The sequence below is a fragment of the Linepithema humile genome, chromosome 8, assembly GCF_040581485.1.
Source record: "Linepithema humile isolate Giens D197 chromosome 8, Lhum_UNIL_v1.0, whole genome shotgun sequence".
Lineage (NCBI taxonomy): Eukaryota > Metazoa > Arthropoda > Insecta > Hymenoptera > Formicidae > Linepithema > Linepithema humile.
Genome location: NC_090135.1, coordinates 2,952,746 through 3,024,834, shown reverse-complemented (window position 1 = coordinate 3,024,834; position 72,089 = coordinate 2,952,746). Strand labels below are relative to the sequence as shown.

The following is a 72,089-nucleotide window of genomic DNA, read 5'->3' as shown; positions in this document are numbered from 1 at the left end:
TCCAAAAGTAAGAAATATTAAACGTTTGATTTATCAATTCACAAGTGTTTGTGGACAAATGTTTAAGTTAGATAAAGCATTAAATTGTGCTAATTTAGATGTATTAAATGAAATTGTGACTGCAGCACAAGAAATAACAGATATGTACAAACGTAAGCAAAGCGATGCAATTGCAAATGAGGATGATATATTTTCTAAATATAAGAATGCATTTAAGATATTGAAAAAACACTTAATGGATACACCGCGTCATGCTTGTGTATCATGTGAAAGACTTTGTTATAGAAGAAACATTTCTGAGATCACAAGTCTTAGAATAAAAATGGATACTCCAATTTGGAAAGATTTAATGGAACATGTAAAAAAGCAACAAATTAATTCGCAGTACATATGTATTTATTGTAAAGGAAAATTTCGTGAAGGTTCGATGCCTGCATATTGCATCTTGAATAATCTTTGTACAAATCATGTGCCGGATGTGATATCATCTCTTAACACATTCGAAAAGATTCTTATACAGAGAGCTAAAGCGTTTCAAACTGTTGTTAAAATGGGAACTGTTATGAATAAAAAATTACCTGGAAGACAAATGATACAAAAAGTTAAAGGTAGAACCTTTCATTTACCACTTCCAATACAAGAGACATTAAACAAATTATGTTCTGAAACTGATGCGATAAATATTAATCATGAATTATATATCTTAGTTAGAGGTATTCCCACAAAATCTAAAGTTATCTGGGAAGAGATGGTAAATGTTACAAAAGTAATTGATGCATTGATGTGGTTGAAGAACAACAATCTTTTATATTCTGGAATAATAATACCGAATTCACACGATGATTTAGTTTTGCAATTGAATAATATGGAATTCCAAATGCAAGAGGATGAAAATGTTGAAGAAGATATATTTAATGAGGAACATGAATTATTAAGTAATTCAAAATCCAAAATGCAGGAAATGGAAAACGTTGAAGATAAGGCATTGAGTCGACATGAGGCATTACTAACTCAGATTATTAATGATAATGATAACTATGAGCAATATTCTATATATCCATTATATGAAAAAAGGGAAAATAAAACTGCAACGGCTTTATATCAAATGTTAAAAATTCAGGATATACTTATGGATAATCGTGAAAAATGTTTGGATTTGTTATGTTTTCCTGATTTATATCCTTACGATATTAATGGAGAGCATGCAGATAGGGAGGTCAAGCTTCATGACCATGAATTCATTAAATGTCGCTTAATGTCCAAACATCCGCAGTATAGATTAAATCAACAATATCTATTTTATTTGTTAAACGGTACCAATATACGTCAGTTAAAACGTGGAATTTATCATAAAATGTATACTACTAATCAACGAGCTCGTTATACGGCTAAGGAATATTTAGAGGCAATGTCCAAAGATTTATTAGATTCTGATTTGAGCACAATATTTGCGTCGCTAAGGAATACGGAACAATTTTGGCGTAGACCGAGAAGTGATTTAAATTGTATGACACACCATTATGGACCCGCAACATGGTTTCTAACATTAAGTCCTGGTGAATGGTTGTGGGAAGAATTAGGTGAATACATTCGTGAAGTAAATGGATGGTGTGATACATCGTTAAGCACCAGTGCACTTATCGCTAAAGATCCTGTGTCAACATCGAGATTTCTCGATAACATGTTTTGGGCAATGCTTGATTTTATTTGTTCGGAAGATAATCCAATTGGAGAGGTAATGCATTATTTCTGGCGACGAGAATATCAAGGTAGAGGAATACAACATTTTCATTTATTAATTTGGATTAAAGATGCCCCAATTATTGGTGAATCTAGTATGGAAAAAGTTTCCAAATTTATTTTACAACATGTTAGCTGTAAAATTCCAAATAAAAATATCTCACCACTATTGCACAGGCGTGTTAATACACATCAACGACACAAACATAACGACTATTGTCTTCGTTCTAAAAAAGTAGGACGTAAAGTTGTTCGAGTATGTCGTTTTGGATTTCCTCGTTCTGTTACTGAGTCTTTAAAAATAATTGAGGTCAAAACTGCAATAGCAGGTAGAAAACAATTGAAACATAAAAGTAGGCTTTACAATATTCCTCGAACAGAAGAAGAAATCAATATAAATGATTATAATCCTGTCCTTTTAACTGCTTGGGAAGGAAATATGGATATACAATTTATTGGCGAAAAATCGACATTGCTTACCTGGTACATTACCAAATATATGAATAAAGCGGCAAAATGTGAGTTGTCTGATATTATTCTTGATGCTAAAAATAATACAAATAAATCATTGGCCAGCCGTCTTTGGAATATTGCTTTGCGATTTACGAGTAACAGAGAATGTGGAGCTCTTGAAGCTGCTGATACATTACTGGGTATCGCTTTATATGGAACCGATTCAGATACAACTATTAGATGGTTAGATGTTAATCGAATTAGATCACAAAAATTAAAAACTCGTAAAGAGATTGAGGCACTTGCTAGTCAATCGACAGATTTATTTCATGAATTGTTGATAGATGATCACTATCCACAGAGACCAGAAGAACTGGAATTTATGTCTCTTTACGAGTTCGCAAAATGGTATGATATCAGAAAAGCCAAACCACGAAATAACAAAGGTGAATTTTATAAAATGGGCAATGGTTACTATCTTATACGACGACAGCGAGGATATCTTATCAATCATTATAAATATAATATTAAGATACAACCGGAAAATTATTTCTTTTCATTATTACTTATGTTTCAACCGTGGAACAAATTAGAAGATCTTAAAAATGAATGTGATACTTATGCAGAATCATTTCACAAAGTAAAACTACACTTAACGGAAGCATTAAAATATCACGAAAAGCTAGAAGAATTGCAAGAAGCATTTGAAGCTGCTAAACAGTTGGTTCAAGAATGTTTAGATAAAGCACAAAAACGTGAATCACAGGATGATCCTGATAATCCGATAGGTGTTGAAAATATAGAAGCGGGTGAAGCGATGCAAGACTTTAAAGATCTCGATGATAAGAATAATATTCAAGAAATTGATGTCTCTGAAATGATAGGACAATTAAACATGGATCAGAAAAGAGTATTTGACAGAATCATTACCACTATACAGTCAGATAAATTAATATTGCGACTGTATGTTAGCGGAGAAGGTGGTACTGGAAAAAGCTTTTTAATCAAAACTCTTACATGTTGGATCAAACAAAATCTCGAAAAAGATACTGCTGTATCAGCACCTACTGGTATAGCAGCGTTTAATATAGACGGCTTGACAGTTCATAGATTGCTTCAATTACCTGTTGAACATGGTCATACTTCTAAATATAGAAAATTGTCTGACCATGTGTTACCAATTCTGCGAACGGAGCTAAAGGATGTTATTCTTTTTATAATTGATGAAGTATCAATGATATCTAATTTGACTTTTATGTACATACATCTTCGATTGTGTGAAATATTTGACACAAGCGATTGCGACGATGGTTGGTTTGGAAAAAAGCATATTCTTTTGCTTGGAGATTTACTTCAATTACCTCCTGTACGTGAAGATTTTATCTTTGCAAACTTCTCAAAGGAAAAGATGGATAAATATTTCGGTTGCTTAGGAGTTGCAAATTTGTGGACAACATTATTTAATTATGATGAATTAACAATTAATATGCGTCAGAAAGGAGATGGATCTTACCGTGAATTGTTATCGAGAGTTCGTATTGGTTTACTAACAAAATCCGATTCTGACATTCTACAAAAGAGAAAGATATCTTTTGAGGGAGATTCCTTCGAGTCTAGATTAAACGAATTGTGTAATTTTATTAATAATATGACATCAGATACTGTTTGTTTGCTGCCTACTTGTCACATGTGTGATGTTTTAAACGCTGCAATGTTAAGTCGTATTCCTTCGAAAGAAATAGTATTAGTTGCTGAAGATACGGTCAAGTGTAGTCCATATGTAAAAAAAAAGTGTTAAAGGTATTGGAAAATAATGATGAGGACAACTCTAAAACAGCTGGGTTTTCGGAACGTATTACTATAAAAATTGGAGCAAAAGTTATGATAAGACGTAACATAGATGCTACTTTAGGTCTTGTAAATGACACGATTGCTCAAGTGATTTCAATTGTACAAGATATATCTACCGATGGCGTAGAAAGCATTAAACTTCTTTTACTATCAGGTTCGGAATATTTAATTCAAAGAGTAAGTTTGCGACGACTTTTCCGTCGGGCAGAAGTACACCCGCCGGTAAGCGTGTCAAACCTCGTTGCTCTATTTTATAGATCTTAATAATTATTGCAAAACTTATAGTTGGGCGCCAGGCGGATTAACGCGCCACACGAACAAATTACGTTAGAGTCAATATTTTTCTTTAAAGAGCAACGGCAATAAGCGCGACTAGCCCACTCTACAAATGGCAGAGGGGCGAGGTTCTTTAGAGATGCTAACCCGGTTTGGAGAGAGGAGTCTGAAATAGACGGTTATTAAGAACACGCTAATCAGTAACAAGTAACATGTATTTCCAGTAATGAGGTGATATAGATAATTGAGTAATCAAGTGAGTTTGACGCCGGGTGATCGGCGCCTTAACAATTCCGTGGAGCGGAGACATAAATTACCTCGGAGAGAGGCTCTATGATTTTGGATATTCGACTCGCGGAAATCCGCGTACTTCCGTCTCACGCGATATAATATTTTCGACGTACCAGTTCTATACTTCTCATTGGGTACGGTCGTTGCTATTCACTCTACGTTAATCTCTCTTGATAATAGTCAGCGTACAACGCAATTCTTTCCTTACACGATTCTTAATTGTTCTTAGTATTAACGCTCAACAGAAGGTCGAGATGAGAAATACACGACAGGCTAACTTCAATAAGTTCTTACGCTCGGTACACCATTACGAGAATTGACGCGAAATTATTACTTATACAAACGACATTATACTATACAAAACGACCGTCGGCTCGGCAGCCCCGAGGGGAATAGCATGGTGGAATCTTATTCTATAGAAGCGGTAGTCAGCGGGGCCCGGCCTAAATCTAACCTCGCACAATATCGCGAGACATTTCGATACTCTTCATACTCTTTCACGAAAACCAGGCGGGTTCTTATTTCCGCGAGGCTCGGGCCGCCTACTGATACCGCTCTTACCGCGAAGTCGAAGTGGTGGCCTTACAAAACGCCGGTACGCCCGTTGTGGTCCTCGAGGTTCCGCCCAGGTTGCCGACTCGCCGAACAGTGACGACAGCGAGGCTCGCCGGACAGCGGTGACATTCCGCGCATCATCCTGCGCATGTAGATCCGCGCTATCGATTAGCGCTACTTGATCCTTCGATATATCTAGCGATCTCGATCCTCGCGTCGTTCCTCGATATTTCGGCCCTCGGTGACGCTTTTCCGAGATGACCCCGGTCTCTCTCTTTTGGCAGCTGCCGTTAACGCCCTTCGTGGCCTTCTCCGTTTCCGGATCCGAACCTTCTTTGAATCGGTCGGGAACTGGCCAGGTTCCGACCGGATTCTTATTTCCTGGCTCGTTACAACAGCTCCTTGTTCGAGTACTCCACCCCGGGTCTTCGGCGTGTGAGAGCGCGCTTCCCTCTCGGGCGTCATCTCTCTCGGTGCGTTCACCGGCCTCGATATGCTCCGTATCTGAAATCGTAACTGCGGTAGCGACTGTGTCTGGAATCGAATGATATTTGCAAGGGTGTTTTTACTTGCCCTTATCCTGGATCCGTCTGCACGCCGTCCGGGCCTCCGTCGTCCTGCCTGCTGAGTCCCTCGCAGGTCCCACGAAGGCTGCTCCACGGTAATTCACAATATGGGAGTTTGGCCACTCACCACGACTCGCTTAATTCGCTACAACGCAAAATCTAAAATCTCCAAAAGAGAATTAAGAGGGAGAGGTCGTCGCCCCCCGCGGTGGGGTCTCCGACCTCAAATTTCCCTCCTCGATCGGGCTTTCTCGCCCTTGTGACGGACGTCAAAAATGTCACGTCACAAGTTTTAAATTTGAGGTAATGGATAGAGTGTATGTTATTAGAGAACAATTTCCATTGTCTCTGAGTTATGGAATTACTATTCATAAAAGCCAAGGATTGAGTTTACAGAATGCTATTATGGATATAGGTAATTCTGTATTTAGTCATGGTCAAATTTACGTTGCTTTGTCACGACTAACATCTTTAGATGGGTTACATTTGATTAATTTTGATCCTTCATCTATAACAGCTAGTGAAGAAGCTATTATTGAATATAATCGATTATAACAATTAAACAATGCAGAAACAAAAACTATTTCTCTTGTAAAAGAGCGATATCGTAGAATAAAAGATGTTTTATGGGCAGTGCCAAAAATAGTTAATTCTATTCAAGAGTCACATGAGAAGGTGCGAAAAAATATTACTTGGAACATGTATGGTTTCCAAAATGTAGATGAAGTTTCATGTTATGCAAATGCAGTATTACAATGTTTGTTACATTTAAATTCTATTAGAAAACAAATAGCCGATTATGATAAACTAAACGATTTAAATGTATTAATGTGTCATTATGAAAATAAAGTGCACAACTTGAATACATACGTTATACGGCAATCTTTAGGAGAGTATTTTTCCAAAAGTGTTAAACGAGATGCATGTGAATTCTTTACAGCTCTATGTACAAAATACGATAGTATAAAAAGTTTAATAGAGCATCAAGTTACTACCATTAAACAATGCAAAAGTTGTAATTATACAAAAACTATTGTTAATAATAATATTTTTATTTCAATTCCAATAAATAAATGCAAGAAACAAACTTATGATCTTAATGAGTTATTAAACTTAACATTTTCCCATTGGTGTCAATTGAACAACGAATCATGCAAAAATTGTACCAAAAATGAAATATTAGTTAAAAGTGAATTTACATTAAGCAGAGTCATTGTTATTCATTTAATACCAATTCAAGACGGTAAATCAGTAAAAACAGATAAGTTTACTTTGCGTGCTGTTCCAACAACTAAAGTAATAATTGTTGGGCAATTGTACAAAGTAATGAGTGCTATACTTCATCATGGACCATCTATCGAAAAAGGTCATTACACAAGTATATGTAGAGAAGAAATGTCTAACATTTGGATTGAAACTGACGATGCGTTAATTAAAAAAAGACAATGGCCTAGAGATGCTAAAGATGTTTTTGTTATTTTCTTACAGAAAATTGATCAATAAAAGTAATCTGCTTTTATATATATATATATAAAAAATGCAATAATTTAGAAATGCAAATAGTTTTTTATACCCTTTTTATGATCATAAATAATTTTCTTTATAAAACATGTTGTAAAGTATAAAAAAATTATTAGATTTGTTAAGTTAAAAAGAGGACCGTCGTATTGAAAAAATATGACGGGGGTGGTGGTGGAACCTCATTGGTAAAGTTTATTATTACCATCAAGAGACACGGTAGTGTCTCGCGCCAAGTTCACGCGCAGCGCAAGACCGACCGTGTATCTTTACGCGAGCCCGAAAGTTGAGACAAGCCGAGATTATCGGATCTCAATAACGGCTGGGCCGATTGAGTTGGCAATAGGCTCAATCGATAGCGCATACCCAAATTACATAAGAAAAGTCTGCTTGTTTTTGCTCTGTGTGCTTTATAAAAATAAATATATGCATTCAAAGTCGAGAAATCTAGAAAATCATCTCGCTAGGATGTATGTCGCGTTGAGATGTATGTCGCTCGTGTCTTATTGGTCAGCGTCATCATTTTCTATTCTAACATGGCGGCGCTCAGACCTGTCAGCTCGCAGTTTTGATGTATATATTAATTACATTTATATATTAGTATCGGTCGTAAAATTATATATAACGTGTTGTGGAGACGAATAAAGATAGTGTATATAAAAAATAATAGTATTCTTCATAAAAAAAATTTTTTTCGATCTTAAAGTGCAGAAGTGTACACTCTCAGTATTCTGTAGTTAGATAATTAGTGGACAGAAAGTGTACTTTGTGCAGATGGTGGAATCTGCAAGTTTCTGACGTTAGGTGCGCCGATGGCGCTGAGAAGCCGCGCGGCGCGCGCTTACGTTTGTTTGGCATTTATATAACCTTTCAGTTCAGAAAGTGTTAAAATAAAAAAAAAAGTAATTATAGTGAATTCGGTCTAACAAATTTGGCCACTCGCACTATGCACACTTAATAAGACTGCTTATCCAGAGCAGTGTAGTGCGAGTGACCAAATTTGTTAGAAATTCGTATTAAGTGAAATAAGTGTATAAGTGTATATATATATCATTGATCAACGAGATTGTCCTTTTATGGTAAGAAGCAAAAAATTATAATTTTTATTTTGCTTTATATGTTATATAATACTTTCATATACTGTTTAGCGGCGCTCAAACAGAAGCGGTAACTTTCTTGGGCAATTGGGCAATCATGAGAGCAGTCGCAGTTTGTACGCTATTCCAGGATTAGATTATGTTGCTCATGAAGATGTGTTGTTGCCATATACTACAAATAAGAAAGCAGCATTGCAACACGAATTGTTCGATAAATTTTTGACCTATCATCCAGACAAGGAACTATGTTTTGTAGCACAAAAGATCTTCCGAGCATGGCAGAAAAAAAATCATTTATGGCTTGAATTATCGGAAGTACATAAAGAAACAGAGAATGTCTGTGTTATATTACTGTTATATATATATATAATTTTTACCATTTACATGAGTTTTCAATATAGTAGTCATGTGAGTTTGCAAGCTCCTAGTGGTTATATATGGTATGATATGATTATCTAATTTTTATCAATATATAAGCGTTGTTTTTTTAATTTTTATTTTTTAACTCTAGGGAAACATTTAGGATGGAAAGAGAAGACGGATATTCATTTGATTTTGATTACAATACCACCTTTTTCTTTGGAATCGAAGGAAGAAGAGTTATCTACACCTAAAGTAGAAATCTGATTTCAAAGGATAATGTCAAGTGCGATTGATGAACTTGACCTGAACGTAATTTCTTGTGATTTTATTCTAAAAGCAAATTAGATAACTAATTAAACAAAAAAAGTTAGAAAATTATTAATTTTAAGATGTTAATAAGAATAACAAAACAACGTTATATATTATTTTAGTATGTAATTTTACTGTTTCATTTATCAATTTAGAGGAAGCACGTCAATCCTGGGGTAATTATTGATGATTGACTGCAAATGTCGGAAGTACATAAAGAAACAACAGAGAATGTTCGCGTTACTGTTATATATAATATATATATATACCATTTATATGGGTTTTCAATATAGTAGTCATGTGAGTTTGCAAGCTCCTAGTGGTTATATGTGGTATGATTATCTAATTCTTATCAATATATAAGCGTTGTTTTTTTAATTTTATTTTTTAATTCTAGGGAAACATTTAGGATAGAAAGAGAAGACGGATATTCATTTGATTTTGTAGAATACCACCTTTTTCTTTGGAATCAAAGGAAGAAGAGTCATCTACACCTAAAGTAGAAATCTCATTTCAAAGGATGGTATCATAATTATAAGCAATGACTAGTCAGTTAAATATATAACATTTTTTTAAATGACTATGTAATGTCAAGTGCAATTGATGAACTTGATCTGAACGTGATTTCTTGTGATTAGAGGAAGCATGTCAATCCGGGGGTAATTATTGAACTAGAATAATAAGTAACAAGAAGACTATAGAATAATAATTTTTATTTATGGCTCTTTTTTATACGATGCAAGTAGTACCAGCAAAGTATTATTATAAAATGATATAAAAAAACTAGTATATACTTATATACTATACTTAATATTCTGTTGTAGTATTCTAATGCTTACATATATATTTTAGATTTATGTAATCTAAAAATTGTACGCTTTAATAAGTAATTATTATTCTATAGTCTTCTTGTTACTTATTATTTCTAGTTCATTCAATAATTACCCCCGGATTGACATGCTTCCTCTAATCACAAGAAATCACGTTCAGATCAAGTGCAATTGATGAACTTGATCTGAACGTGATTTCTTGTGATTAGAGGAAGCATGTCAATCCGGGGGTAATTATTGAACTAGAAATAATAAGTATAATAAGTAATAATAAGTAACAAGAAGACTATAGAATAATAATTTTTATTTATGGCTTTTTTATACGATGCAAGTAGTACCAGCAAAGTATTATTATAATAAAATGATATAAAAAATACTTATATACTATACTTAATATTCTGTTGTAGTATTCTAATGCTTACATATATATTTTAGATTTATGTAATCTAAAAATTGTACGCTTTAATAAGTAATTATACGATGCAAGTAATACCAGTAATACTTAATTAGATTTATGTAATCTAAAAATTGTACGCTCACTTTAATAAGTAACAAAAAGTAACAAAACTATAGAATAATTTTTATAGCTCTTTTTTATACGATGCAAGTAGTACCAGTAATACTTAACTAATGCTTACATATATATTTTAGATTTATGTAATCTAAAAATTGTACGCTTTAATAAGTAATTATACGATGCAAGTAATACCAGTAATACTTAATTACATTTATGTAATCTAAAAATTGTACGCTCACTTTAATAAGTAAAAGTTTTTATTTTTATAGCTCTTTTTTATACGATGCAAGTAGTACCAGTAATACTTAATATTCTGTTGTAGTATTCTAATGCTTATATATATATTTTATATTTATGTAATCTAAAAATAAAAATTGTACGCTTACTTTAATGAGTAACAAAAAGTAACAAAACTATATTTTTTATACGATGCAAGTAGTACCAGTAAAGTATTAAAAACGATATATATAAAAATAAAAAAAACTTAACTACTATACTTAATAATATTGTGCAAAACGACATAAAAAGAACTTAAGAACTATTATACTTAATAATATTATGCAAAACGATATAAAAAGAACTTAAGAACTACTATACTTAATAATATTAATTATATCGATAACGAACAACTACTATAATTAATTATAGTAATAATTAATTTATTATAGTAGTTGTTCGTTATCGATATAATTAATATTATTAAGTATAGTAGTTCTTAAGTTCTTTTTATATCGTTTTGCATAATATTATTTAGTATAGTAGTTCTTCAGTTCTTTTTATATCGTTTTGCACAATATTATTAAGTATAGTAGTTCTTAAGTTCTTTTTATTATACAACTACTATAATTAATTATAGTAGTAATAACTAACAACTACTATAATTAATTATAGTAGTTGTTAGTTATTGTTATACCACTTTTAGCGCCTCGACCGCCTTGATCGCCTCGACCGCCTCGACCGCCTCGATAGCCTCGATAGCCTCGACTGCTCCAAACATTCCTTTGGCGGCCTGCTCTATTCCATCTTTTGGCTAAAATAAAAAATTGTTTATATAAATTGCTATTTCTAAAAAAATAAATATTTTATTATATAGTTGCTATACTTACGTTTCTGCTGTTCCTGCTCTTTCTGTGACGGCTGCGATGGCAGTGGCGGTTGCGATGGCAGTGATGACTGCGATGGCAGTGGCGGCTGCGATGGCAGTAGCGGCTGCGATGGCAATGGCGGCTGCGATTGCAGTGGAGGCTGCGATGGCAGTGGCTGTTGTGATGATGGTGGTGGTGGCTGTAACGGGGGTGGCGGTGGTGGTAATGATGCCAATTGTCGCTGCTGTTCTTCTTGCAGCACAGCTGCATTTATAAGTGTTGTATTATCAGTTTCCGGCATTTGATCGGCTTGTGACACTAAAAGAGAACATATATAGTTAAATATTTTTATTTTAAAATAAACTAGAAATCAGACATACTTCTTTACGTTCTTGAATGATTATTTGTAATAGAATGTGATGAATAATACCTCAAGCGTTGTTAACTTCATGATTAATTGCATTATTTTGCATTATTGTGCATTATTAGCAGACTTATATCTTAATCAATTTAATAATTGCATTATTTTGCATTATTAGTAGACTTATATCTTAATAATTTAATAAAATGACTAACTACTACTAATTTAATTAATTAAATTAATTTAATATCCTGCATTTTTATTAATATTTCTATTTATTTTATGAGTTAAGACATTAAGCTTGCTAACAATCATGAAATTAACAATGATTGAAGTATCATTCATCGCTCATTCTATTACATTTAGGAATATAAAATCTGAATTAGATGGAATTCATTGTTTATATTGTATTAAAATTTCATTGTAATCAAAAGTAAAAATTCGTTTCTTATAATATCATAATGGCTGCGTTCGTCTTGCTCGCTTTTGTACTGAAAGCGTTATTCTAAATTGATGCTTTCAATACAAAAGCGAACAAGACGAATGCAGCCATTATGTGATATTATAAGAAACAAATTTTTACTTCTGATTTTGATACAATAGAAATAATGAATTCCATCTAATTCAGATTTTATATTCTTAAATATAATAGAATGAGCGATGAATGATACTTCAATCATTGTTAATTTCATGATTGTTAGCAAGCTCAATGTCTTAACTCATAAAATGATTAGAAATATTAATAAAGATGCAGAATATTTAATTAATTTCATTAAATTAATAGTAGTTAGTCATTTTATTAAATTGATTAAGATAAGTCTGCTAATAATGCAAAATAATGTAAATAATCACAAAGTTAACAACGCTTGAGGTATTATTCACATTCTATTACATTTAGGATCTGAATTATATGAAATATCATAATGGCTGGATTCGTCTTGCTCGCTTTCATGCTGAAAGCATCAGTTTACCTTTCTTGCTCATATGTCGAAGATAGAATAACGCTTTCAGTACAAAAGCGAGCAAGACAAACGCAGCCATTATTTTATATAGGGCTTGTTCGTTTTAGCTGCACTGGGGCAGCTCTGGGTCTGCTCTAAATAAGATAATACAGGACAAACTATTTATCTGTCCTGTATTATCCTGTGTAGAGCAGACCCAGAGCAGCCCCAGTGTAGCTAAAACGAACAAGCCCATAATATTATAAGAAATTTGCTACTTACTTTTAATATCCTTGATTATTTTCATTGATTCTTGATGATGAAACACAAATCCTTGAATACGTGAAAATCCTTGAATACGTGATGTGATGAAATACACAAACTTGCGAGCGCGAGGCGGAAACAACGTTATTAACGGTAGCGCCATAAATCATCGAAAGGATAGGACAATGATGAGACTCACACGCGTATACCTACAGTATACATAGATGCGGAAAGCGCCACAAACGCGATTCTTGATTGGCTGCGTGGGTCCTGTCTTTTCCATACATAAAAGATGCAATTTTATTGGCTACACATTTCTCGCACCGATTTCTAGTATCGTGGACATTGGTCTTTAGATCTATAATAGGTGTAGTAAATTTTAAGTCGCAAGAAATTGACCAATCAGTAGATTGACAGTAATTATTCTTCTATAATGTCTGATATGGCTTTGTGATTGGCTTATTTTAAGACTGTAGAGATGGTCTTAAATATAAGAATCAACTATGAATACCGGCCTAAGTGATTAATTTCTTGCGGCTTAAAGCTACACCTATTGTAGATCCGATCTTAGCTGACAGGACCCATACACAATCAATCAAGAATCGCGTTTGTGGGGCTTTGCGCATCTTCTGTGTATACGGCATTGTAAGTATACGCGTGTCAGTCTCATCATTGTCGTATGTCGTATTATTTGTACTTATAAATAAGTGATTTCTTAATAAGTGATCAATAAATATAAAAAGAAGAGGAAGAAGCTGTATTACGCAGTTTTTGAGGTATGTGTACTAATTATATATATAAAATAAACTAGAAGGTTTTTACGTTCTTAATAAGATAAGATAAAGGTTATTTGTATTAATTATTATAAAAATGATCTGTAAATATGTTCCCGTGTTAAAATTTCATTGTAATAAGTTAAAGTCATAAAAGTAAAAATATTTTCCCATAATATCATAATATGTAATAGAATGAGCAATGAATAATACTTTAATCATTGTTAATTTTATAATGTTAGCAAATTTATATTAATCAATTTAATAAAATGACTAGAAATTATTAAATATTTAATAAATTTTTTGTCATTTTATGAATCAAAATATTGAGTCTGTTAACATTCATGAAATTAACAATGTTATTTATTATGATTTATTCTAGCAAATTCTAATCTTTAAAATGACATTTATAAACGTAAAATTATTTATCGAGACTTAAAAAAAATTTACATTGCTAAATTTAACATTTTATATATAGAACTCTTGGAGGATCGAGGACTTTGTGGAATTTTGGTGCAGATTTCTCTCAACAGGTAAGTATATTTATTTATTTTAATAAAGGCTGTTGTGCGCCAATACAAGGCTGCTGTGCGCCTATAAAGAGCGGCTGCTGTGCGCCCATACAAGGCTGCTGTGCGCCTATAAAGACCGGCTGCTGTGCGCCCATACAAGGCTGCTGTGCGCCTATAAAGACCGGCTGCTGTGCGCCCATACAAGGCTGCTGTGCGCCTATAAAGATCGGCTGCTGTGCGCCCATACAAGGCTGCTGTGCGCCTATAAAGAGCGGCTGCTGTGCGCCCATACAAGGCTGCTGTGCGCCTATAAAGACCGGCTGCTGTGCGCCCATACAAGGCTGCTGTGCGCCTATAAAGACCGGCTGCTGTGCGCCCATACAAGGCTGCTGTGCGCCTATAAAGACCGGCTGCTGTGCGCCCATACAAGGCTGCTGTGCGCCTATAAAAATTGGCTGCTGTGCGCCTACAAAAATCGACTGCTGTGCGTCTGTAAGAATATAGAAAATATAGAATAATTTTAATAATATTAATAAAACAAAAATGTCTATCAAAATAGAAAAACAGATGATGTTAAAATCAGATCAAAAAAATATTATTGTTCAAGGTGATTGGTTAAACGATAAACATATGGATCATTTTAACCAACTTTTAAAAAATTGTTCAGATTATAGACCTGAAGAGGTATGGAAATTGCAATGCCTTGAGTATATAAAACCTATACCAGAAGATAAAAAACATACAGATATTACATAGCACAAATTATTGGATATGCAGTTATTATGATAGAAAAAATTTATTTATCTATGATTCATTAAATAACAAAGAGTTGCACAGTGATTATGAAAAGTTCTTAAGACAATTATTTCCAACTTATCCTTTTAATGAGCGGCCTGTCAAGTTTTCTACTGTACAAAAACAACCGAATAGTAATGATTGCGGTGTTTTTGCTATAGCTTTTGCAATTTCATTATTATTTAATATTAAACCTGAAAAAGTGAGATATGATCATAGTTTAATGCGTTCTCATTTAATAAAAATTTTTGAATCTAATGTGATTAAACACTTCCCTCAGGATTTAAATAATACTCTTCAAAAAGTGCTTCCATTAGCATTGATTCAAAAGAGAGAAGCTTTAGCAACTCGTGCACGTATGAGACGTCAAAAAGAGACGGAGCAACAAAAAGCAAATCGATTGCAAAAAAATCGTGAATTTATTACAGAATTACGAAAGAAAAATGAAAATGAATATAAGAATCAAGATCAGTATAAACAAAATGTAGAAAATGTCTTAAAACGGCGTCAATTTGAAAATAATTTGGAAGAAAATTGCGCTAAAAAACGACGTCTATATAAAAAAAAAAAATAATTTAGAAAGATGTTGCTCTGAAAAACGGTCTCAAGATGAAAGTGATTTAAAAAATGATTGCGCTAAAAAAAGATTGCGATATGAAGAAGATTTTGTTGAAAAAAGCACACAACAATGCATATTTTATGCTATAGGCTCGCAAAACAAACAAAGTAGACAAAAAATATTAGAGCGTAAATGTTGTAACAGACAATATTACGAGAAGAAAAGAGAAGAAAGAAGAAAAGAGAATAAAAGCAAATTTGTAATAAATAAATGCAATGTTGCAAATAAAATTGTTAAAAAATATAAAAATTTTCGGTGTCAGAATTCAACAATAAAACTTCATACTTCTTTGACACACACACACACAATAATTATTAAAAATATTTCAAATAAATTAAATATTACAGGTCAGATCGAAAAACAATTAGAAGCCGAGAAAATAATACGTTGGTGTATACATATTAGGAACGGTTATATTCGCAAGATGTATAATATATTAGCTGTACTTAAAAAGAAATCAGAAGTATGCTTGACTCTTGTTGATAAGTGTTGTGGAATTAATGAAAAATTAGATGTGTTATGTGGGATATCTAGACACACAGCATCATCTGAAAATTATTTTGTAGAGTCTACATATTGTAATGCAATTTTGGAAGAATCTTTAGTAATGAACATGGAAGGGCAAATTGTAAATGTGTTACCTTTGATAACAGCACTAGCAAAAAAATCGTGGTCGTGCAGTACCTCATGTAAAATTGACAATCCAGTTTTGATTGAACGATATGAAAAATTTCTTGAAACTGTTAGTACATGTACTGTAAAGAATGTTCCTAGATTGATAGAAAGTATTCGTACATGTACAGTAAAAACATCAAATACGAAACTTGGTCATGCACAAAGTTGCTATATTAATTTCACTATTTGTGGAGCGATGTTTCTACCAATTCTATTGTTATCGCCCCATTTTCCGAAAGTAAGAAATATAAGGCGTTTGATTTATCAACTTATAAATTTGTATCAAAAAATGTTGAATTTAGATGAAGCATTAAATTGTGCTGATTTGGAAGCATTAAATAAAACTGTTATTGCTGCACAAGAGAAAGCAGATATATACAAACATCAACAAACCGATGCAAATATAAGTGATAATGATATCTTTTTTAAGTATAAGAATGCGTTTAAAGCCTTGAAAAAACGTCTAATGGATACACCGCGTTATGCTTGTGTATCATGCGAAAAGCTTTGTTATAAAAAAAATGTTTCTGAAATCATTAAAGCAAAAATAGATAATCCAGTTTGGAAAGATTTAATGATACATGTGAAGAAAAAACAAATTAATGCACAATATATATGTATTTATTGTAAACAAAAATTTTGTCAAGGTTTAATGCCTGCGTATTGCATTTTGAATAATCTTTTTACAAATAATGTGCCTGAAGTAATATCATCTCTTAATACATTTGAAAAGATTCTTATACAGAGAGCTAAAGCATTTCAAACTGTTGTTAAAATGACAACTGTTATGAACAAAAAATTACCTGAAAGGCAAATGATACAAAAAGTTAAAGGTAGAACATTTCATTTACCACTTCCTATACAAGAGACATTAAACAAATTATGTTCTAATACCGATGCAATAAATATTAATCATGAATTATATATCTTAGTCAGAGGTATTCCCACAAAATCAAAAATTATATGGGAAGAGATGGTAAATGTTAAAAAAGTATTTGATGCATTAATATGGTTAAAGAATAATAATCCTTTGTATTCTGAAATAATATTACCAAATAGTCATAATGAATTATCTTTGGAAAAATTAAATAATCTGGAATTCCAGATGCAAGAGGATGAAAATGTTGCAAAAGATGTATTGGATGAGGAGCATGTGTCATTAAGTAATAATTTAGAAACCGAAATACAGGGAACAAAAAATCTTGGAGATGCTGCATTCAATCAGCATGAGGCAATGCTAACTCAGGTTATTAATGATGAAAATGATGGTTATTATGAGCAATATACTATATATCCATTATATGAAAAGAGAACAAATAAAACTGCAACAGCTTTATATCAAATGTTAAAAGTCTATGATTTACCTTTGGATAATCGTGAGAAATCTTTGGATTTATTATGTTTTCCAGATTTATATTCTTTTGGTATTAATGGACAGCACGAAACTAGGCAGGTCAAGCTTCATGATCATGAATTTGTTAAATGTCGTTTAATGTCTAAACATCCACAGTATAGATTAAATCAACAATACCTATTCTTTTTGTTAAATAATACGAATATCCGTCAATTAAATCGTGGAATTTTTCATAAGATGAATGTAACTAATCCACAAGTTCGTTATACGGCTGCGGAATATTTAGAAGCAATGTCCAAAGAATTGTTAGAATCCGATTTAACCACAATATTTTCGACACTAAGGAATACGGAACAATTTTGGAGTAAACCGCGAAATAATTTAAATTGTATGACACAACATTACGGACCTGCAACATGGTTTCTAACATTAAGTCCCGCTGAATGGTTATGGGAAGAGTTAGGTGAATATATTCGTGAAGTAAATGGATGGTGCGATTCTTCGGCATGCACCAGTGTACTTGTTGCTAGAGATCCTGTGTCAACATCGAGATTTCTCGATAATACGTTTCGTGCGATGCTTGACTTTATTTGTTCCAAAGATCATCCGATCGGAGAAGTCACTCATTATTTTTGGCGACGAGAATACCAAGGTAGAGGCATACAACATTTTCATTTATTAATTTGGATAAAAAATGCTCCAATTCTTGGTGAATCTTCTATTGAAGAAGTTTCCAAATTTATTTTAAAATATATAAGCTGTAAAATGCCAGATAAAAATATTTCACCATTATTGTATAGACGTGTTAATACGCATCAACGACACAAACATAATGATTACTGTCTCCGTTCTAAAAAAGTTGGACGTAAAGTTGTTCGGAGATGTCGTTTTGGATTTCCTCGTCCTGTCACTGAGACGTTAAGTATAAGAGATGTCACAACTGCCATAGCAGGTAGAAAGCAATTAAAACATAGAAGCAGGCTTTATGATCTTCCGCGAACTGAAGATGAAAGTAATATAAATGATTATAATCCTGTTCTTCTTACTGCATGGGAAGGAAATATGGATATACAATTTATTGGCGAAAAGTCGTCACTGCTTACCTGGTACATTACTAAATATATGAATAAAGCGGGAAAATGTGAGTTGTCTGATACTATTATTAATACGAATAAATCATTGATGAGCTATCTTTGGAGTATTGCCTTGCGATTTACGAGTAATAGAGAATGTGGAGCTCTTGAAGCTGCTGATACATTACTGGGTATTGCTTTATATGGAACTGATCCAAATACAACTATTAGATGGTTAGATGTTAATCGAATAAGATGTAGAAAATTGAAAACTCGTAAAGAGATTGAAGTACTTGATGATCAATCGACAGATATATTTTGTGAATCTTTGATAGATAACCACTATCCACAGAGACCAAAAGAATTAGAATGTATGTCTCTTTATGAGTTTGCAAAATGGTATGATATTACAAAAATCAAACCACAAAATAAGTTTGTTGAATTCTATAAATTTAAAAATGGATATCTTAGACGACGACAGCGTGGATATCTTATTAATCATTATAGATATAATGTTAATACACAACCGGAAAAGTATTTCTTTGCGTTATTACTTCTGTTCGAACTGTGGAGAGAATTAGAAGAGCTTAGAAATGGATGTGATACTTATGCAGAATCATTTCACAAGGTAAAACTACATTTAACAGAAGCATTACAATATCACGAAAAACTAGAAGAATTGCAAAAAGCATTTGAAAATGCTAAAGAGTTAGTGCAGCAACATTTAGATGAAGTACAAAAACATGAGTCGCAAGATGATCCTGACAATCCAATAGGTGTTCAAAATATAGAAGCTGGTGAAGCGATGCAAGATTTTAAGGATCTCGGTGATAAAAATATTAAAGATATTGATGTATCAGAAATGATTGCGAAATTAAATATAGATCAAAAAAGAGTATTCGATAGAGTTATTACTATTATAGAGTCAGATAAATCAATATTGCGATTATATGTTAGTGGAGAAGGTGGTACTGGAAAAAGTTATTTAATTAAAACTGTTAAGTGCTGGATAAAACAAAATCTCAAAAAAGATACTGCTGTAGCAGCACCTACTGGCATAGCAGCGTTTAATATAGACGGTTTGACAGTTCATAGATTGCTTCAATTACCTGTTGAACATGGTAATACTCCTAAATATAAACGATTGTCTGATCATGTGTTAAAACTTTTACGAGCGGAACTTAAAGATGTTATTCTTTTTATAATCGATGAAGTATCAATGATATCTAATTTGACTTTAATGTACATACATCTTCGATTGTCTGAAATATTTGATTCAAGTGATTGTGATGATGGCTGGTTTGGTAAAAGGCATATTCTTTTGTTTGGAGATTTGCTTCAATTGCCTCCTGTACATGAAGATTCTGTCTTTAAAGATTTGTCAAATGAAAAAGTTAACAAATATATCGGTTGCCTACAGACTGTAAATTTGTGGACTACATTATTTGATTACGATGAGTTGACAATTAATATGCGCCAGCAAGAAGATGAGTCTTATCGTGAATTATTGTCAAGAATTCGTATTGGTTTATTAACAAAGTCTGATTATGAAATTTTGGAAAATAGGAAAATATCTTTTACAGAAGATTCCTTCGAATTTAGATTAAATGAATTATGTGATTTTATTAACAATTTGCCATCAGATACCGTTTGTTTATTGCCCACTTGTCACATGTGTGACGTTTTGAATGCTGCAATGTTAAGTCGTATTGCTTCGAAAGAAATATTATTAATTGCTGAAGATACAATTGAATGTATTCCATATATAAAAAAGAAAATATTAAAAGTGTTGGAAAATAATGATGATGATAATTCTAAAACAGCTGGGCTTTTGAAACAAATTGTTATAAAAATTGGAGCAAAAGTTATGATAAGGCGTAATATTGATGCTAGTTTGGGTCTTGTTAATGGTACAATTGCTAAAGTCATTTCAGTTGTACAAGATATTTCTAACGGTTGAAACGGTACGTTGTTTTGCGTGGAGTAACTCGTCGGAGTCAGGAGTTCGGTCGGTTGGGGGCACGCAGAAGAATGCTCGGATGAAATAAATAAAATGTAGTAATAAAACAAGATTTATTTCTTAACTGATGAAGTCTATACTTTACAAATCCGTGTGGATACAGAGCGTTTTAATATGTTGGTTTGAACGCGGTTTATAAATTATCTCGGTGGTGGTGAATAATTGTGACGAGAAAGCGTCAGCGCAAGCGCGGGTGTTGCAGTGGCCCCTAGGCGACTGCGAGCGCGTTGGTCGATGCGTTCGAGCGACGGCGAGGATCGATCGACTGATCGATATGTTCGGCCGCGTGCGCGGTGGTGTCGATGTTTGCCGCTGGTTCGATTAGTTCGCGATTGCCTGCCGGATTTGAGGACCCGATTTTAAGGGGATGAAGACGGGAGCGAAGACGCGCGTATTGCCCGCGTCTCGAAATGGCTGGTGTTTTAACGTGGAGCCGAGTATTCCCGGTGGTATACGGGTAGGCCCGTATGTAAGAATGAAGCCGAGTGCGCTCGGTAATATACGAGTGTGCTCGTATTTAGGTAACGAGACCGAGTATGCTCGGTTATAATACGAGTGCGCTCGTATGCGAGGTAACGAAACCGAGTATGCTCGGTAACGTGCGAGTATGCTCGCACGACGGAACGGAGGACGGTTCCTGGCGGCCGAGTATGCTCGGCAGGAATACGAGTATTCTCGTATCGTGGTCTAGAGCCGAGTATGCTCGGCGAGGATACGGGTGTGCCCGTAACGTGGAAGCGGTTCCTGAGGCCGAGTATGCTCGGTTGGTGCACGAGTATGCTCGTGCTCGTGAGGCTGCTGGACATAGACTTCGAGTATTCTCGAAGGATTACGAGTGCTCTCGCAACAGGACGTTCACTGGCGAGCAGTGAACGGGATCTGGTGGAAAAGCGTACAGCCGGGCCTCTTTTATACCCGGCTGCCGCCCGACTGGCGAAGGATCGGCAAGCATCGGCGGTTTAGCCGGCGGACCCCCACCTGGTAAATTTCGAAAACGGTCGGGTGTGGGGGGCCGTCCGGCGATTGACCGTCGGTGTTTATACGAAAAGTTTATCGGCGCGCGATGCGCCCTTTTTGGCTACGGACGATGTTCGGTCCGTAGCCGTGACGATGCATGCTGCATCGTTACACGGTTATATAGAAAAAATTAAGCTTTTTTTGCCATCAGGTTTAGAATATTTAATTGAAAGAGTAAATGTCAAATTTGCGGTGATGGAGAAAGCATATGTTATTCGAAAACAATTTCCATTGTGTCTAAGTTACGGAATTACTGTTCATAAAAGCCAAGGCCTGAGTTTGCAGAATGCTATTATAGACATAGGTAATTCTGTATTTAGTCACGGCCAAGTTTATGTTGCATTGTCACGAGTAACATCTTCAGATGGATTGCATTTGATCAATTTTGACCCTTCCTCTATAGAAGCTAGTGAAGAAGCTATTGTTGAATATAATCGATTAAAACGAATACACAAATCCAAAACAGATATAATTTCTGTTTCAAAAGAAAAGTATCGTAAAATAAAAGATATTTTATGGGTACAACCCAAAATAATTAGTTCTGTTCAAGAATCACATAAAAAAGTTCGAAAAAATATTACTTGGGTCACGTATGGTTTTCAAAATATAGATAAGGGTTCGTGTTATGCAAATGCAGTATTGCAATGCTTTTTACATTTAAATGTTATTAGAAAACTAATATTTGAGTATGATAAATTAAGTATTTTAGGTATTTTAATAAATCAATATGAAAACAAACTGCCTAACTTGAATACATATGTAATACGACAAAGTTTAGGAGAATTTTTTACCCAAAAATGTTAAACGAGATGCATGTGAATTTCTTATAGCTCTTTGCACGAAATACGATTATATAAAAAATTTAGTTGAGCATCAAGTCACTTCCATTAAACGATGTAAAAATTGTCATAATACGACGACTATTGTTAATAAAAATATCCTTCTTTCAATTCCTGTTAATAAACGGAAGAAAAAAAGTTTCGATCTTAATGAATTATTAAATGTAACATTTTCTCATTGGTGTCAATTACACAACGAATCATGTGAAAATTGTACAGGAAATGACATATTATGTAAAAGTGAATTAATATTAACCGGAGATATAATTGTCATGCATTTAATAACAATTCAAGACGGTATATCAACAAAAACAGATAAGTTTACTTTACGTGCTATCCCAACAACTAAAATAAATATTGCTGGACAATTCTACAAAGTTATGAGTGCTATATTCCATCATGGATCATGTATCGAAAATGGTCATTACACAAGTATATGTAGAGAAGAAATGTCTAATACTTGGATTGAAGCTGACGATGCGCAAATTAGAAAAAGACAATGGCCTAGAGGCGCTAAAGATATCTGTATCATTTTCTTACAGAAAATTGATAAGTAATTGGTGGTATTATTTGATCATATCTTTTGATAATAAATGGTAAAAAGAATTGTCATATATAATCAAATATTTTATTAAAATATGTTCACTGATGACGAAAATCTTTATGGATAATCAAATATATGTAAAAAAAAGAAAATAAAGAAAGTTAAGCCAATGACGCTTAAATTAGACAAATACAATGGCCTAGAAACGATTTGTTTGATATTTACATAATTATATATAACTTTGTATTATTGCAACATTAATCAAAGAGGACCGTTTTATATGACGGGGGTGGTGGTGGGACTCTTTAGCAAAATCTAATTAATTATTTCACAATTGTTATTTCACTCTGAAATATCAATATAAAGGCCGGTATTCATAGTCCGTTCTTATATTTAAGATTGTCTTAAGTATTGTCTTAAAATGCTACGAACCAATCAAAAAGCCATATTAGTATCTTAAGACGACGATGACGACGACTTAAGACGATCTTAAATATAAGAAATGACTATGAATACCGGCCAAAGTTTATATATTTAGTAATATTTTTACTGAAAAAAAGAAATGATATCCATCAACAAATTACCTTTTTAAAAAAAGGTAAAAAAAAGGCGCCAAGTACACGCAAATCTTCAAAAAAAAAGTTGTTGTATACACGCAAACCTCCCAAAAAAAGTTGTTGTATATATATACCTCCCAAAAAAAGTTGTTGTATATATATACAAAAAAAGTTGTTGTATATATCAACACGCAAACCTTACAAAAAAGTTGTATATTTTATATCAATCAACAAATTACCTTTTTAAAAAAAGGTAAAGAAAAGGCGCCAAGTACACGCAAATCTTCCAAAAAAAAGTTGTTGTATACACGCAAACCTCCCAAAAAAAGTTGTTGTATACACGCAAACCTCCCAAAAAAAGTTGTTGTATATATATACCAAAAAAAGTTGTTGTATACACGCAAACCTCCCAAAAAAAGTTGTTGTATATATATATATATATATATATATATATATATATATATATATATAAACACGCAAACCTTACAAAAAAGTTCTTGTGTATTTTACCTTACAAAAAAGTTGTTGTATATTTTAAAATCAACAAATTACCTTTTTAAAAAAAGGTAAAGAAAAGGCGCCAAGTGCACGCAAATATTCCAAAAAAAAGTTGTTGTATACACGCAAACCTTCCAAAAACAGTTATTGTATACCAAAAAAAAGTTGTTGTATACACGCAAACCTCCAAAAAAAAGTTGTTGTATATATAAATTCCAAAAAAAAGTTGTTTATATAAACACGCAAATCTTCCAAAAAAAGTTGTTGTATATATAAACCTTTCAAAAAAAGCTGCCGTATATATTAACCTTCCAAAAAATTTTATCTTTTACAAAAAAATGTATATATTAACAAATAACAAACCTTTCAAAAAAAGTTGTTGTATATATAACCAAAAAAAGTTGTATATACAAAAACTTTCAAAAAAAGCTGTCGTATATATTAACCTTCCAAAAAATTTATCTTCCACAAAAAAATGTATATATATTAACAAATAACAAACCTTTCAAAAAAAGTTGTTGTATATATAACCAAATAAAAATTTGCTATATATTCTGCCTATAAAAGAGGTGATATCAGAAAATGACGCCAAGTTTAAATAAAAAACCTTTCAAAAAAACTTGTATGTATATATTTAAAAAAAAGTTGTATATACCAAATAAAAATTCGCCATATATTCTGCCTATAAAAGAGGTGATATCAGAAAATGACGCCAAGTTTAAATAAAAAACCTTTCAAAAGAACTTGTATGTATATATTTTAAAAAAAAGTTGTATATACCAAATAAAAATTCGCTATATATTCTGCCTATAAAAGAGGTGATATCAGAAAATGACGCCAAGTTTAAATAAAAAACCTTTCAAAAAATCTTGTATGTATATATTTAAAAAAAAGTTGTATATACCAAATAAAAATTCGCTACATATTCTGCCTATAAAAGAGGTGATATCAGAAAATGACGCCAAGTTTAAATAAAAAACCTTTCAAAAAAACTTGTATGTATATATATTACGAAAAACGATTATATTTATTGCGCTTATTGCGCTTACAGCTTTTTAACCAATAAGCATCGATAAGATTGTATTTAGTTATTTTTGCATCTTTATCTAGTTATTTATTTAAAAATTATATTCATATCTACAATTAGTTAATTTTTTTTCAAGTATACATTTTAAAATAATTGCATCTGTATCTAGTTACTTTTGCTTCTATATCTAGTTATTTAAATTTAAAAATGATATTTGTGTTTATATCTACTATCTAGTTAATTTTTTTTAAGTATACTTTTTAAAATAATTGCATTTGTATCTAGTTATTTTTTTATATCTGTATCTAGTTAAATAAAATAATTTTTTAAATAAAAGTATTTAATTCAAAAATAAAAAAATTTTTCAAATTTAATCAAAATAAAAAAATATTACAAAATTTCGCAAAAAACTTGGCGCTGCTGTACTGAACTATTAATTTACATAAGATTCGCATCGCAATACTTTAATATGCTCCTAATCATTCCAACATACTTTAATCTATAGTAGGGGAAGGTGGGGTAAGACGGACCGCGGGGTAAAATGGTCCATTTGCTAGATCTTATTAGTAAGTACCTCTATCTGCTGGATAAACATAAAATTAATTTCCTTTTTGATGCTTTTTAACTGTTTAAAAATTACGTCATTATATCATAAGACTATCGTAAGTTATTTATAAAAAAACGTCAAATTCTTGCAAATAGATCTCGTGATCTAATTTCTTAGTATTACATTTTAAGTGACTAAGATTGCAAAACTTAATATTTTTAAATTTTTCTACAAGTTCTATATTTCTGGTTATTGAGAAGTAATATTTCATCAGTTACATTTAAAAAATAATTTTGATACAAGTAAATAAAAATAAGATAATATTAATGTTGTCATGTGGGGTAAAATGGACCAATTTAAATGGGGTAAAACGGACCAATTTATATATTTGTTCTACTTATATTTTCTACTTATACTTTCTACTTATAGTTTTCTGCTTATATATTTGCTCTGATTTGAGAAATATTTTACATCTCATTTTTTTTACTGAAAAAAGCTATGAAAAATAAAAAACGCACTGTTAAAAGTAGAAGAAACTTGAAATTTATTGAAAATAATGTCTCCAAATAAAAACAGATTTTATAATAATTATTTATTTTATTTACATGCTTTATTTTAAAATGTTATATTTAATGTTATATTTAATATAAACGTTAAAAATTATAAAGATTATAATTATTTTAAAGATTTGTGTGTATAATAAAATAATTAATGTTAAATTAATTTCTATTCTTATTCAAAAATATTTAATAAATACTATATAGTTTTGATTTTGAGTTGATCAGTTAAATTATTTCTTGATCCATATTATCTCGACTTGGTCCATTTTACCCCACCTATGGGGTAAAACGGACCAAAATTAATAAATACTATTTTTAAAAATCTTAATAATAATTCAAACTTTTGCAAATTTTGAAAATTTAACATTATAATCTTATAATAAACATTCTACAGTTTCTTCATGCTAAATTTCAGTTACTTTTTGTCATTAATATAAAAAATATAGCCATTTTTGCTTAGGGGGTCCGTCTTACCCCACCTTCCCCTATATGTGACGTAATACTATAGTTTAGTTTGGAGTATTAGAGCGAGTAGGAGCATGTTAAAGCAAGCGATGCAAACAAATTTCGGCTCAAACAGACTAGAGCGACGAAGTGGCAAGTGGCGATGCTATAGCCAATCAACTTACAATTTTACCGTAAGAACAAGAGTTTAATTGGCTATCGCGTCGCCGTTTGCCGCTCTGGTCAGTTTGAGTCATTATAACACTTAATCATGTAAATTGTAAAATTATTGCCCATTTTCATTCTCTATAATATTTTAAGATGTATTTAACATGTAGTTCAGTACAGCAGCGCCAAGTTTTTTGCGAAATTTTGTAATATTTTTTTATTTTGATTAAATTTGAAAAATTTTTTTATTTTTGAATTAAATACTTTTATTTAAAAAATTATTTTATTTAACTAGATACAGATATAAAAAAATAACTAGATACAAATGCAATTATTTTAAAAAGTATACTTAAAAAAAATTAACTAGATAGTAGATATAAACACAAATATCATTTTTAAATTTAAATAACTAGATATAGAAGCAAAAGTAACTAGATACAGATGCAATTATTTTAAAATGTATACTTGAAAAAAAATTAACTAATTGTAGATATGAATATAATTTTTAAATAAATAACTAGATAAAGATGCAAAAATAACTAAATACAATCTTATCGATGCTTATTGGTTAAAAAGCTGTAAGCGCAATAAGCGCAATAAATATAATCGTTTTTCGTAATATATATACATACAAGTTTTTTTGAAAGGTTTTTTATTTAAACTTGGCGTCATTTTCTGATATCACCTCTTTTATAGGCAGAATATGTAGCGAATTTTTATTTGGTATATACAACTTTTTTTTAAATATATACATACAAGATTTTTTGAAAAGTTTTTTATTTAAACTTGGCGTCATTTTCTGATATCACCTCTTTTATAGGCAGAATATATAGCGAATTTTTATTTGGTATATACAACTTTTTTTTAAAATATATACATACAAGTTTTTTTGAAAGGTTTTTTATTTAAACTTGGCGTCATTTTCTGATATCACCTCTTTTATAGGCAGAATATATGGCGAATTTTTATTTGGTATATACAACTTTTTTTTAAATATATACATACAAGTTTTTTTGAAAGGTTTTTTATTTAAACTTGGCGTCATTTTCTGATATCACCTCTTTTATAGGCAGAATATATAGCAAATTTTTATTTGGTTATATATACAACAACTTTTTTTGAAAGGTTTGTTATTTGTTAATATATATACATTTTTTTGTGGAAGATAAATTTTTTGGAAGGTTAATATATACGACAGCTTTTTTTGAAAGTTTTTGTATATACAACTTTTTTTGGTTATATATACAACAACTTTTTTTGAAAGGTTTGTTATTTGTTAATATATACATTTTTTTGTAAAAGATAAAATTTTTTGGAAGGTTAATATATACGGCAGCTTTTTTTGAAAGGTTTATATATACAACAACTTTTTTTGGAAGATTTGCGTGTTTATATAAACAACTTTTTTTGGAATTTATATATACAACAACTTTTTTTTGGAGGTTTGCGTGTATACAACAACTTTTTTTTGGTATACAATAACTTTTTTTGGAAGGTTTGCGTGTATACAACAACTTTTTTTTGGAATATTTGCGTGCATTATTTTTACTAAAAAAAAGAAATATCTCACAAAAATAAACCTTTTTTTTAAAAAAAAGGTAAAAAAAGGGCGCCAAGTACACGCCTTGTTGTATTAAAAAAGTTTTTATCATAAAAAATCTTTCAAAAAAATTGTCTTTTCCAAAAAAATTTTTCTCATAAAAAACCTTTCAAAAAATCTTTTTCTCATAAAAAAAGCCTTTCAAAAAAATTTTTCTTATTAAAAAAAACCTTTCCAAAAAATTGTCTTCAGAAAAAGTTTTCCTCATAAAAAAACCTTTCAAAAACAGTTTTCCTCATTAAAAAAAACTTTTAAAAAAATTGTCTTTTCAAAAAAAGTTTTTCTCATAAAAAAACCTTTCAAAAAATAGTCTTTTTAAAAAAAGTTCTCATAAAAAAATATTTCCTCATAAAAAACCTTTCCAAAAAATTGTACTTTTAAAAAAAGTTCTATATACTAAACAAATTAAAATTTGCTATATATTCTGTCTATAAAAGAGGTGATATCAGAAAATGACGCCAAGTTTAAATAAAACCTTTCAAAAAAAGTTGTATTTATATATATTTAACCAAGCATCGATAAGACTGTATTTAGTTATTTTTGCATCTTTATCTAGTTATTTAAAAATTATATTTATATCTACATTTAGTTTATTTTTTTTCAAGCAAAACATTTTAAAATAATTGCATCTATATCTAGTTACTTTTGCATGTATATTTAAAAATTATACAGGGTGTATCAGAACTGGCGGAAAAGTTTTTAATGCCAGATTCTTCATGAAATTCTAAGACGAAAAGCTCTTTACAAAAAAATGATCCGATGAATAGAATTTGAATGGTGAGGCATTAAAGTTGATGTATGGGAGCGCATGAAACTCGCGCGGTCAGGATCGGCACGACCGAGTTCGGCACACGTTTCACTCATGACTCGTGTATCGTGGCGATGAGTTTTTCTCATTATTCTACATTATTCTGCTATTAGTAATATGAATTAATTATTAATTAATCTTATTAATAATGATATTTATCTTTATTTATCAATAATTACTTGTGTACTTTGATTACGTACGTTGATTTACGTACTAGTTGCATAGTTCTTAAACGTAGGATATGCGGGATATTGATTAGATTAACTTAACAAATAACAAATTTTAAATAAATAATTAATAAATAAATTGACCATAATTTTATCAATCAATTAATTAATTAATTACTCAAATAACTGAAATTAGTTTCCCATATTTCCCCATGTTTAAAAACTAAGCAACTAGAACGTAATAGAGAATAAATCAATAATAAATAATTCAATAATTGTGTAAGTAATATCGACTAAGATTTCAGAAGAATGTGAAAAATTTCAAATACGTATTTTTTATGAAATATTTTTTCCGCATTTTTTTCCGCATCGACGGGAATCAATAATTTTGTCTGATTCCTTTTAATGTTTTTTCTAGGCCACAATGGGCCATGTCGTCGTGGTGAGCCCTGACCACGCAGGTCTCCATCGACTCCGGCACGACGAAACTCGTTTCCCCATTACGGGTAAAATAAACTAAACCATTAATTAACTTAAACTTATCGCTATTCTTAAACTCTAATTCTTCACTAATTGCTTTAATTTTAGGATCGGCTAATTGTCGGAACTCAAGCTCCCTCTCGAGCGGTAGCTCGTTTACGTATCCGGTGCATCGGCTGAGAGCATCGACGTGTGCCATTCTTTTGCCCGGCCGGTGCGTAACCTTGAAGCGGTAATTTTGCAAGGTGAGTGTCCACCTCACAATTCGCGGGTTAAGATTTACTTTGTTTACTGCATGCACAAGGGCATTACAGTCGGTAACGATTACGAAATTTAGCCCGAAAAGATATAAGTGAAATCTTTCAATTGCTCTTACGATCGCTAACATTTCGAGCTCAAAGCTATGATATCTTGTTTCAGCATTATTGGTTGCCTGACTGAAGTACGCAACCGGACACCATCTACCGTCGTTCTGCTTCTGAAGCAGTATTGCGCCCAGGCCCAGACTGCTTGCATCGGTGTGCAGTTCCGTGTCGAGGGCCGGGTTATAAAGCGCTAGAACCGGCGCTGAGGTGAGTTCATTTTTCAATTGATCAAATGCTCTCATGCATTCCGCGTCGAAAATGAAAGCAGTATCTTTCTTCAAAAGATTGTGCAACGGTTTCGCTTTAATCGCAAAATCTTTGATAAATTTTTGGAAATAACTAGCCAGCCCGAGAAATCGTTGTACCTCGTGAACGTTTCTTGGCTGTTTAAAATTCTTCACCGACTCCGTGTGTCTTGGACTTAATGTGATTCCGTCTGACGATATAATGTATCTCAAAAATTCAATTTCGCTTTTTATGAATATACATTTTTTATAATTTAACACGAAGCGATACTGTTTCAAAAGGTAAAGCACTTCTTCTAAAATTTTGAAATTTTGTTCTACCGTTTCAGTCGGAATTAAAACGTCATCTATATATACTAAAATTTTATCCGCACGGATCAACGGATTTAAAATTTGAATAACGCGTTTTTTAAATTCGGCGGGCGCTTCTGAGTACCCAAAAGGCAAGCGTGTGTACTCGTATTGTCCGTCTGGCGTCGCGAATGAAAAATACCGTGTTGAATTTGCGTGTACCTTGATTTGATGGAACCCATCTTCCAGGTCCAATAAAGTGAATACGGCTTTATTCGACAGACGCGACAAGCAGTCTTCGATACCCGGAAACGGATACTTTTGTTTTTCGACTCTGTTATTTAATGGCCTTAAGGGGATGCTGGAGTGGCAGCCGAACTCCGACGCGAAAGCGCCATCATTTCGATGGTACTAAAAATGAAGCGACATTATCGGCGTAGCCTACGCCGCGTAGGTCCGTATGTACGCATTTGTTTGTAGTGGTAACTCACTACACTGACGTGTGGTCTGTGTACGTGTGTCATCGGAAGTTTGTAAACAAACGATGCTTGCGCTTGTTTCCTCGACTGAAATTTCGTCGCAAGGCTGCAATATAATGTCCGAGAAAACATAGGCGTATACAAGGTGTCAAATAAATACAAACTAAATATGACAAAATAATAAATGAAAAATATACATATAATACTATATATATCACTGAAGAAAGATGTCTTATACTTTTCTTATTTTTATCCTTATATAATTAATAAAAAGTTAATTATTATTTATTGAGTATACAGATATTGAACATAATTATCTTTATTTTGTATTTTATAGAATAATGATAAAAGTGTTTTACATATCTTATATTTTATATATATACTGAATACATTTTTTGAATATTGTAATATGCATTTATCGTTTCAGTCATTATGCTATGAAATCCAAAATAAAGATAACTACATATTTGTGCAATATGTGTGTATACGTTTAAATTAATTAATTATTTAATTAATTTATATACTTATTTATTTTGTACTTATTACATTAGGAAAAAAAGGAAATAACTTTCTTTTTTTTAGTTATATGTACAGTACACACACATAATACTGTACATATCACTAAAAAAAAGAAAGTTATTCTTTCCTTTTTTTTTATGTAATAAGTACAAAATAAATAAGTATATAAATTAATTAAATAATTAATTAATTTAAACGTATACACACATATTGCACAAATATGGTAGTTTTCCACCAAGAGACACAAGCGACACAAAATGACACAGTGTTCGACACAATGTTTTTCTACAACGACACAGCTCGACACAAATATACACAGCTAAAGAGGTGAGTCGAGGTGATTTGTGTTCAATTCATGGCTGCCAATTATTTGAAACTTAGGAAATTTCAAGTTGTAACACTGTAAAGTTGAAACACTGCATGTATGTAAATAGGTAAAAACATTGTCAAATTGTTGTAAATTTTAGACGCACGTGCATATGCACGTCTTTGTGAGATTGCAAAGCGAGCAGCATTTTGCATCATTTTTTGTGGCCTGGCGGTTTTTATTCTGCGCTTTGTGTTCTCGGGAAAGTCCTGGATTGTATAATTTTCCGAACCATATGGTCATATGGAGAGACGTCTGCCTCCTGGTGCCAACCAATTGAAAGAAGAAGATTTTTAATGCAACGTGACTGAACGCATTAAAAATGTTTTTTTGTAAACATTGCGGAAACAAAATTTATTCACTCGATGATACTTCAAAACATTTATGTTTTTTAAAAAAATCTATTTATTTACAAAATAATATATTATACACAACTAAAGATGATAAAGGTAAGTAAATATCTTTAACTTTTGTTTTTAATAGGAAAAAATATTTTGAATAAAAAAAATTTTATTTTGCAGATTTATTTATACATGACTCTGCATCTATACATAATTCTGCAATGAAGGAATCTACAATTGAGGATGATAAAGGTAAATATTTTTAATTTCTGTTTTTAATGGTGAAAAAATATATTTTTGAAACATTTTATTTTGTAGATTTTAATTATGTAGGTGACTCTAATTCTTCAGCAATGCAGGAATCCACAACTGATGATAAAGGTAGATAAATATCTTTAATTTCTGTTTTTAACAATAAAAAAATATATTTTAAAACATTTTGTTTTGTAGATTTCAATTATGTAGGTGATTTTAATTCTTCAGCAATGCAGGAATCCACAACTGATGATAAAGGTAGATAAATATCTTTAATTTCTGTATTTAACAGTAAAAAAATATATTTTAAAACATTTTGTTTTGTAGATTTCAATTATGTAGGTGACTTTAATTCTTCAGCAATGCAGGAATCCACAACTGATGATAAAGGTAGATAAATATCTTTAATTTCTGTATTTAACAGTAAAAAAGTATATTTTAAAACATTTTGTTTTGTAGATTTCAATTATATAGATAACTCTTCTACAATAGATGATTCTTCCATAATGAAAGAAAAATCACTGTCCACATCAGATTGTTCAACAACAAAACAACGTATAAAATACATATAATAAAGTACATAATTATGCATTAATTAAATATTAATAATGCAACAAGTTCTTGTTATTACAGATGCTTCTTGGAGTTGAAATGCAATATTAGCATTGCTTGCTTTTTATGAGGCTAAAATTAATATGCTGGATAATCCTAAAAGAAGGGGAAAAATTTGGCAAGAAATAGCAACTGATTTGCTAGAAAATTATGGTATCCAGGTATTTATTAACATTACTATATTTAAATAATTTTTCTGCAAATTAAATTATTTATAAATTAATTTATTTTTGTTATAGATGACAAGTGATCAAGTAAGGTGGAAAATGAATGCTTTACTAAAAAAGTATAAAGAAATAATTGACAATTTTTTTAAATCGGGAAAAGGAAATATTGAATTTGAATGGTTTCAAACTATGGATGATATTTTTGGTAAAAAAAGCGATGTTGCCAATCAGAATTATACTGTATCATCCAAAGTTAACAGTAAAAAAGATAAAGCATATTCTCAACCATCTAACAAAAAACGTTCCTTTCAATCTTCATGTTTACCATCAAGTTTGCAACATTTGGAAAAAGAAAGTTATGAATCTTCCGACAAGTCACTGAAAAAGAATACTGCCAATCTTTCATTAAATGAGACTGATATTAATTCCAAAGAAAAGAAACGTTTAGCTTGTGGAGTAGCGTCCAAAATCGCAAGAACAAAAATTGAGCTAGAAAAACAATGGCTTCAGCATTTAACAATGAAACGAGAACGTGATCGTATAAAAGAAAAATGCTACTTTTATGGAAAACAAAAAAGAACTGATAAAATTGAAAAAAAAACAACTTGCATTTAAAGAGCAAGAGCTTCAACAGCGACGCGAGATTGCAGAAAACAAATTAAAAGAAAAAAAAGTATTACGTGCTGAAATATTAGAAATTGAAAAGCAAAAATGTAAAATTTTAGAAAAATATTTACATAACAAGGAAAATAAATATACTCAAAATGTGTCATCGGAATCAGATTAAGGTAAACAAATGTATTTCATAAAAGTAATTTTTATTTATTTGATTAATTGTATTTATTTTAACTTGCAGTAAGAAAACCAATCCATCAACTGAACATTTTAGAAAAAGAAAGTCTTTCAACAAATCCAAAAAGATCAGTGCAGGTCTATTATCTAAGATAAATTACAAGGTTTTTATTAAAGTTTAAAATTTTAGTTTAAGTATGAAATAAGAAGTACAAAATTTAAGTACATAAAAGACTGAAATAACTTTTTTGTTAATTTTGCAGAAAGATTTATTTTTGTTATTATTTCAAATATATTTTATTCTAATTAACTATATCTATTAAATAAATGGCGATAATAAATTTACATGAGGTATCAAAAGTTTAAGTTAGTTTTATGAATTTTGCCAAATATTACATATAGACTTTAAGTATAAAAGTAAAAATACTACTTTTAAAAATACAAAATTTAAGTTAAACAATTTTTATTATGCAATGTAATAATTTTTATTTATTCTTAAAAAAATACATGTTTTTTTCTAATTATTTCTAATTATATTGCTATACGTTAATTTACATACGATAATAAACAAAAATGCAATATGTAATTTAATTACATGTATAATGCTTGTTTTGCTTATATAAATAAAATTTTAATATTTTAACATGTAGTTTTGTTGTAGTTTGATTATACATTTTAAAATTTTTACCTGATTGTAAAAGTATCATACTTTATTGTGAGTCAAAAACATGTATATAGAATCAAATTGAAGTTTAAGGTACTTCAAAACCATATACATTACTGTTGAAAAATTTCATGGAAAAGTAGAGTCCTTCGATCTAATACTCTAATATTTGGTTGTTCTACAATCACATTATTATTTAAAATATTTTCATCATGATATTCAGGAAAATCATATGTATCATTGTTATCAATGCAATAGTTATGTAATATACATGCTACTACTATTATATTAATAATAAACGGCAGTTGACGATATTCATTAAAAAATTTAATACGTCTAAAACGCCCTTTTAAATTGCCAAATGCTCTTTCGACTGACATTCGTGTTGATGAAATCATATAATTGAATTCTACTTGTTAAGGACTTAAATGACCGTTATCTTTATATGGTGGAACAAGCCATGGTAAAGAAGGATATGCTGAATCATCTATTAAAAATGTTTTACCAGGAAATAACTCTACTTGATTAGCAAATGCAGTTTCATATAATGGTGATCTTCTGAAAACACGTGAATCATGTAGAGAACCAGGCTCGCCACAATATATATTTGTAAATCGCATATTTGCATCTACAACAGCTTGCAAGTTGATTGAAAAATATTTTTTCCGATTGATATAATCACGGGCATTAGTCATAGGTTTTTCTATTCTAATGTGAGAGCTATCAATTGCTCCTAAAACATTTTGTATTCCTTGCTTAGTAGAAAATTGTTCACATACAATTCTAACATGTTGGCCTTGTGGCCATTTGATAACTGTATCCAATTTAGTCAGAAGCCATTTTACAATTCGTCGTAAAATCCGAAATACAGATGAAATCGAAACATTAAATCTATCGGACAAGGTTCGTAATGGTTCGGTATTTGCAATATACCATAAAAATAAGCAGAAGCTCAGTTTTGCAGAGATCGGTCGTGTTCCAAAAGAATGTGATGGAATATAACCAGAAAGTTCCAATTCATCTAAAAATAAATTATATTTTATATTTTAACATAATATAGCTGTTGATTGAAAACTTAGATATTCGTTATTTGTTGTACCAATTAACATTTGTGCAGTATGTCGATTTATTCTCATATGTTGTTTAAATTCTTCATTAGACCAACAGTCAATAAGTTGAAGATAATTTTCGATACGATGTTTTTTTTGACCACTTGTCAAAAATTTTAACAATGGAAATAATAATAAATTTTCATCTTCACTGCTTGATGATTTGATGATATCTGTACTATCACTACCACTTGATTCATTTAAAGTGCTACTTGAAGAAGTAGAACTAATAATGAAATTAGAGTTTTCCATTAGTTGACAAATTAATTTATTATCGTTATTCATCTAAAAAATTAGAATATTTAATTTAGTTTTTTATAAAATAAAAAAGTAATTGAGGTTATATTTTATGTACTATATTATTTTATGTACCATTATATTTTATGTACTATATTATTTTATGAAAATTGTGAAGTTCAAAATTTATTTTTGAACTATATTATTTTATGAAAATTGTGAAGTTCAAAATTTATTTTTGTAAATTATACTTACTATGCAATTAAAGCAAATGTACAGATGAGTAAAAGTTTAAGAAAAAATTCACTAACGCCAACTATGGCTGTACTAAGAATTATAATGTTCCAACAAGCGGCTTCACACAACTGTTTTGTGCCTGACACTGTGTCTATTTGTGTCTCATTGGTGGAAAACTACCTATGTAGTTATCTTTATTTTGGATTTCATAGCATAATGACTGAAACGATAAATGCATATTACAATATTCAAAAAATGTATTCAGTATATACAGGGTGTATCAGAATTGGCGGAAAAGTTTTTAATGCCAAATTCTTCATGAAATTTTAAGACAAAAAACTTTTTACAAAAAAAGTGATTTGATGAATAGAAATTGAATAGTGAGGCATTGAAGTTGACATATGGGAGCGCATGAAACTCACGCGGTCAGGATCGGCACATGTTTCGCTCATGACTCGTGTATCGTGGCGATAAGTGTTTTTCATTACTCTACATTATTCTGCCATTAGTAATATGAATTAATTAGTAATTAATCTTATTAATAATGATATTTAACTTCATTAATTAATAATTACTTGTGTACTTTAATTACGTACTAGTTGCATAGTCCTTAAACGTGGGATATGCGGGATATTGATTAGATTAAATTAACAAATGACAAATTTAAAATAAATAAATAATATTTGATAGGAGCGTAAAGAGCCAACAGCCAGATATTCGTGCGAAGGTTATCGTGTATTAGTTTATAACCATTAAACATTTACATTAAAAACAAACGTTTCAGCCTGTCATCAGGCCTTTATCAGTGTTATTACAAAAACCAATAAAACGCAACGCTTAAAATTAAATACAAAATAAGGTCTCACATTAAGGTCTCAACCATCATATAATATGGATCTAAGATTTCTCTCCTACCTCGTTCCATCTTGGGTGGATGAGCTTTCTACAAGTGGTTTAACACAATTCTAACGTGGTTGAACTACTCTTCGGTTAATTATGTCAATTTACTTCTTATTTTGTATTTAATTTTAAGCGTTGCGTTTTATTGGTTTTTGTAATAACACTGATTGTTAAGTTAAAAAAGGCGCTCGTTTTTATATAGTTTATCTCTCTGGCTCGACGCTAGCGACACAGACGTTCTTTTTGAGAAATTATATACAATACTGTTATTAGCTAAGCTCTCATGGCGAAAAATGTATCGCGTGTCTCTATACAGTAAACTGATTACGAACACAGAAACCGTTTACTTAATTACGTGAAACCCAGCGAACATTAATAACACACAACATGGTCCTTCGAGCCGGATAATTCGTATTATTATGCGTGTGAATACGAAATAAAAGCAAATCGAGGAGCTAAAAGGCGACGCACAGGCGAATCACGTGATATACGCAGTGGTGCGATCGCGTAAGAGAGAGAGATCATCGTGGCCCTTTCTGTGTAAGAAGGCAATACGCAGACGGCAACAATCCAGGACAGTGATTTGGCATTCTGGCTTCATGAGCGAAGAGGAACAAACGACAACAATCTAGGGTAGTGAGTCTTTGGTATCTTAACCTCATTCGTCATTTCACTTAATAGAGAGTTCTATCTGTTTTCTTTGTTTTAATTAGAGTTCGTCTTGAGCATTAGTTTGAGTATAGGATAAAGAATACGTAGCTCAAAATGTCGTTGCAAGCATTAAAGAAAAAGCGAGGCGCAATTAAGTCTAGAGTAACTTCATTCAGTAATAATTTAAAAAGGATACGTGAGAATAACGCGGATACAAGCGTGCCGTTACCAAGAGACACAGTGATACAATTAAAGGATAGAATTGAAAGGCACAAAGAAGTTTTTAATGATTTTAATATTATTCAAGCAGGCATAGAAGAATTTACTGATGATCATGCGGAGATAATTGATTATCGGCAAGAATTTGAGGATGAATATTTTCATACTCTAGCTCAGGCTTAAGAACTGCTTACTCGTGAAACAATTGCATCGGATGACGCCGGCCGCCCGGGAGGGGCTGGTGGGGCGAGTGCGGGGATACACATAAATGATCAATTACAACAGTTAATTCAAAGGCTTGCTGATCAAAATCTTGCGCAACAGGACCTAATTCAACGAAACTTAAATTAGCAACAAGGTTCTATTGGTCTTTCAGCTCCAGAGCAGTCTCAAATACTAAATATACCTGTAGAGCAACGCATTCCAGGGATAAAGTTACCGATTATAGACTTGCCAAAGTTTAACGGGGAATTAGCGGATTGGCTTGGTTTTAGGGACACATATAAGTCTTTAATTCATGATAGTGCGGCAATTGGCGATATCCAAAAATTTCATTACCTGAAATCAGCGTTGAGTGGTAGCGCCGGGGAAATAATTGAGGAATACGAGTTTTCAGAACAAAATTATCAGATAGTTTGGCAAACTTTGTGCGAGCAATACGATAACATAAATCTGCTGATACATCATCACATTGAGTCAATTTTTAACAGTCCGAAAATAGTTAAAACTTCAGCAACGCGTTTACGAGATTTAATAGATATAATAAATAGAAATCTAAGATCTTTGAAAAAACTAGATGAGCCTACCGAGCATTGGGATTCTCTGCTCATCTACATAGTAACAACCAAGCTGGATCTGGAGAGTTTAAAAGAATGGGAAAAGCATAAGGCTGAGCTAACAAGCAAACCGACCATTGCAGAGCTAATCAAGTGTCTACGTGAGAGAGCCGCGCTCCTACAAACCATCACAACTATTACAAGTAAAGACACTGTCGGAATCAAGCAAGCAAAACCTCAAAAGGCAAGCGTGTTTTTGGCAAATAAAGATAAGTGTGCCATGTGCAGCAAAAACCATAGCATTTATAATTGTGAAGCCTTTCTTAAACTAAGCACAAAGGACAGATCTAATAAAATAAAGGAACTCAAGCTGTGTATTAATTGTTTGAGAGGTGGGCATTACGCGACTGATTGTAACTCCGGCCCATGCAAAAAATGCAAGCTAAAACATAATAGCTTAATACATTTTGATCGAGAAACAAAATTAGAAGAAAAGGCCGAGATGGATAATTTAAATACACAAAAATTGAATGCATTTTGTGCGACAAATGAAACATTGGCTGATTCTTTATTAGCTACCGCAAAGGTAATATCAATAGGACCTACAAAGAAGCAAAAAATGGCAAGAGCATTTTTGGATTCATGTGCGCAATCAAATTTCATATCGGAGAAGCTATGTTCCAAGCTAAAGGTCGTCAGAATTCCGGTCAACGTTCAAATGGGAACTCTAAATCAAGAAAATACAATTTTGAAGGAAAAATGCGAGATTGAGATTAAGTCTCGTCACAGTAATTATGGCTTCAAGCTGCAATGCCTCATTGTGCCTAACATAATCAAAGACAAAATGCCAAACAGCAAGATTGATTTACACGACGTAAAAATTCCAGCTCATATAAAACTAGCCGATCAAACTTTCTACACGCCAGGAGTGGTAGATTTACTAATAGGAGCTGAATGGTTTTGGCAGCTTCTCTGCATCGGTCAGGAAAAATTAGGCAATTTGATTATGCAAAAGACAAAATTGGGCTGGGTAGTCGGTGGACCTCTTCTACCAAACAGCGCAAGTTCAATTCATTGCAACCTTATTCGTCGCGTTGATATTCAAGAACAATTAACAAAATTCTGGGAGCTAGAAGAAATCTCTGAAACTAAAGCTCTGTCAATTGAAGAAAAGTCATGCGAAGAATTATTTTTAAAAACTACAAGAAGGGATGCTGACGGCAAATTTATAGTAACAATTCCACTAAAAGGAAGTCTCAGCGATCTAGGAGAATCTAGAAGCCAAGCTGAGAAGCGATTAATAAATCTCGAACGCAAATTGCAGAAAAATACAGACTTGCGCAAAAAATACAATGCTTTCATGGATGAATATCTTGATTTGGGACACATGAGTGAAGTACTTGATAAAAGCGCGGCTAAATATACATACTACATGCCTCACCATGCGGTTACAAAATTAGAAAGTGAGACCACAAAAACGCGGGTTGTATTTGATGCCTCTGCGACAACAAGCAGTGGGCTATCAATGAATAATTTACAAATGTGTGGTCCTGTAATACAAAATGATCTATTTTCCATAATAGTAAGATTCCGCAAACATCAGTTTATAATCTCGGCAGATATAGCAAAGATGTATAGGCAGGTATGGATTATACCGGAACAAAGAGCACTACAACCCATTTTATGGAGAAGAGACCCAAACGAAAGCATCAAGACATACGAGTTAAATACCGTAACATATGGCACTACAGCTGCTTCATTTTTGGCAATTAGATCTCTTGGACAACTCGCAATCAATAATAAAGATAAATTTCCGAATGAATCTAAGATCATACTTAACGACTTTTACGTTGACGATCTTTTGACAGGTGGCAAGACTACAGAAGAGTTGTCTCTAACAGCGAAGCGAATCAATGAGATCCTTTCCGAAGGGGGCTTCAAGCTAAGAAAGTGGGTCTCTAATAACACTGAAGTATTAAAACACGTTATAGGAGCTGAGAATTTGGCCGTCTACGGTGCATTTAATAAAAGATAATCAGGGAAAGACATTAGGACTACAGTGGAGCGCAAAGGATGATATTTTGACGTACTCAATCGATTTACCAGCATGCAATAAAATCACAAAGCGTCATATTCTTTCAGTATCCTCAATGATCTTTGACCCATTAGGGCTAATCGGTCCGTGTACCATAACGACAAAATTAATCATGCAACAATTATGGCTTGAATGTCTTTCATGGGATGAATCATTACCCGCAAGCATAAACACGCAATGGTTAAAATATCGCAAGAACTTGGAGCTATTAAACAACATAAAAATACATAGACAGGTAACGTGTAAAGATCCAGTTAGTCTGCACATACATGGATTTGCCGATGCGTCTAAAAATGCCTACGGAGCCTGTGTTTATATAGTATCAATAGACGAGGAAGGAAAGCGTCATGTTAAACTGTTGTGCTCCAAGAACAAGGTTGCTCCGGTAAAAACTCAAACCATCCCGCGACTGGAATTATGTTCTGACCTACTCTTAGCAAAATTGGTCTCGGCAACGGAAAAGGCATTGGATATGAATATCAATAGTACAACGTATTGGACAGACTCCACTATCGCTTTGGGATGGATCGCATCTGAACCAAATAGATTAGAAATCTTCAAAGCAAATTGTATTGCAAAAATTCAAGAATTGACAAAGGATAGACCTTGGCGCCACGTACCTACTGATCTCAATCCAGCGGATTTGTTGTCCAGGGGAATTAGTCCTAAAGAACTTCAAGACAAGGACTTATGGTGGAACGGTCCATCATTCTTAAAGAAAGATCCTTCCAAGTGGCCCAAATCACCCAACCAAATTACAAAAATCATGACAAGCAAGAACCTTGTTATAGCAGTTAAGCCCAATCACTCAATATTCAAAAATATAGTGGAAAGAAACTCAAGTCTTACTAGAATCCTCAGGATAGTCTCTCATTGCATGAGATTCGTAAACGCTTTGCAAGGGATGGGTACTTATAGGGCCAACGGCCCTATAACAATTAAAGAGCGTGACAACTCATTAGTGATTCTAGCAAGGCAAGCTCAGCAGGTCGACTTCCCATCAGAGATCGCGAGTTTATCTGCAGGCTCCAAGATAACTAAAGGAAAACTTGCTGCTTTAAGTCCTTTCTTGGATGAACGAGGTATTTTACGTGTAGGAGGCCGACTGGGAAACTCGGCTTTTGAACTTGATAAAAAACACTCTATTGTATTATCAGCAAGCAATCGACTGACAAGATTGATTTTCGAGCACGAGCATATCAAATTGCTACATGCAGGCCCACAACTGTTGCTTGCAACCATTCGTGACCAATTCTGGCCTTTGAGAGGTAGAAATCTCGCACGCAAGATAGTTTCATCTTGTTTAGATTGTTACAGAATCAAACCGCAAGCTATGCAAACAATCATGGGTAACCTTCCATCATCAAGGATCTCGCCGGAGCTACCATTCTCTACCACCGGGGTTGACTACGCTGGACCTTTCATGATTAAAGATAGAAAAGGAAGGGGTTGTAAACTCAGCAAATGTTACGTGTGCATCTTCATATGCTTCGCGACAAAGGCGTTGCATATTGAATTAGTCCTCGACCTAACAAAGGAAGCGTTTATTGCCGCACTACGTAGATTTGTTTCGCGAAGAGGCAAGCCATCTAAGATACTCTCCGACAACGGAACTAACTTTGTTGGGGCTAAAAATGAGTTGGATGAACTAGGAAGGTTCCTTTTAAACGAAGCAAAAGAACTAGATGTAGCCATTGATAAACTAGGTATCGAGTGGAAATTTATCCCTGCATACTCGCCTCACTTTGGTGGCCTCTGGGAGGCAGGTGTTAAATCCATGAAATTTCATTTAAAGCGAATTGCAAAAAATGCGTTGTTAACTTTTGAGGAGTTTTACACCTTATTAACGCAGATAGAGTCTCTATTAAATTCCAGGCCTCTTACTCCGCTCTCATCTGACCCCAGTGACCTTGCTCCATTAACCCCTGCTCACTTCCTGATCGGGCGAAGCTTCAACACTGTCGCTGATCCAGACTTAAGTCATATAAAAGAATCTCGATTGTCTAATTGGCAGCGTATTCAACAATTGCAGCAAAATTATTGGAGGCGTTGGAGTGTTGAGTACGTTTCTGAATTGCAACAAAAAACCAAATGGAAGCGGCCGTATCCAGACTTGGCTATTGATACCATGGTATTGGTGAAGGACGATAACTTACCACCCGCATATTGGAAGCTTGGACGAGTAGTAGAGAAGCACCCTGGAGCTGATGGCATCACGAGGATGGTTTCAATAAGGGTTACAAAAGGGGATAACAAAACCACGATCATACAAAGAGCAGTGGCAAAGGTTTGCCCCCTGCCCCTTCTGGACGAAAAAGAACTTACTTTATAAATCGATTAATGAAAATGTAAAATATCCATTTTAATAGCGTGTTAACCGTAGGTTTCTTTTTATTTTTATCTCCATTTTAAGTTAAGCGTGGCTAGCAGCCAATAATTTACTTATATAACATATGAAAACTATTTTTGTTTCTGCGATACTTGGCTCTTATACTTCTATTAGTATTTAAAATTTGAATTATATTCATTCACAAAAAAAAAATGCTATACGATACGATCCTTCAACGCCGGGGAATTTATGTTAAGTTAAAAAAGGCGCTCGTTTTTATATAGTTTATCTCTCTGGCTCGACGCTAGCGACACAGACGTTCTTTTTGAGAAATTATATACAATACTGTTATTAGCTAAGCTCTCATGGCGAAAAATGTATCGCGTGTCTCTATACAGTAAACTAATTACGAACACAGAAACCGTTTACTTAATTACGTGAAACCCAGCGAACATTAGTAACACACAACACTGATAAAGGCCTGATGACAGGCTGAAACGTTTGTTTTTAATGTAAATGTTTAATAGTTATAAACTAATACCCAGTAAACAAAAAGATATCTTTTAGATGCCTAAAAAATGTCTTGCATGTCTTTTAGATATCTTAGAAATTGCCCAAAAGACCTTGAAAAGAAATCTAATAGATGTCTTATGCAACACTTTTAGACTTCTTTAAGAAATTTTAAAGATATCTTGAATTATTCTTTACAATCTTCATAAAGATATCTTTCAGACAATTTCGAGGTATCGTTAAAATATTTTAAAAATATATGTTTAAAATATGTCAAATATATATGTGTGAACGGTGTGTGTAACGGTGACATTGATGAGTGACATGTATGTATATGTCACTCAATGTTACCGTTACACATACACCGCTCACACATATATATATTTGACATGTTTTAAACATATATTCAATGCCATTGACATTATCGTCGTTTGCCTCGGATGCTTAAGAAACATCAATTTTTTCACAATGTTTCTCTTTCGTATCATTGAAAATTTTATTTTTATCAAAGTCTGATATTTCCTTTCGTCAACGCCATTGTTGAGATCGAGAAAGATCAATATATTTTTTACGCTTTGGCATAATTTTGGCCGTTCTAAAACTTTAATGTTAACAAATCATTAATCATCGATTATTGATAAGCAAATATTTTAAAAAACAAAAATAAAACTAAATGTAAATTTTTTTTTAAATATTTGCTATTATCGATTCAATAATTTCAATGTTAATAAATTTATAATAGCAAATATTTTAGAAAACCAAAATAAAGTTTAATGTAAATAAGACTTTTTAAAAATATTTTCTCGTTTTTTAAACAGAATTGTTTTCTTTTAAAACGTATGGTTTGAAACACACAAAGTGTCATGCGAAAGACTATAGCGCTAAAATAAAGCTTAATATATTAACGTTATATAAACTTATGTATTTAAAATTTTTTTAACTGAAGGAATAATCGCCAATAAATATTGAATGCCAAAATCATGCCAAAACAGTAGAGTAAAAAAATTAAGTTAGCTTATTGTGACATTTGATATTATTAATATAACATGTTATTTATTGCATAAATCTAATATTTATCATCAATATTTATTTATCCATATTTAAGATAAATGTTTCAATAGCCGGACATCTAACGATTAATATAAATTTGATTAATTTTTATAAATATTTACTGTTTTTAATTATTTAATTATGTAACCAATTGAGAAACAAACTATAGCTCGCTACTAACTAATATGTAGATTTGATGCCAAAAAGTATGTATTATATTTTATTGTATATATTATATTTATTGTTCTTAAACTGTTTATCTTGAACGACATTTACTTAGAGATCTATATTATTAACTTGTTAACATTACTTTATTTTGCTGAATTGTTTAATTGTAAATATGATATTTCTTTGATAAAAATTTGTTGAAAAATTGTCTACGTTAACATGTAAGAAATATATATTGTTGTCGCAGATGGACAATACTCTTTGAAGGTTATATCCTGAGGAGCTTAAAGGTTAGAAAATGTACCGATTCAGTTATTTCAAAAAATCTTCGTAACAAAAGAAATTTAATTAAATAATGTTTAGCTGTTTGTAAATTTGTAAAGGTATATATTATTTATCATATCAGATTAATCTTCGCTTAATAGGAATACACAACCTATTGAAATATCACGTGCTAATATACGTAAAAGAATTAAAGGCTTTATAAAAAAATACTGACTAAACTTTTGTAATTTTTTTTCAGATTGAGTTCAAAGACACAAATTGTTAAAAAAAATAGTCACTGTTTTTGCACTCACTTGTTAAAAACAATAAAAATCGCAGATCACAGTAGCACTTAGTTGCATTGATCAAACAAACAAACAATCAATATCTTTAACACACGTGCCAAATACTTATAGGCGAAAACGACTGCCGTGCCATCAAGCAGTCGCGTCGTGCAACACGACGTCTTTGCGATACCGTTTAGAGTTCTTCTCAAAGTGCCTTCAAGATATCTTGCTAAAGATATCTTTTAGATATCTTTTAGAACTTCCACCAGCAAAAATGTTTACTGGGTACACGATAACCTTTGCACGAATATCTGGCTGTTGGCTCTTTACGCTCCTATCAAATATTATTGATTTTAACAATTATCAGAGCCTGATACATCTATAATTTTTAAAATAAATAATTAATTAATAACAAATTAATCATAATTTAATCAATCAATTAATTAATTAATTACTCAAATAACTGAAATTAAATAACCGAAAGACATTAAACCCGATATTTCATTAAAAATACCTATTAGAAATTTTTCATATTCTTCTGAAATCTTAGTCGATATTTCTTACACAATTATTGAATTATTTATTATTGATTTATTATCTATTACGTACTAATTGCTTAGTTCTTAACCCTCTTCAGTCACACTTCCGAAAAATGACGTAATAGTCATTCTAGGTGAAATCCACCCCCGCACCTTTGCACTGCAATAAATTATTGTAAAATGCAAAGAAAAAAAAAAAAAAAAATACTGAGATAAGTTTTTTACAAGAACTTTTTTACAAGAACTTTTCTACAAGAACTTTTTTACAAGAACATGTCTATTATATATAAGAAATTTAATTTTACATATGCAAAAAAAATGTTGAAAAAAAAACCGTTTTGAAAATGACTTTTTTCACAAAAAGCGTTATAACTTTTTTTATTTTTAATCTAAAAAAAAAAAAAAAAAAAAGGTTTTATAAACCTAAAATGACATGCTTTCAGACAGATATTATTACTTTTATGGTCTTTCCAAAAAGTATATTTATTTTGCCGAATAAAGTTAGAATTTTGGACGAAAGAATGATACCCATGAATTTATGGAAGAATCTTTGTTTATTTTGAAAAAATTAATATAAAAATTATAAAAAATTATAATGATGTAGAAAAAGAATAAATATATCATTTCTAATTATTATTTAATGCCCATAGTGCATTCGACACTTAAATATGTGCGATGTTTATCGCACATTGGTCGCTTGCAGCTCGGACACTCAAGGTATGTTTTTTTGTCGGTGCCTCTGGGGCACACTTGACAGCATTTATGCTTTTCTAGTTTCGGGCGGTCTTCGGTAGTCGTTGGCAAATCTCTCAACGCTAAAATATTAGCAATGCCAATTCTTATTTAAAAATTCTTATTTATAAAATCGATAAAATAACAATATAAAAATTTTTTTGATAATTCTAACTTTCAGAATCATTAATTATATATTTACAATTTGATGTTGCACCAAAAAAAGAGGAGAAAAAAAATTGCTGCGGAAATCAAAATTTTGACGTAATAGTCACACTGGGTGTTATCCACCCCACAATTTTGGACGCTCCGCTTCGGATGGCTGCCAGAAAAGCACTAAAGAGCCAACTCAAATAATACCTACCTGAATCTGTAGTTAAAGGTTGAAACTACCGGTATATGGTGGAACAAGTCCCATTTTCTCAAATTTAATGGGCCGTATTCCAGATCAAAAAAAGGCTGGGGTGAAATCCACCCCGTGTGACTAATTAGGGTTATACACGGGAAAATATGGAAAACTAATTTTAGTTATTTGATTAATTAATTAATTAATTGATTGCTAAAATTATGATCAGTTTGTTACTTATTAATTATTTATTTTAAATTTGTCATTTGTTAAGTTAATCTAATCAATACCCAGGGAGAACAACAGGTCTAAAAAACGTCTAATAGACGTCTATTAAACGTTTTTTAGACCTGTTGTTCTCCCTGGGTATCCCGCATATCCCACGTTTAAGGACTATGCAACTAGTACGTAATCAAAGTACACAAGTAATTATTAATTAATAAAGATAAATATCATTATTAATAAAAATAATTACTAATTAATTTATAAATTAATATTAATAATATATTACTAATAACAGAATAATGTAGAGTAACGAGAAACACTCATCGCCACGATACACGAGTCATGAGTGGAACGTGTGCCGAACAAGTCGTGCCGATCCTGACCGCGCGAGTTTCATGCGCTCCCATACGTCAACTTCAATGCCTCACCATTCAAATTCTATTCATCAGATCACTTTTTTGTAAAGAGCTATTTGTCTCAGAATTTCATGAAGAATCTGACATTAAAAACTTTTCCGCCAATTCTGATACACTCTGTATATAAAATATAAGATATGTAAAACACTTTTATCATTATTCTATAAAATACAAAATAAAGATAATTATGTTCAATATCTGTATACTCAATAAATAATAATTAACTTTGAATTAATTATATAAGGATAAAAATAAGGAAAGCGACATTAATTATATATAATATATAGTCTGTATTATTATATGTGTCAAATGTTATATTTTCATTTTTACTTTATATTTATTACACATATTGTATGTCTATTTCGTTTCGTACATTGGAGCCTTGTGATGGAATTTGAGTCCAAGAAAAATATGTGCGAGTATTTGTTTACAAATTACTCCACATCACTTATAGATCAGTGTAGCAAATGAATTACGAAATACGTATTTATAAAAAAAAAGCCAGTTTACGTTACATCACCTCTGGCTTTATTAATATTTGTCATAAATGTTAATAATATAGAAGGGCCCCGTCCACCGCCCATTCTCGTGAGACACAACCAATAAATGCTTTTTGTCTCTCCGATTTTGCACACGTAGCGTGTGAATAATTATGCACTTTTTTTGTGAAAAGAAAAAGTGCGAGTGATAACGATGAAAGCATACATAAAGTATTAGTGAAATCAAAGTTATTTATTTCAAAATAAATTTTTTTAAATGGCTGTAGGCGCAAAAAACCGTTTATTGTTGCGGAAATAGAAACAATTTATTACTTTCTATTATGTAGTAATAAAATGACATCTCATGCGCTGAATGTCATTAGAATATTTTTCCTCAGTAGGATTTCTTCCTAAGGCTACAGCTGTAGCGAAAGCAGCTGCATAAATTCCGCAACTTGTGCCGTCTGGATGTGATTGGATTTTTTCGAATATTATATCGCTTACGTTTATTCTTGGATAACGTTTGCGAATATAATCTTTCTCCATCTTTGCCAATTTTTCGTATGTGCAACCGGGTAAGCTGTCATACACATGCAGTTTGGACCCGTCAAAGAAAATACATCGCCAATGATTAGTGCAATTCCCTCCAATAATTTGTAAGCTTTTATCGCTATCACTGGCTGTTATTATATCTGGGAATTGCAAGTACTGAACGCTTTGCGTTTCGAAACAAGAAGTTTCTCTAACGATGCGTAAGAATGTATCTAACGATTCATCGTTTAATTGATTCTGTACAGGTAGAACATTCTCTCTCACCAAAGAAAGAGGAACAATTGTATCATCTAAAACTTTTTTACGTTTTGCTATTTCATCTTTAGTCAAATTTTTTTTCCTTTTTGAACAACTGACTATGATGCAATCGCTATCTTGTTCTGCATTCAGAACAGCAGTAACGTTTGTCGCGTCTGTTGACAAAACGTTCAGTTTCTTATCTTGTACAATTTTTCTGTCTTGCACTTTATTTTGTTGCACACTTACAATTAGTTCGTAGCAGACTTTTGTTTTAGATGCTTTCTCTTGAGCATCTATAATATATTGTGGGTTTCTAATAAGCATATGCCTGTTATGACGGCTATCCAATATTTCTGGAAGCATACAGTCATAATAGAAACGTGTCAGGAAAGGCAGCATTTTAGTTTCCCAAAAGTCATTGTCTCTATTAACAACGACAATTTTTAAGCTTTTGGGGGTCCATATTGCAAATATGCAATAGTTTCGCTGTGTTATGTTTAATTGCCCTTGAACTTGATAAAAGAATCGGTGATTCCGATTCATTTTATCATTATCTTTTTTTTTCAAATATAGCTTTTAATAGAGGCAATTTTTGTACAGCCTCATCAGCTGTTAAATTCTCAGCTGATTGAGGACATTTAATCTCCACCAGACCATCTTCATCAATAAGTCTATCGGGAGTAGCGCCCAAGCATGGATTTTCATAATCAAAGAATAATCCGCATGGTTCAATTTTTTTATTCAATTTTGCAGCCAACTCTATTCTGGCGATTTCCTCCCTATCGCGACCATATTTCATGGTTGTAGTGTCAATGTGTGGAGGATATAAAATGCTTTTTATAGTTGATGCACAAGACGTTGTTGGTCTCATGCGACACACGGTTCCAAAATTGGATGCTGTTAGTATATCACGCCTCAATGAATGCCATAGTTGACATTCACTTTGCTCTCTTGTCTCTAGTTCAATTTCTTGCCTCCTTTCCGCGTTTTCTACCAACTTTTCTATATGATTTTCTTCAAGTTGTTGGTATAGGTCAGACGGAAGATCTGGCTTTTGAGATTGTGGGCCATAATAACAATCTGTCCCAGCCTCTCGTTTAAATTTTTTGGGCTTGTCATGCATTTCTCTAGACTCTCTAGTTTTCGAAACTTTAATTTGTCGTCGTTTTTCTAAATTTTCAACAATTAGAGGAACATCCTTTTTCATGCTTTCATACACTTGCGTTAGTACTTCTCGAGTATTATGCTGTACAACAGCACCCGCAATTCTAACATTGTAAGAACCTCGTAGGCCAAAATTTATGCGCTTTCCACCTATTTCTTTGCAGATTATAGAATTAAACGATTCTGCAGGATTGTTTGTTAAATTTAACAACAAACTATCTGAATAAGCGCTCAAGTACATAACAGCACTCTCAATTTTCTGATATAAACCGTGGAATTTCAAATGCGGTACATAATTTTGTATTTTCTCACGGTTTTCGTCGCATATACGGCCGCGTTCTTTACATCTTTTATGCTCACCAAAAATATGGCTAGGAATGTTCAAAATATCTTTTTGTAACTCCGTAGCTTTGCTATGGTGAGGTACTTTTTCTGCCCTTCGCAGAGTGGCTGCCTGTAATACTTCTTTCCGTATTTTTAAAATGTTGTTTTTTACAATATGTCGTAGCTCAACAAAGCCACGTTTTCTTTGCTGTTTTGGCTGAACTGTCTCTGCAACAGCTTTCAGCTTTTTGCATAAATTGCGAAGCAAATGATTGGTGCATTCTATTTTTTTTACAGTCACCATTTGTTCGCGATACGGTGCATTATTTTTTATGGAGTGATATACACTGCTGTCGCCATCAGCAATAACTGTTTGGTATATCAATCCATGCATTTCAAGGCTACTTTGAAAGCCCTCTACAGGCGTCGCTTTCCATACGTGTAGAGCTAGCATTACGGTCAAAATTTTTGTAGCATTTATGATTATTTGGCTTCAGACCATTTCGCTCCGCCATGTCGCACACCGTACAAAATTTATTGCGGATACCAATACAGAGGACTTTCCTTGTGCGATAACCAATTATAGCACCAACACCGGAAAGTGAATCGTAGGCGTTGCCGTACGATCTCTTTAACCAACTACCATCCGCTACAACTGTTATGTACGGAATGCCATTTATTGTTTCATTCCTTTCCAGAGCAAGTTGTTTTTCAAGCTTGCCTGCCATTTTCATACTTTCCATGGCTGTTTTTTGAAAATCATCGACTAGATTTTCTTGATATTTTATATAAGTCTTTTCAGACATGCAAGAAATATTTATACCCGCACAGAACTCTTCCAGTTGGGCATAACCATTCCCAACTGTTATAGTTGAAGCTACAGCAGCTTTATTTATATCCAACTTTTCAGGTTCTGTGGGTTCTGACCATATGTTGGCTTTATAGTTGCACATTTGGCACTGGAAGAACAATTGCGTCAGTAATCCACGGCGATGAGAATTTATGAGTTTCTAATCTTTAAATTGGCACTCAATTCCTCGCGCATGATTATCAAATACTCTGTGGATTTCATTCCACATAAAAGAAATGTCGACAATGCGACGACCTTCGGGCATGCTTTCTTTGATAGCATATGCATCAGAAACACCCTTGTCGTCGATAACAAAACTGTCATCTTCGCATAAATCGACATTTTGATTATACGTACCTTTTTCTTTTTCCAGGCACTGCACTACTTCGGTACTGACTTTTGAATCTGTCACGTGTAATTCCTCACGTGATGATTCGTCAATACCAGTAGTAAGCGTGCCTTCTTCTTTTTGTGCGTTTTTCTACATTTTCAGCATTTCACGCCTGCAAAATAAAATTAATCATAAATATATATATATAAAACATAACTTTTTTAATAAATCAATCTACATAATACTACACACAAATATACTTTAAAAAGATATATCTTGTAATATTATTGTTAAAATAATGAAAGCAGTCTTTTCTTTTTTTTAATATAATAACACATAGTACCTATATATATAGTCAGATAGGCATCTGTAACTTAATATATTTTTTCTAATTATAAGCATGCAAACAGTCACTTTTCCATTTTTATACATTATGTAATATATTATGTAATAAATTATATTTATAATACAGCCAGTCCACGAGAAAACCGCCTCTGGCTTGTCTTATTCCATATTGCCAGTCCACGAAAAAACCGCCTCTGGCTTGAAGACAAGAATAAGAATTCTCTAATGCCAATCCACGAGAAAACCGCCTCTGGCTTGTCTTATTCTCTATTGCCAGTCCACGAGAAAACCGCCTCTGGCTTGTCTTATTTTCTATTGCCAGTCCACGAGAAAACCGCCTCTGACTTGAAGACAAGAATAAGAATTCTCTAATGCCAGTCCACGAGAAAACCGCCTCTGGCTTGTCTTATTCTCTATTGCCAGTCCATGAGAAAACCGCCTCTGGCTTGTCTTATTCCATATTGCCAGTCCACGAGAAAACCGCCTCTGGCTTGAAGACAAGAATAAGAATTCTCTAATGCCAGTCCACGAGAAAACCGCCTCTGGCTTGTCTTATTCTCTATTGCCAGTCCACGAGAAAACCGCCTCTGGCTTGTCTTATTTTCTATTGCCAGTCCACGAGAAAACCGCCTCTGACTTGAAGACAAGAATAAGAATTCTCTAATGCCAGTCCACGAGAAAACCGCCTCTGGCTTGTCTTATTCTCTATTGCCAGTCCATGAGAAAACCGCCTCTGGCTTGTCTTATTTTTTATTGCCAGTCCACGAGAAAACCGCCTCTGGCTTGTCTTATTTTCTATTGTCAGTCCACGAGAAAACCGCCTCTGACTTGAAGACAAGAATAAGAATTCTCTAATGCCAGTCCACGAGAAAACCGCCTCTGGCTTGTCTTATTTTTTATTGCCAGTCCACGAGAAAACCGCCTCTGGCTTGTCTTATTCTCTATTGCCAGTCCACGAGAAAACCGCCTCTGGCTTGTCTTATTCTCTATTGCCAGTCCACGAGAAAACCGCCTCTGGCTGTACATATTTTAATTAACACTACAAAATACTACAAAGTACTGAAAAAAATTATTTACACAACGCAAGTCAATCTATGTGTATGTGTAAATTTTTCTGTTCTAAAAAATATAAATAAAGAAAAGATTGCTTTCATGTATATTACATCCTATTTTTTAATAGCTATATAAAAAATATTTTCAGTAATATAAACATAACAAAACTGTACATCTTAATAAAACATTAATTTGTAAGATAAAATAATATTACATTTATAAACTTTAAATATGAACGTGAAAAAACTTTATTTTCAAATATAAGTCGAAATTTGTATAAGTAATTTAAATATTCAGTTATATTGAATTCTTTTTATTTTTTTAAAGTTGTTTAATACAGGGTGTCATATGTAAAAGTTTGCGTCGACATATCATGTAGACACATTTTCGTAAAAAAAGTTTCATATAAAAGACGTTTCATTGCAAGGGGGAAAAAAGAGATAATAATTTAGCCTTGGATGGATGCGCTTTGGATATTTAAAGGTCATTTTTATTTTTTTGTAATGGAACCACTCAAATTTGTTAATATTAATAGAATCCTCGCAAAATTCGATGTAAAAAGTTTGAAGGAAAGGATGGCTAAAAATTGAATAATTCATATATTTTTACCTTAATTTGACATAATTTTACATAAACTATGAAATATGTCGTTCAATATTTATTTTTCAATAATCTTACCTAAACACTTATGCACAAAATAAAAAGAGAGATCAATTGATGTAAAAAAAAAATTTTTTTTTTTAAATTTTTTTTTCTGTTACAAATTTTTTTTACAGAACTGTTTTTTCTACAACAATTGATTTATCTCTTTTTTCTTACATAAAATTGTTTGGGTAAGATTATTGAAAAATTAATATTTAATGACATACTTCATAGTCTACAAAATTTTTGTGGTTTCATTAAAAAAAAATCAAGATAAATCTCCGAAGCACCTCCATAAAAGCTTAAATTAAAATCACCATCTTTTTTCCCCCCTCGAACCAAACAACTTTTATATAAAACATTTTTCCACAAAAATGTGTCATGTACAAGATATTTCCATGCAATAATTCTAATGAGACATCCTGTAAATTCAATTTTGAAATACATTAATTACTGCATGTTTTTGTAACCGATATTGAGACATGTTTAAAATGGTATAATAAAATTATTAGATATTTTATTATGTAACGGTGCAGCCCGCAAGCTGCATCGTTACGGCTACAGACCGTCCATCGTCCGTAGCCCACCAAGGGCGCATCGAGCGCCGATAAATTTCTTATCGTAACAACGGCGGTCAACCGCCGAAAATCCCCCACACCCGACCGTTCCGAAATTCCGTTTTGTGGGGGACTCGCCGCCGAAACCGCCGATGCTTGCCGATTCGAAACCATTCGGCTGCCAGCCGGGTATAAAAGAGGCCCGGCTGTACGTCTTCTCACCAGATCCCGTTCGCTAATAGACAGCGAACATCACCCTACGAGTGTCCTCGTAGTCCAAACCGAGCATACTCGGATTCTATACCTGTTCCAGCACACGAGTATCCTCGTGTACCGCCGAGCGTCCTCGGTATTCTTGACTCCCGCATACGAGTATATTCGTATACCCGCCGAGCGTACTTGGCTCCTCTAGGCCACCGAACTTCGTATTGCGGGCATTCCCGCGTACCTAGCCAGGTCGCCGTTCTAAAATTCCGCCTTCGTACGAGCGTCCTCGTACTCCCGCCGAGCGTAATCGGCAGCCTAAGTCCTTATATCGCGCTTATTCGCCGGGATTTCAAAACCGTAATCCGTCCGGCAGGCAAAACCGCGTCGACCAATCCGCGCCGCCGAATAGTCCGCATCGATCTACGATCGAACGGACTCGTGATACTCTACGAACGCACTCACCGACAAGCGCTCCGTCTTGTATTCCAACCGTTGCGACACGATCGCCCGCGCTTGCGCTCTCGCCGACCGCACCAGGACGCCTCACGTCATACTTTATAGTTTCGCATAAATAATTATTCCACCGTTGCCTAAAGAATTATTTCACCGTCGCTCTTTTATGTCACTATTGCCGATACTTCACGTTGCTTTCGCATTTATTTTGCGCCGCTTTAAAATAATTATTTCACCGTTGCTCAAATAATTATTTCACTATTGCCGATACTTCGCATTTATTTTCACGTTGCTTTCGCATTTATTTTACGCCGCCTTAAATAATTATTTCACCGTCGCTCAAATAATTATTTCACTATTGCCGATACTTCGCATTTATCTTCATGCTGCTTTGTATTTACTTCACGCCGCTTTAAAGAATTATTTCGCTGTCACTTATTAATTATTTCACCGTTGTTAATATACCGATTGCACCGATATTTTGCTATTTTGTATACTCTTTCGAATTCATTTTGCACACGCTTCGCATGTACACACGAGCATTGAAGCAGATCATTCGAAACAAATCATATCAACATCTTTCTCAATAAACGCTGTTTCATTACTTTGTTATAAACGAGCATTTGGTTTATTTGACATATCCCCAATCGACCGAACCTGGATTCCGGCGAGCTACTCCTCGTCCGCCGAAGCTCACACGGTTTCAATTATATCAATTCTAATTCAGAAAAGTTTTCAATGATTTCACTTTTCTAATCTTACATGTTTATGTTCACACATATACATTTCAGGACAGAAAACAATAATTCCGCGCTAAATATTGCAGAAAAATTGGATTCATAAAAATGATATACCATTTCGAAAATAATTCAATATCTGTTAGAAGAGCATGCACTAAAAATGCAATTGTGGCTGAAAAAATTAATAATGTTAGTAACAGTATTTCAAGACTTCAGAGGCAAAACTTGTTATTCATCTTCTATTTCATGAACAATAGTAAAATTGATATCATATTATAACAAAAAATTTTATATATTATTTTGTAATTATTTGCCTGTCAACTGACATGTTTGAAGGTAGAGTTGGCTTTCTCTTAATTTATTATATGAACATTGTACTTTTACTATTATCTATCTAATTGAAGATAGCCTCAAGCAGCTGTTAAATATATATGTATGTTTCAAAATTTATAAAACAAAAATCATAAATTTTAACTCTGAAGCTTTGACACATTGTAATAACAAACATATTTGCAATATAAATTTCGAGATTGCTTCAGAATCGTTTTTTCATAAAAATTGAAAAATAAATAATTAATAAAATTTTTTTTGTTTGTTTCAAACTTTGTAGTCATTGATATGAAGTATTAATTGATACTGAAGCAATTCTTGTAAATCATAATACATAATAACGTTACCTTTTTCTGTTTATTTTCTTTGATGAGTGTCTGTGCGAGGAAAGAAATAATTTGCCTCTCTGCAAATATCTTCCCATCTTGTATATTTGTTAAATGTCAAATCACAAATCACACACACAAAAGATATCTGTATCGCAAGATATACACTTTCGACAGCGTAAAGATAATCGGTTGCGACCACTCACGCTGTGCAAGCACAACACATGTTTATCGGTTCTACTGTTTTTAAATTCAGTAGTGTACAGGATTGTGCCGTGCCCCAAAAATGAAAACGCGACTCAAATGTTACTTGCTCTCATATTTTTACGCAAGAAAACATTGTCATTTAATTTGTTTGAAAAACGCTACAAATTTAATAATAATATGAAATAATTATATTATACGATATATTGTAAATTAGTTGCTAATTGATTGCAAGTACTTCTGTTAATACAAATTTTTTTAATAGTTTTGCAATATTCATTATTAAATTTTTTTGTTTCAATAAATAAATGGTGTTGAAAAATGAGTTTAAAAAATTTGAGTGAGTTAAAATGAGTTTAAAAAATTATGTACCTAACATTTCTTTTGCGTGGTCATTTCCTTTGCTCTATTCACACATCTTTTATATTTTTTTACATGTTCGCTCCCGTTATTTCTCTTATATTACTATGGCAAGTATTTATCTAAACGTCGGATAAAATAATGCGAAGAAGCGAAAGAACAAGAATTATTTAATAAACGTGCAAGAGTAAACATGCGAAAGAAAAAAGAATGAGAGCGAGCGAGTAAAAAATTATAAAAGATGTTGCAAATAGGATCGAGCAGATAATTACGCTAAAAAATGTTATGTACTTTATTTTTTAATCTCATTTTTGCTTGATTGTAATACAGAAAATTTACTTTTGCTAAGCTATTCAAATTAATTCGCTTCTACGAAGTACTTGCAATTAGCAGCCAATATGCAAAATAATGTACAATTATATATTATTTTCAATTTATTAAAAATCAAACAGCCTACGCGGAACGTCAGTGTTGTGAATTTGTGAAATTAATTTATACACAGACATTTATTGAAGTCGTGTGTATATAGCAATAATGCAATCATCAAAATCAATGCAGTGATCTCAAGTACTACATCGAGAGCATCGAGAGTACCGTTCGCGGTAGGAAAGGCACGCACACAGGCGAGAATCGTTTACGTCACGCGTCCGTGTGCGCTCAGCCGACGGGTGTGTAGAAGCGAGCATATATCTGTCTCGTTTCCATCGAAGCTTCTAAACACGAGCCGACAACAGCGATAAATGCTAAGAAGCAAGCGTTTCTAAGGTGAGTGGGCAGAGTAGGTACAATATTAGAGATTCCGTGTCCGAAACGTGCTTCTTGCAACTTTTTTTCGCATTTGTTTGTAACATTTCAAAAGAAGATATAAAATACGGGATCTCTAATATTCTAGCTACTCGGCCCACTCACCTTAGAAACGCTTGCTTTTTAGCATTTATCGTACGCTGTTGTCGGCTCGTGTTTAGAAGCTTTGGTGGAAGCGAGACAGATGTATGCTCGCTTCTACACACCCGTCGGTCGGACGCACACGGACGCGTGACGTTAGCGATTCTCGCTTGTTGCGTGCTTCCCCTACCACGGTGCTGCTAGCGTGGTCTTCCCAATGCTGCCAGAAACGAGCGGCGGCATCACACTAATACAACCGAGAACCGATGACGTCACTCTATCTGTGTGAGCTCGACCCGGTCGACCAATGGAAGAGAACGCCGTCTTCCTTCCACCGAGCCGACGCAACAGACCGTCTGTTGCGTCGGCTCGGTGGAAGGGAGACGGCGTTCTCTTCCATTGGTCGACCGGGTCGAGCTCACACGGATAGAGTGACGTCATCGGTTCTCGGTTGTATTAGTGTGATGCCGCCGCTCGTTTCTGGCAGCATTGGGTCTTCCCGCTCATTGTCAGTTCTTTCTGTGCTTTCTGTGACGACGTGACGCTATGGAGAAACGAACTCGCAAAAGTAAGTATTCTTATATCTGTATTTATATCTTATATTATGTATAACATAATAATTGTAATAAGTAAAATTATTAAATCTTTTATATTGTTGCAGTCAGAAGTGAAGGCCAAATACCATCGCCAGCACGTAGTTCGGTACGTTCATCAGTACCGAACTACGTGCCCGTCCACGTGCCCATCCACGTACCTGTCCACGCGCCCGTCCAAGCGCCCGTCCAGGCGCCAGTCCACGCGCCCGTCCAGGCGCCCGTCCAAGCGCCCGTCCAAGCGCCCGTCCAGGCGCCCGTCCAGGCGCACGTCCAAGCGCCCGTCCAGGCGCCAGTCCACGCGCCCGTCCAGGCGCCCGTCCAAGCGCCCGTCCAGGCGCCCGTCCAAGCGCCCGTCCAAGCGCCCGTCCAGGCGCCCGTCCAAGCGCCCGTCCAGGCGCTCGTTCAAGCGCCCGTCAGGCGCACGTCCAAGCGCCCGTCCAGGCGCCAGTCCACGCGCCCGTCCAGGCGCCCGTCCAAGCGCCCGTCAACGTGCTACAGCCCGTGCAGGGGAATCAACCGCATGGAAAATCAAACGCATTAAATAAGGTAAGTAATAAAATTAAATTGTATCTGTGTGAATGAATGTGCGTGCATGTGTATTCGCGAGTGAATATGCGTGCATGCGATTCGCGGGTGTATGTCCGTGCATGCGTATTCGCGAGTGTATGTGCGCGTATGTGCGTGCATGCGTATTCGCGAGTGTATGTGCGTGTATGTCCGTGCATGCGTATTCGCGAGTGTATGTGTGTGCATGCGTATTCGCAAGTGTATGTGTGTGCATGCGTATTCGCGAGTGTATGTGCGTGTATGTCCGTGCATGCGTTTCGCGAGTGTATGTGTGTGCATGCGTATTCGCGAGTGTATGTGCGTGTATGTCCGTGCATGCGTATTCGCGAGTGTATGTGTGTGCATGCGTATTCGCAAGTGTATGTGTGTGCATGCGTATTCGCGAGTGTATGTGCGTGTATGTCCGTGCATGCACAATTAATTATATAAAATGTTAAATTTAATATTATATGTGTTTTTAAATATAATATTTTTTTCTGTTTGCAGCGGATTCACAACATTATAAGGAAAAAATTGCGCACGGTGCAGAAAAGGACACAAGGCAGGACACCACCACCACCACCACCACCAGCAGCACCACCACCACCTCAATGGTATATTTCGTGCGCTCCGCCGTATGTTACGACATACTCTACACACGCTCCAGCGTACAGTATTGCGTCACCATGTCTTCCTCCGTGGCCACCACGGTATCCACCGCCGGGACCACCATCGTATCTACCGCCGGGCCCACTATCGTATCCACCGCCAGGCCCACTATCGTACGGTTCACCATACCACCAGCCTTCGGCGTACAATCCATATGGATCGTATTATTGGTAATTTTTATTTTGTTCTATTCGTATTTCGTTATTTCACATCACATTTTGCGTTGTAAACTTCGGTCAATTATCATTAATTACAATATTGGTTTATTGTAATTACATTTTGCGCTATTTCTGTGATTTTAGTTTATTCGCAGCAAACATAAGATATATTAGACACAACGCAAAATGTGATTCGATTGAAAAGAGATTTGACGTGTAATTAGTATTTTTATGAAAACATGCAATGTTTTGAAAAAAAACTGAGACGATAAGCGTATAATTTTGTATTTTTTGTTCAAATGTGCGATACATGTGCCATGTATTTTATTTCGTTTATTATATGTATAACAAAATCTCTTTTCAATCGCATCACATTTTGTGTTATAAACTTTGGTCAATTATCATTAATTACAATATTGGTTTATTGTAATTATTTTTTGCACTATTTCTGTGATTTTAGTTTATTCGCAGCAAACATAAGATATATTAGACACAACGCAAAACGTGATGCGATTGAAAAGAGATTTGACGTGTAATTAGTATTTTTATGAAAACATGCAATGTTTTGAAAAAAACTGAGACGATAAGCATTATATAGTTTTGTATTTTTTGTTCAAATGTGCGAGACATGTGCCATGTATTTTATTTCATTTATTATATGTATAACTCTATTACTCGGACTATTATTGTATTATTTGTACGAAAGAAATGTATTATAAAAATTTTTTTATACGTTATGTATAAATTAATGGAATTTTAATTAGAATAAAACAATTCTATTTCTGCAAAAATGTTGTATCTTACTATCCTGTAAACCCCCATAAATTCCTATAAACTTGTTTCAAAGTTTTGTAATGTGTTAGTCAATGTTATTTTACAAATGTCATTGTATAAATGTCAATGAGTCATGCATTTCTTGTATATGAAATAAATATGTAGAGATTTTAATGTACAGATATGGTTAAATTAATATTGTGTAAATTATTCTATGATTTTGAAATGTTTAATGTTAATACAATCATAATATGTAAAAATTTTAAAAATAGTTTTATTTTTACGAATAGGAATGCTTTTATAATGTGTTCAATTAGTACAGTTTTTCTTTCACTGTATCTTACACAATATTTAATTGAATCATATCTCTACATTAAAATCTCAACATATTTATTCTATATACAAAAAATAAATGATTCATTGACTACAATGACATTTGTAAAATAACATTGAATAACATTAATTATATATATATATCAAATATGTATCTATATAAATTTTTTATATATAATTTATATTGTTCAATTTAAAAGTGCACTGTACCTTATACACAATATTATTTTACAATCTCTCTCTCTCTCTCTCTCTCTCTCTCTCTCTATATATATATATATATATATATATATATATATATATATATATATATATATATATATATATACAGGGTGCGTCAGCTAAATCCGGACAAAATTAAATTAGAATTCCTTGCTACGTGTGAATTTAGGAACAAATGATTGTTAATGTTCGCGTTAGTCAAATGTTTGTGTAAAACGTGTATAACCTTTAAAATGTCCGAGTTAATAAAATCAAGTGCGGAATACAATCGAAGAGCGGCGATAATTGAAGCGCTTCACGCCGGACGTTCACCGATCGAAATTATTCGGTTCTTCAAGTACTCGAGATCGACAAAAGTGAATCGAAGGAACGACCGTTGGCTCGCCCGTGATCCCGAGGATGTCCCCATAATAGGCAGGACAAAGTTTCCAGCCAATGTTCACGTCTTAAGCGTCGTCTCTAATGAGGGTGATGTCATGCCGCCGTATTTCTTTAAAAAGGGAGAAACCATCACGAAGGAGGTTTACCTCCGGATTTTGAGGACTGTAATAAAGCCATGGATGGAAACTACGGCCTCCGGGAGGCCGTACATTTTTCAACAAGACGGTGCACCGGCTCACACAAGCCATTTAGTGCAAAATTGGCTTAACGATAACGTGGATGCGTTTTGGTCCAAGGAATTCTGGCCTCCTAATAGTCCAAATTTAAACCCCCTAGATTATTATGTTTGGGGCGTTATTGAAAGAGTGTCTAACAAGTTCAGGCACCCCAATGTGGCAACTCTTCAAGCCGCTATTGAAGCAGCATTCGTTGATTTAGTTAAGGAGCAGTTGAAGAGAGCGTGCTCGCGCTTCAGGCAAAGGATTGAAGCAGTGATCGTAGCAAACGGGGGTTATATAGAATAATTGTACTCAGAGAGGATCCCTTAAGCAACGTACAAAAAAATATTTCATAATTTCAAGTTTTTTCTGAGTCTAAAGAGTGTTTTAATAAACAATTTGTTTTGTCCGGATTTAGCTGACGCACCCTGTATATAAATTGTGTATAATATTGTGTATAAGGTACAGTGCAATGAAAACTGTGCAAATTGAACGTATAAAATCATTTTTCTTCGTAACACACACACACACACATATATATATATATATATATATATATAGAGAGAGAGAGAGAGAAAGAGAGAGAAGTAGCATATGTACATATTAGGTTAAATATGTGTCCACACACACATTTATTTGTATAATATATGTATAATATATATGTATATAATAAACTAAAATGTACTAAATGACGGGTAAATGTGTGTGTAGACACAACTAATCAAATATATACATATACTACTTTATGACACTGAGAACTGTATAGCGCTTCTATCCCAAAATCCCGGAACTAATCTATTGCCCTTTTTTACCTCATTATCGTCTATATTGCACGCATGCTTTGCATAAATTCTAATTCAGGAAACATTTTTAGACTACATCTCTGAACTCAATTCTAACAGTTCCCTATTAATCTTTGATATATTCTCTTTCGGCCGGAATGTTAATTTTGAATCTGCAAGCTGTATAATTTTTATATTAAACAAATATTTGTATGCACCGACAGCTTATCGGAAAAATTTTCAAATTTTTTTCTGTTTTTTGTTTTAAATGTTATACCAGCCGATTCTTTAGCATGTATACTTTAATCACCTAAAAGGATTTGTAATTCTATACATGCAATAAAAAAATTTTCTTAAACTACGAAATTAATTTTTCGTCGGTAAAACAGTACTACTCCAGCATCGCCTTAAGAGGATGCTTAAGTCCTACTTTATCGACCGGTATTTTCAATTTTCTGGAAAATTTAGCATTTTTTATTGCTTTGATAGAATTACAAATCCTTTGGTGTAAGTAAAGTACACATGCTAATCTTTTGGCAGATAATGAAATTTAGACCAAAAAATAAAAAAAAAATTTTTTTAAATTTATCGACAATGTAACCTCAAAGAATTATATCTTTTATATCAAAATTATACTGCTTCAATCTGCAAAACAAGGGTGTGTGCCGAAGAAGAGCGTATGAAACAATAATGGAAAACCAAAAAAATAGAGCTTAGAGACTTATTTTCAAAATGCCATACTTTTCCAGATTTATGCAAAGCATGCGTGCAATATAGAAGAATAAGGTAAAAAAGAACTATAGATTAATTCCGGGATTTTGGGATAGAGGCGCTATACAGTTCTCAGTGTTATCTGTCATATACAGAATCTTTTAGGTTAGTTATGTGTGTGTTAGTTGTGTGTGTGTTAGTGCTGCCAGAAACGAGCGGCAGCATCACACAAATACAACCGAGAACCGATGACGTCACCCTATCCGTGTGAGCTCGACCCGGTCGACCAATGGAAGAGAACGCACGTCTCCCTTCCACTGAGCCGACGAAACAGACGATAAATGCTAAGAAGTAATTGTTTCTAAGGCAAGTAACTGGAATATGAAAAATCCCGTGTTCGAGATTTGCTTCTCGTAACTTTCTTTTCTTTTTTCCGCATTTGTTTCTAACAGTGTAAATTATCAAATAATCTTTTTTTGCTTAAAAAATAATAGTTTATATTTATTAATAATATTCGCATATGTTAAAATTAACAATTTTTAAAATAATTCAGATTTGCTATTGTCAATAGAAAAATGAAGTTATTTTGCAATATTGTAACAAAGTGTAAATTTAACATATGCTATGCTCTTGCCACTCGCCTTATTCGTTTAGCCATGCTTGCTTTGACATTTATGTCTATCGATTCGAAAGATTTTACATACCTGTAAAACTTTTAATTATTTCCCAACTTACAATTAGTCACTCGCGTCCTGATATTTTTTCTCCCGTTCAATAATTTTCTATTCGTACATTCGGAGAATCCGAATAGTGAGATCAATAATGTACTTAATTTTCGTACACTCTAGTATCTCAATCTGAGATCGGTGTACATTTTAACGTCTCAAATGTAGACGAATTATTTTTATATAAAAAATAATTAAAATTTTTACACCAACAATCTATGATATATGCTCCATATGCCATATTATATTTTATTCCATTTTTAATCATTTATTTTAAACTACTGCATATTAGCAAGAGTTACTGTACTATGGAAATTAGTGGAGGAGACGGTAACATATATTATAAATGCAGTCAGATTTATTGTACTTAGTATTGCTAAAATATTGTAAAAATAATGCATTATTAGTTTATTAATAATTATAATAGTATTATTAATAGTGGTTTTCCGCACCACCTTCGAGGTTTCACTAACGGCGCGTTAGGTTTTTTTAGAGGACCTTCGTCAGGAGCCCTATTATACCACATTTCATTATTCTTTCTATATTTTTTTTATACATATGTGATGTCATTTGCAGACAAGATACTCTTTTTATTCTTGTCATTTACAAGTGTGGTGTCATTTGCAGACAAGATATTCTTTTTACGCTTGTCATTTACAAGTGATGTCATTTGCAGACAAAAAACTTATTACACTTCTGTAATAAAATTAGCAGTTACTTTTTTGTGTTATATAAAAAATACTATTTATTTGTAACATTATTATTGCGTATCATTAGATGTTGAGGGACCAGCTATATCATCAACGTCTGCAGCATGTAGATTAAGACAACTTTTATGTTTTTTAGAACATGTAGAATATAATTTGTTCGATGACATGAAAGACAAATGTTTTTCATTAATCTCCATCTCTAAAATAGATTCTTTTCTTGCGTTCAAAGTTGATTTTAAGACGCAAATGGCATTTACAGAGACGGATAAAAGGCTATTTTGTTTTTTCGTTTTTATGTCTGATAAAATTGAAAATATTCTTTCTGGATCGGCATTAGAATGTGGAAGTAATCTAATAGAATTTATAAGGGGTTTAAGATTTGAATATTTCACAAGATCTCTGAAGCTTTTACTTTGTAAAATCTGTTTCCACATGTTATCAAAACTTAATTTTTTAAGATTTGTTTTTTCTGTTTCTGTAAAATTGAGATGTACAATAAACCATTCTTTTTTTAAACCAATTTCGTCAAAACCACCGAGAGTTTGAACGATAAAAGAAACGTCATTGAATGATGTTTCTCTGTCAAAATCAAATAAAACAACGTCTGAATCAAAAACTTTCAATTTTGACAAAAATTTGTCATTAATTGGTAATCTTTTACTAATTTCCTCGGCAGCTGTCACATAAAATTGCAAACAATTTTCTCGAACATTCGCAACTATGTCTAAGTATCCGTTCTTTGTTAGTTCGTCGAGGTATTCTTCGCATTCTAATCCTAAATTTATTTTATTCAAAGATTTTTGATTATTTTTGTCAGAAAATTGAATATTATTGCATACGTTTTTTAAGAACTTAGGTTTTAGAAAGTGTTTACAAACTGTGGTTAGAAACTATACTGATTTACAAATACAAATAGCGAAATACAAATAAAAACATAGAAAACATCCAACAAGAGCAGCAGCAGCCGGAGGAACAAACAAGTGGTAAATTATTTTTTTCTTTTATTTTTTGTAACTAAATGATTAATTTATATGCATGATTGTTTTATTTAATATAGTACTTATCTGTAAATGTGCTTATTTTTTAGAAAAAAGAAGAGGAGGCGGAAAGTCTCACGCTCGCTGGTATCACCAGCGAGGTGAAAGAAATGAATGGGGAGGCAGAGGTGGATGGGGAGGCAGAGGTGGATGGAGCGGCAGAGGTGGATGGGGTGGCAGAGGTAGATGGGGTGGCAGAGGTGGGTGTGGACAGAGAGGTGGCCAGGGCGGAAGAGGCCCTATTATAATAAAAAAATATTATATAAATAAATAAGATATTAAATAGATATACAAATAATTTTATATATTAATTTAATAATAATATTAATTTTATTTTTTTAATAATAAAACTTATTTTTTAATATCTTTTTTCTATTTTTTATTTATATTTTTTTTATTTTTTAACTATCTTTTTATTTTTTATTTATATTTTTTTTATTTTTTAACTATATTTTTATTATTTTTTCATTTTTTATATTTTTATTTTAAATTTTTTATTATTGATTTATTATTATTATTAATAATATATTTTTTAATCTAATTTATGTGATAACATTGTAATAATATATTGACTAGTCATATTGTGATAATTTTATATTAAGATTTATTCTACATATATATTAAATAAAATTTAAAATAAAATCAATTATCTCGTGCTAACTCTCTATCCCGTCACATATTTATAAATAAATAAAATGTTACTAACATGTCTGCAAATGACATCACATATGTATAAAAGAAATATAGAAAGAATAATGAAATGTGGTATAATAGGGCTCCTGACGAAGGTCCACTAAAAAAACCTGACGCGCCGTTAGTGAAACCTCGAAGGTGGTGCGGAAGACCACTATTAATAATACTATTATAATTACTAATAAACTAATAATACGTTATTTTTACAATATTTTAACAATACTAACAAGAGTACAATAAATCTGACTGCATTTATAATATATGTTACCGTCTCCTCCATTAATCTCCATAGTACAGTAACTCTTGCTAATATGCAGTAGTTTAAAATAAATAATTAAAAATGGAATAAAATATAATATGGCAAATGGAGCATATTCATAGATTGTTGGTGTAAAAATTTTAATTATTTTTTATATAGAAATAATTCGTCTACATTTGAGACGTTAAAATGTACACCGATCTCAGATTGAGATACTAGAGTGTATGAAAATTAAGTACATTATTGATCTCACTATTCGGATTCTCCGAATGTACGAATAGAAAATTATTGAACGAAAGAAAAAATATCAGGACGCGAGTGACTAATTGTAAGTTGGGAAATAATTAAAAGTTTTACAGGTATGTAAAATCTTTCGAATCGATAGACATAAATGTCAAAGCAAGCATGGCTAAACGAATAAGGCGAGTGGCAAGAGCATAGCATATGTTAAATTTACACTTTGTTACAATATTGCAAAATAACTTCATTTTTCTATTGACAATAGCAAATCTGAATTATTTTAAAAATTGTTAATTTTAACATATGCGAATATTATTAATAAATATAAACTATTATTTTTTAAGCAAAAAAAAGATTATTTGATAATTTACACTGTTAGAAACAAATGCGGAAAAAAGAAAAGAAAGTTACGAGAAGCAAATCTCGAACACGGGATTTTTTATATTCCAGCCACTTGCCTTAGAAACAATTACTTCTTAGCATTTATCGTCTGTTTCGTCGGCTCAGTGGAAGGGAGACGTGCGTTCTCTTCCATTGGTCGACCGGGTCGAGCTCACACGGATAGGGTGACGTCATCGGTTCTCGGTTGTATTTGGCTGCGTTTCGTTATTCACTGTAAGTACTGAGAGTGTGACATAATTCAGTAAAGCTCCATGATCGTTCCGTAATTACTACTATTGCTTTTGCGACTTATAATGCTACAATAGTAGAACGATTCGCAGTACACTGTGATATATAACCTCTTATTCTTGTTTTGTAGTTGAAGTGCATGTAAACCTCTAAAATATGGAAGACATTGTGATATCGGTGGAATTTACAAAATGTATAATAGAATCAATTATAAAAGAAAAGTCAATCATGGGCCATCATAATAAAAAATTATTAAAAAATAAATTGGCTGTATTGACCCAGAGCCGGGTGTTAGATGCTCAAAAAATAATAAGTAACTAAATTGTCAATTCAAACGTTTCGGCACATTTATTTCGGCCATCTTCAGTGATAATATCAAAATAAGTAAACAAACGTTACAAAAGAAACATGCAATAATAAAACAAGTATGTTTCGCAAGGCTAACGCATATCGGTTGACAAAATTTAAAAGTTCGTTGTAAAATAAAATATACAAAGTAAATTAAAATAATAATGAATTAGTATCGCAAACGCAAAGTCATAGTATAATAAATGCAGGTTAGAAGATCTTACTTGAGTGTCCATGATAAAATGTAGAAGTAAATGTGTCTTCAAAATTCGAACCAATTATAAGTCAATGTGTTCTAATATGCGACATGCAACAGCAACGCTCTGAAGACATTTTTCTTTTTGCCACCCTTTCACTATGCTTAACGGATTGCAAGAAATAAGAAGCCGACGAGTGATCGGTCAATCTATGAAAATTATGAATAAAAGAAATAAAATAGAGACTATTATAAAAATGTGAAACGAATTTAACCCAACACACGAATGGAAAGACGTTAGTCACATAATTTGCAAGAAAAACAGAGCAACATTTACCTTTGATCATAATATCAGTTGAATATAAGAAGGTCCAAAGAATATAAAGTTTGATAAAATGTTTTGGTGTCCCATTAGAAAGTTGAAGTCCGTAAGGATGGAATAAAACTTTGATATGTCCATTCGGATATATGTCAGATGAATGAATGATGAAATTGAAATGAGCAAAGATTTTGGTAGAAGGACTAGGGGCCGATCTATTAGAGGAATAGGGGGAAGGGAAGTAAGGAATATGGAAGAGGGGAGAAAAGGAGGGGGATCTAAAAAGAGTCTAAAATGAGGGAAATTTGCGAAGGATGGGTAGGTAAGAGTTAGGAAGGAAATCCGTGTCACTTTGTTTATTAAGGCTATTCTGTTGTTTTTTTATGTGTAACATTTCTGAAATTAACCTTTTGCTATAAGATGGTTCTCTATCTAAAACCTCGATTTGATCCCATTCAAAATCATGATTGTGTTCTAATCTGTGACTCGAAATGGTAGAAGGAGAACCAGATCTTTTATTAATGTCATTGCGATGCTCTTTGATTCTAGTACGAAGTTGTCTCTTTGTTTGGCCTACATAAGAGGCATCACAATCATGACACGAAATTTTATAAACCACTCCGCTTTGTTGCATAGGATCAAGAAAATCTTTGCCAGTTTTTATAAATTTGTCTAATCGGTTATTACAATAGTAGGCAGTATTAAAATTGTATTTTTTAGAAATGGACGTAAGTTTTTCAGAAATATTGTTGACATATGGGATTATAAAAAATTTGGTTCCTCTCTCTTTAAATTGAGATGTATTATTTTTATTATTATGTAGTAAGAATTGAATCCTTTTATTAATAGTAGAAAAAATAAATTCTAAAGGGTAGCAATTATTTAGCAAAATCGAAATTGTGTGTTTTAAATTTTTTTGTTGAAATTTAGGATGTGATAGTCGAAAAATTTTATCTACTAGATTTATAATGACACCCTGCTTATGTATCAAAGGATGTTGGGAATGGAAATTTAGGTATCTTCCAGAGAAAGTAGGTTTATGGTATATATCAAAAATAAGTCTGTTGTTATCGTTAATGATTAAAATATTTAAAAAGCTAATCTGGTTGTCCGTACTAGTTTCCAAAGTAAAGTTTAGTCTCTCGTGTATTGAGTTAAAAACGTTAAGAATATTCTCAAATTCATCCCCATCCGCTGATAATAAAATGTCGTCTACATATCTATAGTAAAACCTCAAATTACAAGTTAACCGACCAATCGCCTCCCCCTCCAAGTCCTGCATAACAATGTCGGCCAAGACAGGTGACAAAGGGGAGCCCATGGGTGTGCCAAAAATTTGTCTAAAAATAGTTTGATTAAACTATTCCGGATAGGATATTGTCCGGATGGAAAAAAAGAAAACTTATCGATGAGTATACATATAAAAAAATCATGACCACCGATGGCATTTTACCTAGAGTTTATGGGTTGCCAAAGATTCATAAATCTGGCTGTCCTTTAAGATTAATTGTCTCATCTGTCAACAGCCCCCTGCATTCTCTCGCGGTTTACTTACACAACATAATATATAAAAGTTTACCGCGTCCGGAGAGCAACATTACTAATAGCTTCGATCTGGTGAATAAATTGAAGGATGTAACACTCGATCCGAGTTGCATTCTTGCCTCTCTGGACGTTGTTTCTCTTTTTACTAATATCCCTTCTGAGGCTGTTAACATTAGTACTAAACTTTACTTTGGAAACTAGTACGGACAACCAGATTAGCTTTTTAAATATTTTAATCATTAACGATAACAACAGACTTATTTTTGATATATACCATAAACCTACTTTCTCTGGAAGATACCTAAATTTCCATTCCCAACATCCTTTGATACATAAGCAGGGTGTCATTATAAATCTAGTAGATAAAATTTTTCGACTATCACATCCTAAATTTCAACAAAAAAATTTAAAACACACAATTTCGATTTTGCTAAATAATTGCTACCCTTTAGAATTTATTTTTTCTACTATTAATAAAAGGATTCAATTCTTACTACATAATAATAAAAATAATACATCTCAATTTAAAGAGAGAGGAACCAAATTTTTTATAATCCCATATGTCAACAATATTTCTGAAAAACTTACGTCCATTTCTAAAAAATACAATTTTAATACTGCCTACTATTGTAATAACCGATTAGACAAATTTATAAAAACTGGCAAAGATTTTCTTGATCCTATGCAACAAAGCGGAGTGGTTTATAAAATTTCGTGTCATGATTGTGATGCCTCTTATGTAGGCCAAACAAAGAGACAACTTCGTACTAGAATCAAAGAGCATCGCAATGACATTAATAAAAGATCTGGTTCTCCTTCTACCATTTCGAGTCACAGATTAGAACACAATCATGATTTTGAATGGGATCAAATCGAGGTTTTAGATAGAGAACCATCTTATAGCAAAAGGTTAATTTCAGAAATGTTACACATAAAAAAACAACAGAATAGCCTTAATAAACAAAGTGACACGGATTTCCTTCCTAACTCTTACCTACCCATCCTTCGCAAATTTCCCTCATTTTAGACTCTTTTTAGATCCCCCTCCTTTTCTCCCCTCTTCCATATTCCTTACTTCCCTTCCCCCTATTCCTCTAATAGATCGGCCCCTAGTCCTTCTACCAAAATCTTTGCTCATTTCAATTTCATCATTCATTCATCTGACATATATCCGAATGGACATATCAAAGTTTTATTCCATCCTTACGGACTTCAACTTTCTAATGGGACACCAAAACATTTTATCAAACTTTATATTCTTTGGACCTTCTTATATTCAACTGATATTATGATCAAAGGTAAATGTTGCTCTGTTTTTCTTGCAAATTATGTGACTAACGTCTTTCCATTCGTGTGTTGGGTTAAATTCGTTTCACATTTTTATAATAGTCTCTATTTTATTTCTTTTATTCATAATTTTCATAGATTGACCGATCACTCGTCGGCTTCTTATTTCTTGCAATCCGTTAAGCATAGTGAAAGGGTGGCAAAAAGAAAAATGTCTTCAGAGCGTTGCTGTTGCATGTCGCATATTAGAACACATTGACTTATAATTGGTTCGAATTTTGAAGACACATTTACTTCTACATTTTATCATGGACACTCAAGTAAGATCTTCTAACCTGCATTTATTATACTATGACTTTGCGTTTGCGATACTAATTCATTATTATT

The 72,089-nt window shown here is 32.8% G+C and overlaps 8 protein-coding genes, 2 long non-coding RNA genes and 2 pseudogenes across 14 annotated transcripts in view; 8 read left to right on the top strand and 4 right to left on the bottom strand.

Moving 5' to 3' along the window:
* LOC137001750 (protein enabled homolog) overlaps window positions 1–5,258 on the bottom strand; it is a 10,143-nt gene extending 4,885 nt beyond the window's left edge. For 2 of the 4 annotated variants that reach the window (XM_067360879.1, XM_067360880.1), the window contains exon 1: window positions 1–819. This exon is cut by the window's left edge. The gene's annotated coding sequence lies outside the window, so the exon portion shown is untranslated. Of the gene's footprint in view, window positions 1,175–5,197 lie in introns of those variants that run through there. The other 2 variants (XM_067360881.1, XM_067360883.1) reach the window with 2 other exon arrangements.
* A 162-nt stretch (window positions 5,259–5,420) lies between these two features.
* LOC137001753 (uncharacterized) lies at window positions 5,421–10,033 on the top strand. 2 transcript variants are annotated; one of them, XR_010891616.1, is made up of 4 exons: window positions 5,422–8,329; window positions 8,399–9,019; window positions 9,175–9,319; window positions 9,417–10,033. It is a non-coding gene; the product is annotated as an uncharacterized lncRNA (long non-coding RNA). The 2 variants fall into 2 exon arrangements; XR_010891615.1 differs by having other exon boundaries at window positions 5,421–8,329; window positions 9,175–10,033.
* A 353-nt stretch (window positions 10,034–10,386) lies between these two features.
* Window positions 10,387–13,800, bottom strand: LOC137001751 (uncharacterized). Its single transcript, XM_067360884.1, has 3 exons — window positions 13,036–13,800; window positions 11,473–11,769; window positions 10,387–11,396 (listed from the first exon to the last, which is right to left on the bottom strand). The coding sequence occupies exons 1-3, from the start codon at window positions 13,178–13,180 to the stop codon at window positions 11,248–11,250; spliced, it is 591 nt and encodes a 196-aa protein (XP_067216985.1). The 5' UTR covers window positions 13,181–13,800; the 3' UTR covers window positions 10,387–11,247.
* A 3,028-nt stretch (window positions 13,801–16,828) lies between these two features.
* Window positions 16,829–21,682, top strand: LOC137001748 (uncharacterized). Its single transcript, XM_067360876.1, has one exon. The coding sequence runs from the start codon at window positions 16,858–16,860 to the stop codon at window positions 20,776–20,778; it is 3,921 nt and encodes a 1,306-aa protein (XP_067216977.1). The 5' UTR covers window positions 16,829–16,857; the 3' UTR covers window positions 20,779–21,682.
* A 266-nt stretch (window positions 21,683–21,948) lies between these two features.
* On the top strand, window positions 21,949–22,844 carry LOC137001689 (uncharacterized). Its single transcript, XM_067360792.1, has one exon. It carries the CDS (start codon window positions 21,949–21,951, stop codon window positions 22,657–22,659), a length of 711 nt encoding a protein of 236 aa, XP_067216893.1. The 3' UTR covers window positions 22,660–22,844.
* Window positions 22,845–32,922: 10,078 nt separating this feature from the next.
* On the top strand, window positions 32,923–34,794 carry LOC137001688 (DNA ligase 1-like). Its single transcript, XM_067360791.1, is given in 5 exon segments — window positions 32,923–32,953; window positions 33,152–33,214; window positions 33,359–33,729; window positions 33,808–34,277; window positions 34,279–34,794. Coding segments are annotated over 5 exon segments (1,179 nt in total). The 3' UTR covers window positions 34,523–34,794.
* A 343-nt stretch (window positions 34,795–35,137) lies between these two features.
* Window positions 35,138–37,699, bottom strand: LOC105679558 (uncharacterized; annotated as a pseudogene).
* Window positions 37,700–39,939: 2,240 nt separating this feature from the next.
* Window positions 39,940–41,355, top strand: LOC137001687 (uncharacterized). Its single transcript, XM_067360790.1, has one exon. The coding sequence runs from the start codon at window positions 39,940–39,942 to the stop codon at window positions 41,353–41,355; it is 1,416 nt and encodes a 471-aa protein (XP_067216891.1).
* A 172-nt stretch (window positions 41,356–41,527) lies between these two features.
* On the top strand, window positions 41,528–43,747 carry LOC137001686 (uncharacterized). Its single transcript, XM_067360789.1, has one exon. It carries the CDS (start codon window positions 41,528–41,530, stop codon window positions 43,745–43,747), a length of 2,220 nt encoding a protein of 739 aa, XP_067216890.1.
* Window positions 43,748–48,676: 4,929 nt separating this feature from the next.
* LOC137001486 (uncharacterized) lies at window positions 48,677–54,046 on the bottom strand (annotated as a pseudogene).
* A 4,494-nt stretch (window positions 54,047–58,540) lies between these two features.
* Window positions 58,541–61,072, top strand: LOC137001685 (uncharacterized). Its single transcript, XM_067360788.1, has 3 exons — window positions 58,541–58,606; window positions 59,022–59,465; window positions 59,973–61,072. The coding sequence occupies exons 1-3, from the start codon at window positions 58,541–58,543 to the stop codon at window positions 60,306–60,308; spliced, it is 846 nt and encodes a 281-aa protein (XP_067216889.1). The 3' UTR covers window positions 60,309–61,072.
* A 4,309-nt stretch (window positions 61,073–65,381) lies between these two features.
* Window positions 65,382–69,139, top strand: LOC137001357 (uncharacterized). Its single transcript, XR_010891398.1, has 2 exons — window positions 65,382–68,041; window positions 68,138–69,139. It is a non-coding gene; the product is annotated as an uncharacterized lncRNA (long non-coding RNA).
* Window positions 69,140–72,089: the final 2,950 nt, after the last annotated feature.

Coding starts and splice junctions, on each gene's coding strand:
- LOC137001751 (XM_067360884.1), bottom strand. CDS start 13,180: ATGGCGCTACCGTTAATAACGTTGTTTCCGCCTCGCGCTCGCAAGTTT. Junction 11,770..13,035: donor AATAATCAAGGATATTAAAA/GTAAGTAGCAAA, acceptor GTTCTCTTTTAG/TGTCACAAGCCGATCAAATG. Junction 11,397..11,472: donor AGAGCAGGAACAGCAGAAAC/GTAAGTATAGCA, acceptor TTTTTATTTTAG/CCAAAAGATGGAATAGAGCA.
- LOC137001748 (XM_067360876.1), top strand. CDS start 16,858: ATGGATACACCGCGTTATGCTTGTGTATCATGCGAAAAGCTTTGTTAT.
- LOC137001689 (XM_067360792.1), top strand. CDS start 21,949: ATGCATGCTGCATCGTTACACGGTTATATAGAAAAAATTAAGCTTTTT.
- LOC137001687 (XM_067360790.1), top strand. CDS start 39,940: ATGGCAAGAGCATTTTTGGATTCATGTGCGCAATCAAATTTCATATCG.
- LOC137001686 (XM_067360789.1), top strand. CDS start 41,528: ATGCAACAATTATGGCTTGAATGTCTTTCATGGGATGAATCATTACCC.
- LOC137001685 (XM_067360788.1), top strand. CDS start 58,541: ATGCTGCCAGAAACGAGCGGCGGCATCACACTAATACAACCGAGAACC. Junction 58,607..59,021: donor CCGATGACGTCACTCTATCT/GTGTGAGCTCGA, acceptor GCCAGCACGTAG/TTCGGTACGTTCATCAGTAC. Junction 59,466..59,972: donor AATCAAACGCATTAAATAAG/GTAAGTAATAAA, acceptor TTCTGTTTGCAG/CGGATTCACAACATTATAAG.